Source organism: Neovison vison, chromosome 12 (genome assembly GCF_020171115.1).
Source record: "Neovison vison isolate M4711 chromosome 12, ASM_NN_V1, whole genome shotgun sequence".
Classification (NCBI taxonomy): Eukaryota; Metazoa; Chordata; class Mammalia; order Carnivora; family Mustelidae; genus Neogale; species Neogale vison.
Genome location: NC_058102.1, coordinates 56,232,336 through 56,303,891, shown reverse-complemented (window position 1 = coordinate 56,303,891; position 71,556 = coordinate 56,232,336). Strand labels below are relative to the sequence as shown.

The following is a 71,556-nucleotide window of genomic DNA, read 5'->3' as shown; positions in this document are numbered from 1 at the left end:
AAATCCACACTCTGAAAAGCAGATTGGAGATCCTAGACGTGCATTTAAAACACCTTTTCAATCCAAAAAAAAAAACTTATGAAGAGCAAGTGTCTACGCTCACAATGATGAAGATGAAATGGCGAAGGCAGCGTTTCCCGGCCGCCAGGAAAAGTCGCTAGGCGCGGCTGGGGCGGTGGGCGCTCCGTGGCCTGAAAGGCCGCGCGCCCCGCTCCAGTCCTGCGGATTTCCACGGTCCCCTACGTCCCGCAGTCATGCCCCTGGCCCCACATTTCCCCATTTCTTCCCTGCCCCAGTCCTCCGCGCCGGACAGCTGGGGATGCGTGTTGAGAGGGTGGGGGGGGGCGGGTGTGGACTTTGCAAAGCCGCTGCAAAGTTGGAAGCGACCCCGCAAGCGGCTGTGGCGCTCGGCCCCTCCTGCGCGCCGCTGCGGTCCTCCTTGGCCCCCCGCGAGCCGGGAACCCTTTCGAAATGCGCGGGGCTGCGGATCATTGGAGCCCAGGGTGGGAGTGGGAGCAGGCTGCTGCCCCGAATGCTCCACTGACTCGGAAAGGTTCTCCCCGTCGCTCAGATCCCTCCACCGCTCTAGAATTGGCCAGGTGCTGGTGTGGAGGGTATGACTGTGGAAAGAAGTGGGGGGCTTCCGCTTCTTTATTAGACCAGAGGAGAGATGATGAGGGAGGAAAGTTGGTGAGAAACCGTCCCGCGCCACTGCGTGGGCCCGGGCGCAGCCGCCGTGCACGGCCTGCGGGCTCCCGGGGCGCGGGAACTGCGCGCAGTGACCCCGGCGGCGCGGGTGCTGCAAGTGGCAGACGGGCGGTGAGACTCGATGGGCTTTTCGTCCCGGGGCGCCAGCCGCCGGACCCCGCCGCTGCCGGGACGGGAGGCTACGGGGCTCCGGGGCAGTTTGGAGAGAGGACGACGCACGGGCCTGGGCAGCAGGGTGGTGGGTGGCTGGTGCCCGCGGCCGCATCCCCTCATAGGGACGCCCGCGGCGAGCCCCGCCGTCAGGGGCCGGGGAGAGGACGCTCCGAATATCGGGGACGCACTTGGAGAGTTGACACAGACGTGGAAAGGATTGACCCGGTGACTCGGGGGCTGCGTTCCTGTGAACGTGCCTGGCGCGGCAAGCATCCACTTCTTCCTGGCCCAGAACTCCTAAAACGCAGTCTCTAAAAATTCACATTAAAGATGCCTTTTGAGGAAAGGAAAATGGGGTACAGGCAGCAATTAAGAGGATTTTTTCTTTTGTCAGAGACTTTTTGAAGTACGATTTTTGGCTTAGAAAGTAATTTTATTTCATTATTTCCTGATTCTCCATTCCTTCCTCCCCATTTTGAATTGTTTTCTTGCTTTCTGTGTCTTTCTGAAAAAAAAAAACAAAAAAAACCCACTCCATCTGCGTGTTTTGAATAGAATCATAAAAACACCTTTAGCCTTTAATTAAAATAATACCTACTTGGAAGATGTAGCCCAGCCACCAAAGGACCTTCTTTCCCCTTCCCGGCAGCAGCAAAGAGACGACCTACCCCCCTCCACCCGCTTTTTTTTTTTTTTTTTTTAAAGCAACTTCAGGTCAAAATAAGCTCAAACTATCTTGTTTAGAGTCCCTTTTGGGGTGCGAAAATGTAAATGCAAGTATTTGAGGGTAACCGTTTAACCCAAATTCAGATTTTTGCAATTTAACCATCTGCAGATGCCTAGAAAAAATAACTTACTTTTACACCTTAGCTCCATTTTTAAGAGAATGTGAAATAACAGGAAATCAGTTTTTTGGAAATTTGACTTTAAAAGGCCTTGTTTAAATTTTTTATTTAAATAAAAGAAAAAATCTATCTCTGCCATGTGGATATGGGCCCCAAACCTTCAGATGTGGTATTCAGATGAACCAGTTTTAGGTTGTGTGGATTATCACCAGGAAAGTTCAACTTTGAGGAGTTTGTCATGACCAGTTTAATTTGAAGAATAACTGTTTTAAATTAGTGTGGAATGCATGCCGATTTCTAAAAGACCTATATGTATCTTAATACTTTGGACAAGAGGTGTACACTACATGGTCTAAGCAACTGCTCTCATTTCTCACAACACTTCCATGTGTAAATACACAATTTAGAGAAGTCACCATGTTACTTTCATTTTCAGTCCTGCAAATGTGTGATCAGCCAGCCTACACTTAACGTAAAAATTTTTGATTCTGACACATAACCTCTAAGACCTAAATATTTGAACTAATGAGAGATTTGACAATCTTACTTATATGAAAATGTGGCTTTTCCACTTCACATGTCTAAAGCTTTGCTCACTCATACAGAACGTAGTGGAAAATAGTGACTACCACATTCAGAGCCACATAAACATCATCGCAGACATGGGCCTAAATTATCAAGATATTTGCCACTTCACATTATATTTGTGTAAGACTAGAATGCCAGGTCAAATACCTCAAGCTTAATAAAGCACATTACAGTTAAACTCAATGAATAGCTATGGAAGGTTTATTTATTGATTGCTTCATGTTTAACAATAATTGGCATCTTTTTCACACATTACAAAAAATTATACTTGGCTCAGTATGCAACCTTTTAAGCATAGCCATATTATTTAACATAAGAAGGGAAAAAACCTATTCTACTCAATACAGCATTTACAAATGCACAAAACATGCCACTTTGGCTTGTATATGGTCTAGATTAAAAAAAAAATCTCTTTTTAACATAAATAAGTTAGTATAATTTTTCAGTGTCTTTACAGAGTTATGTACACAGGTACACTTCAAATTGTTTGTTTCATACACATATACAGGCAATGTAAAAATACTGTTTAAAGATGTAGTATCCATTTCAATAATTCCACGTGTGCTTTTCTCTCTACACACTTTTCTTTAAAAATACCATTTCCTTTGGACAGATTAACAAATAGAATGAGAAGCTTTAAATTAAAAATTATTTCATTATTTTTCTTATGTGAAGTTGCAGATCTTTAAAAAATATCCAAGGATTTGGAATTATTTTGACCATGTCTACATAGCCCAAAGTCCAAAAAAATTAAGAAAATTTCTCAACAAACCTGATAAAAATTAGATGGTCAATTCTGAGCATTCAGAACTCCCCCATATACTCCAGATTTTTGCCCAGAATTACCTGGAATGATTACCTAACTGCTGAATAATTAACTGGTAAATTCCAATTTTAAGAGGAACTGGGGAGGGGGCAGGGATGACTGAGAATAGGTTTTGGGTTTTTTTTTTTTGCTGTTGTTAAAAAAAAAAAAGCCATTTGCCAGTATATATGGAATCATCAGAGCTCCCAAATGAGAAAAAGCTTCATGTAAAAATAATTGGCCATTATTTGCAACCGGTGCTCAAATTCGGATGCTTTTTTTAAATGAAGTATCAATTTTCACTGAAAGAGACATTACATCTTTAAAGAAAACAATTCAAACCCTTCCCAAAACTGCTTCTCTCCATGCAAGTCAAATATTTTACTCCTTGCTCTAAATGGAAGCAAGCTCTTCATAAGGTACCCCCCATGCCAATTCCGCAGCCCCACCCCACCCTCCCTTCCCCCAAAGTTTATGTGCTACATAAAAGGTAAAAACTATATACACAGGTAGTACAATGAAGCAAATAAGGAAAAACCTAATTGCACAATGCTACATCCAATGCTTTTAGAGGCAGATCATTTAAGAGTGCCTAAAAATTTTAGTGTTATTGTGTTGTTGCTTTTCAGTGCTTATACAGGATGTCCATTCCATGGAGTCAGCGATATGTATTAAAAAATTTTAATTTATATCTTCCTTGTTTCATCAAGCAGTGATGTATCTGATAAACAAGGAAACGTGCTCTTAATTCTGCAAAAGAAAAAAAAACAATTAGGAGAACAGCACTAGAATAGCATTACCAATGAAGTACAGGAATCATTTTGTCACTGTCTTAATTGTGAAATATCGAAGTGACAGAAGAGAAAAGTGTGTACTAAAAGTTCATGACTATAGTCCTCTCCATCCAATGTTTCTTTCATTAGCTTTTTACTCTCCTCTGTGTCATGTATTCTTGTTTATAGAGCGGTGGGTCTCACTAGTGGGCATTTTTGCCCCCCAAGAGACATTTGGCAATGTTTGGAGACATTTTTGGTTGTTAACACTGGGGGTGGGGAGGGTGCTACTGGCATCCGTTGGGAAAGGCCAGGGTTGCTGCCAAACATTCTACTAATGCACAGGACAGCGTCCCACAACAAAGAATTATTCAGCCCAAAATGCCAACAGTGCAGAGGTTGAGAAACCCTGGTCTAGAGAATTGGGGTCAAAGACGGTAAGGAGAGGAAAACTAAGAAACTGTAATACTTAACAGTATCAGATCTTCTAAATTTAAAAAACACCTGGGCCTATAACTTATAAATGTTTGCCAAAGAAAAATTCTAAATATTCTAGTTTCTTGGTCATATGCAAAATACACACATGAATGCTTTTGAACAAGTTCTTATTACTATTTCTAGTATTCTCTGAACTGGCAGTATTTACTAACAAATGCCTCTCTGTATGTCAGAATGGGGTCAGATCAAAATTCAGTAGGTGTGATTCACTGTGGCTCATCTGAGGAGCCAGGCTACAGGTCAAAAACCACAAGTCCCAAGCTGAAGGCTGCTTCAGGAAATTTTTTAATCCAATTTTCCCACTTCATATATAGCTATAAAATAGAGATTCTACAGGGATGTTTTGTATAAGCTCTGAAAAATGTCAGATAGGTGTGAAGAAATCATATATATGATATTATGAGCTAAAAACACAACAAACTAGAATCTCACCTTAATCTCTATGTTCTTTATTCTTACCTTTTTATAAATGAGAATTTTAAAAATTAGTAACATCTACTGAAATCTCTTTATGTGCGAAGCTATGACTGTGTTTAGGGTTGGGGAAGAGGTTATGGTCCTCGAAGGTATGAAGTTTTCAAACTATTAACATATACACTTTGATCATTATGGATAACCAATCTGTGGAAAGTTGAGGGCTCAAATATTCAAATTAACTATTCATATTGATCAGACTTTAGTAGATGGAAAAAAATCTCCACTTCTCTTGCCTAAGGTAGATCTACCCTTGTGGCCCTTGTTATCTATTACCCGTTTTCCCTACAAATATCCCAATCATCCTGTTCTAGCACAATGAGACTATTAGTATACATATTCTGACTTGTGCCTGGACTGCTTAATCCAACAAAGTTAACTTAACTTCTGCTTTGCAACTTCAGTGTTATCAGAAAATTCTGTAGGGACCTTAGCATTTTTCCATTTTATGTTGCCCCCCCCCCCGCCGCTGCACCCCCCCCCCAGCCTTTTTTTTTTTTTAATACACAGGGCTCATTTCCTGTTCTCCAAATTTGTAAGCAAACAGAAAGTAGCAGTTTGTGAAAATAATAAAAGAATGTAATATACCTCTCTATTAACACTGTTAACGGAATTCACCATATATGAGCCATTTGTACCTAACTTTTCCCTCAAATTTTAAAATTTAATCACTTGCCATTTTCCCACATATACCTCAAAATCTGTTACTGAGTCAACTTGAACCTCTGGGAAATGAATTCTCATGAAGTGGGACTGAGGCATATCCCAGTTCTTGTTCAGATGGGGGAAAGAACCTATTGTTCCCAACAAGTTTTGGTGGGATTCAGAGGGACTGGACCTTCCTACTCATCAGTCTTTGGTCATAAGTAATTGGCTAGGACACCTGCTCTGGTTATTCAGTGTTTCAAGGAAAAATGATCTCGGGATGTAGAAACTGTGCAAAAATTACAGTATCCCCACCAGTGATTCCCAACCTTCCCCATTCCTACTTTTTGACTTCCCAAAATATAAACAATACAAAAACCCACAAGCTCTAGTGTGCCAGCAACCACTAAGATCGGGTATGTCAGGGTATGAAAACCCAATTCGGGGTGTCAGTTACGTGCTGCAAGCAATCAACCCACCGAACAGTTTACGTTTGACGTCTTCTGAGGCCCGGCTTCTTGGGCGTCTGCTCCACTGAACCCCCGTTAGGGGAACCGTCTGAGACATTTTCTTCTGTTCTGTTGGCTCTTTTGTTTTGAGGAGAGGAATCTAAGGGCAAGAGGGAGTTTTAAAAAAGAACACACACAACCTTTATTAGGAAAACAATGGCTGACAGAAGTTGGCACAATAGTCAGAGGATGAAAATCCCACACCTCCACCCACAATCCTGGATCCGTCATACCCAGTGGCCTTTAAGGGCACAAAATGAGGTTGTTTTCACATAACAGAAAGTGTATTCTACGCCCCAAAGCTCTCTCTCCATTGCCTAGAGGGAGGCCGCTGATAAACATCCCTGCATAGTCACAGACCTACCGCTGGCTAGCGGGAAGGCACTGCGATGTTTTCGGTTAGAGAAATGGTCAGATACTACCCCCCGGGGCTCCTGACTTAAAAACCATCACCAGACAAGCGGTCAGCCGGACTGCATTTAATAAAAACCTAAGATTAGGGCAGTTCGCTCCCCGAAAGCTAAATCGGAATGCTCTGGGGGAAAAAAAGCGGAGGTGAAGACCCTCAAGCAGGTCAAACTGGTGCCCCGGCCGGACAGACAGACGGACATGTTCGGTTTGGGGAAGGGTCATTACCGTCTGTGGCCGGTCGCTTCCTGATCCCAGTGCACTGCTCCGCTAAGCCAGCCTGGTTGTCCGCCGTGTCAGTCTTTTGGTCTACCAAGTGTGTGTCCTCTGAGTTTGCCTGAGACCCCATTAAAGGCACCGCCTGGCGGGTCCCGCTGACGTCCTGGCTCTCCTGCGCCGGCACCTTGCAGGCGCCTTTGGGTGGCCGCGGGGGTCTGTAGTAGAACTCGGGCAAGCTGCCCTTCTCCACCTCCTGCCACTCGTATTTGCCCTCCAGGGGCTTGTGATTCTGGAAATCAAAATTCCACTTGCGCTGGCTTGCCTCTTCCATGTCTCTGCGGTGCTTCTCCAAGTCCCGGGTCAGCTCTTCGTGGTTGACCGGGCCGAAGAGGTTTCTGCAGGCGGAGGGCTTGGGGTACTCCGCCTGTCTGGCGTCCATCCGCTCCAGGCTCGGGCTCCCGTTAGACACCCGCACGTTTGACATCTTCCTCCCGGGTCTTCACGACCGCCTCGCGCGCGCGCTCGCAGAACAAAACTGAACAAAACAAAACGCCCCGACCCAGCCCGCACCCCTCTTATAAGCCCTGCGACCGCGCTCGGAGCCAAGAGAAACAAACACCGACAAGTAACTGCCCGAGCGTCAGGGGCGCGCTGGCTCTGCTGGAGGGGGAGGGGAAGCCCCGGCCAGGCAGCCGAGAGCCGCCGCCGATCAAGTGTACCGGCGAGCTCGAGGGCGGGGAGGGGAGGGGAGTGGAGAGAGGAGGGGGTGGCAAAGCCCGTCCAAGCCCGGGCGGCAGCGAGCCCGCGGGTCCCGCCAACCGAGCGGCTCTCCAAACCTTGCCGGCGTCTGAGTCGCGGAGCGGCGAGGCAGTGGGGACAGGGGAGGGGGAGAAAAACACCCCGAAAAGACGAGCCCCCTTTTTTTAGTTGCCCAATATGGCGGTGGAAGGGAGGCTGACGAAGAAGAAAATGATTGACACCGCAAGTCTATTTAAACAGAGGAGGAGATCCATTGGTTGCGGCGCCGGGAGCCGCCCCGCCGAGGCTGGCGAGCGAGGCCTTAAGGTGGCCCCGCGCGGCCGCGCCGCCTCCCCGCCCGCCCGCGCGCGCAGCCGCCGACAGCGCCGCCCGGAGATTGGCTGGTCGCGTGACTGCCGGAGGTGTGCCGCTGCCAGCAAACCTGCTCCGGCTGGCCTCGGAGAAATTAAAAACGAGACAAACAAACTCGCCAAACGGCCGGGAAGCCGGGGAGGGGCAGGAGGGGCAGGAGGGGCGGGGGCGGCGGGGCCTCGGGTTCAGGTCCCCGCGCGGCGCTGCCTGGCGCGCCCGCTGCTCGCCGGGGGGTGGGGGACGGAGGGGCAGGATCCCGTGATCTCCAAGGTGGTTGGCGGTCGGTTTACGCCTTGGTGGCGATCCTGTTTTCCCCGCGGTCGCCGAGCCTGGGGGGTGCGGGCCGTTGAGGGCGGACGCAGGCTGTGGAAGCTCTGCCCCCCAAGCTGGGCTCTCGCCGGTGGGCCCTCACCTCTGGCAGTGCTGGGAGGCAGGGTAGCCTGCTCCGAGGGGCTAGGAGCCCCCCCGCCTGGGTGCCTCAGCTGGGGGTGAGCCCTGGTTAGCTCACTCTGAACCTAGAAGTCTCTGCTCTTCTAGGGAAACGGGGGGTTTGGGGAAGAAGCCGAGGCGAACGTGGACGCAGCACTTTTAATGTATTCTGAACCCAAGGTCTCCCTCAATAAAAGTAAGGGTTTCAAGATCAAGAAGTCCGCTGGTCTCCCAAGTCCCTAATGAACTTGGTAGCTGTCTCAGATACACTTCGGTTTCAAAAGCGAGGTTACACCCCTGACGCAGCTTCTGGCTTCCCGAGCACAGTTAAAGCCATTGACAGGGGCTGCGTGTGGGAACTCCGTCTCCTCTTCATTTTTCGATTCTTTCCTGGGGTTGTAGCAGTTTCCTCTACCTGAGTCCGCCGCCAAATACAACAGCCCCTTCCTTCCTCCACTTTTTTCTCCCACCAGATTGACTGCTCCTGCCTTCCCAGAACAGAATTTAGATGCAAGGGAATGCCTTTAGACAGACGGCTACAAATCGTTGAAGGGTGAAAGTAATCTGAAAGTCCAGATTATGAAATGATTCATAAAACCTACCACAACCATATCCTCACGTCTGATATTATTACTTGGGCGTTTCTCGGCTCCCCTTTGCAGCTAGAAATTACCTACCAGAAGGATCCTGCGCAGGGTGGTGGGACTTAAAACGGTAGGCGGAGGAGGGGCTGTCCTATCCGAGGCCGAGCTCAAAGGCTCTTCTGCTGTCTCCCTCCACCCCACGGCATCCCCATACATACAATCTTGGTTTGGGACAGAGTACATTTTACTGGAAACTAATCTCCCTCAGTTGTAATCGTACACAGCACCAATGTTTTCTTAATGTACCTATGCCACAGGTGAGTTTGATTTTTAACTTGTTTTCTTAACCACATATTGTTTGTGTGTTCCACTTGTGTGGGGGCCTGCCTCGCTCATCTCAGCACTCCAGAATGTCAGAGCAGGCAACACTGGGGCTCAACCCTCTCTTTTATACCACTGAGGAAACTGACAGCAGAAGAGGTTTCCTGTCCAGGGATGCCTAGCCAGTTGATAGCAGACCGGGGGCTAGAGGCAGGTCTCCTCTCAGGCTGGTTCATTTTCTCTTTCTTTCCTCCCTAAAGGTTCAGGTTTTGTCTGCATTCGCCTGGGCTGTATGTAGCCTGCAGGTCCTCCTCTCTTACAAGTGATTCAAAATGGCTCCCGCTCATTCCCTGGGCTGCCTGCAGATGTTTCCTTGATGTGGCCTGTGGTCACTGATATTTATATGCAGCTGTCACTGGCTTTTCCCATCACTATGCACTAGTTCAACTAAAATGCAGATTCCAAAAGGACAAGGGTGATACCCAGAAAGCAGTGAGAGAAGAGAGGCAGTGTCCCCAACTTGTTTCAAAGTCAGGACTTCCTACCTGCTTAACAAAATATTTGTCTGATCCTGTGAGAGCCTGAGTGAGAGGTCTTGTCTCTATTTTTCCACGTCGAATGCACTACTTAATTTACTGGGCTGGAAAAGGGGGGAGAAAGATGAGAAAATTAGGGTAGGCCTCGATATCATAATTTATACCCTATTCCTGAAAGTAGGTCATTGTTGACATTTTTACCTAATTGCTAGCCTACACAGGAATTCTATAATATATATAAGCATAAATTCACATGTAGGAATAAAGTACCACATATATGTAAATGGAGGTATTCCATTCCATTCCAACATACCGCAAGAGTTGGATTTTATTAATGGAATTAATATCTTCCATAAGAGTAAAAAATCAGCATTTCCACCCCCTACGCACCCTGAATCTTTCTTCAGTAATATGTAGGAGCACCATTTTGTGGCTTTGTTAATCCTGAAAAGTAAACGAGTCACAGTCACGCCACCTTAAGACAACGGGCCGCCTGCAGAAAGGCTGTGCTTACACAGACCTTGCCATGATCTAAAGTGTTTTGTTTACAGTCCAGGCACCGGAGATCGGTGCGGGTAAATAATGAGAAGGCAGGCGTCTGCTGTAGTAGCGACGAAGCGTGGAAAAAAAAAAAAAAATACTACAGAGTCTGCAGGGGAAGAGGGAATGTGGACATCCGAGCGCCATCCTCTTGCGGAAAGCGTTCGGGGGCGACAGAGTAAGCCGCGGCGAAACGCTCAGAAAAACAGCACGAAGGCGGAGCTTGGGTAGAATGCAGAAAGTTCCACTCGCACTGCTCTAAAATGGGCTCTGCTTCCCCAGGACCCAGAATCTCGTCCTGAGCGGGGTTTTTGCAAGTCGTTTTCACTCCGGATAGTTTTCTCCTTAGAACGGAGCAGTGTCATGTAGGCCAGCCCAGATTTCCGTGTCCTTCACACACCGAGAGGCAGACCCCAAAATAACTTCAGACACCTGTGTGGTGGTCAAGTGTCCAAATGCGGAGGTAGGGCGAGCCCGCCTCCCAGATGCGGTCCTCTCAGTGAGGGGAAGGCCTGCAGCACCCTCCTCCCCCGTGTTTCTGAGAAGGTACTAGTTTCCTGGCCCAGCAGCCCCTCCCACCACAAGTAACCCAATTTTAATCCTTCCTCAAGGATGTTTATAATGAGGCAGCTTTTGCTCAATTTCGCTGTTCTCCGAAACCCACATACCTTCAGAGTTTGAGAAAATTTCACAGTCCACTGTTTCTGACATTTTCATTCAGTGGAACAAATATTTATTAGGCACCTTCTACTAATTTGCTTATTCTTTTTCTCTTTCGACAAATATTTAAGGACCGCCTTGGATATATCAGGCATTATCCTAGGCGCTGCAGATAGAGCAGTAAACAGATTTAGAGGAGGATGAAACTTACGTTCTAGGAAGAGGGGAGACAAAAATAAACACAAAAATACAGGAGGGAAAGATAGACTATGTAAGGAAGTGATACGTGCTCTAGAGAAAGAATGAGCAGGGGCAAGCAAAGAGAGGGCCGTGAGGTCCTAAAGGGACCAGAGTGGCCGGGAAAGGCCTCACTGAGGAAGTGGCCCTGGGGAGAAACCCTGAGGACTTGAGAAATCAAGCTGTGTGGATAGCTGGGGAAAGGGTGTCCCAATAAAGGGAACAGCAAATGCAAACCCTCTGAAGTGAGATCTTGTATGATGTGTTCCAGGAATAGCCAGAAGAGTGGTAGCAGGAACTCAGACCACACAAGACCATCTAGGCCTCTGTGGAGGTTTTTTGTGTTTTGTTTTTGTTGTTGTTGTTTGTTTTTGTATGGTTTTTGTTTTTTATTTATTTGACACGGCTGGGGGGGGGTGGGGTAAAAGCTGGGGGAGCAACAAGGTGAGGGAGAAGCAGGCTTCCTGCTGAGCAGAGAGCGTGAGGTGGGGCTCTATCCCAGGACTCTGGGACCATGACCTGAGCGGAAGACAGAGGCTTAACCGACGGAGCCACCCAGGTGCCCTGACTCTATGGAGTTTTTATCGTGGACTGAGTGATATGGGAAGCCACTGGGACATTAGGAGGTTTTAAGCAGCTGAATGATGTGCTCTTACCATATGTGAGGTATTCCCCACAGAGCTGTTCTCAGCAGAATGGGGCTTAAAAACCCCTGCCTTTAGGAAGTATACATCGGGTGTGTGGGAGGCCACCATGTGCACAAAAAATTGCAGAGGTAGAAAGCGGCACCTGCAAGAACAGGTTACAAAGATGAACTCCAAAGGAGGGAGGAGGAAGAAGCCTTCAAGGAAGTGATATATGAGTATGTCTTCAGATCTTGAAGAAGGAGAAAAATATCAAGATTATCAGGATGTATTGATAGGAGTGGTAATTGGGGGATGGGATCAGACAGTTGGCAGTCCATGGATTGTATACTAAAAAACAAACAAACAAACAAAAACCCCATTTTTACTCAGTAAGCAATGGGAACTCATGGAGCTTTTGGTGACGTGAATAACGTGATCACTGTCCAGGTTTGCCTCTTGAACAAGGGGAAGCCTGGACTTTGAGAGACAGTGTCCAGGGACAGAGCTAAGTGGAAAGCTAGGTAGACAGTCCCATCACGGTGTTAATCCAAAGGAAGCTGAGGGTTACGAGGCAAGAGGGTAGAAGCATGGGTCACGAGACCAGGATGAGAGGATTGGGAACAGAGGTTTGGAGGCAATCTGGCACAATCACCTGAGCAACAAAGGCATAGCTCAGATGCTTTGTATGTGGTGATTATGGCCTCACTGTAGGAGAGGCTAACTGCTAAGCAGCCCAAACTGTCTTGGACAACCAGATCTTTGTGGTAGGAAGTGGCATCTGACAATAGATGGGTATGAGCCTGAAGAGGCTGACTCAGGGAGACCATTCAGGTAACTTCAGAGGCTCAAGCAAGGGCTACAAGAGCATGAAGCAGTGCTGGGGAGGAAGGAATGAAAAGCTCAGAACAAACGTAGGATTGCTTAGGTAATTTGAAGAGCAAAGGGGATTGGGGAAAGACAGAGATATGAAGGCTGACTTGAAGGACTCACACTTAGGTATTTCAGAGTCATGCATTAACGAAGAGCAGTCACACGGAGGGAGGAGGTAACAGATTGCTAGCTGTCCCCCCAGATCCATTCTTGCTTTGTCCCTTTGTCTCAGAATTATAACTGGGCTTACAGTTGCCCAGCCACACTAAATTTCCCAGTGCGCAGATAGATATGGACTTATGATCGGGTATTTTCCACAGAATGTAAGGAAAAGTGGTATGTGGTCTCCCAAGTCCAGCGCATAAAACCTGTCACATCAGCTTCCTGCTTCTGCCTCTCTCTTTCCCCCTTCCCATGGGCTATAAGGGTGATTACTACTGCAACTTTGGAAGCCACATGTTTTTCATTTTGCTTTTGTTTTAAGTAAGCTTTACACTCAACATGGGGCTTGAACTCACAACCCCAAGACCAAGAGTCGCATGCTCTACTGATGGAGCCAGACAGGTGTCCTTGAAGCCACATGTTGAAGGTGATCAACCTGGGTCCCTGACTTGAAAGAAAACATAAAAATTTCTATTTCACTGAACCATTACATTTGGGGTCTATTTGCTCTAGCATCCTGCAGTCAATTCTAATTAGTATAGAGGGGGAAGTTGGGGAGATAAGGAATAGGGAAGATTAAGAATTTGATACAGTCAGCATATTCATTGAAACTCGATCCTCAGGAAAAAAAAAACAGAGGCTATGTTTGTTAAGAGGGCTACAGAGATAATATTAGAAACATGAATCTGAAACATAATGTGAAAGGTTGTCTTGGTTGGTGGGGCTCTGTGAGACCTGTCCGTATTTACAAATGTGCCATTAGTCATATGGCTACATCAGATACTTAGTAGATTAAAAGTTACAGAAGCATGGGAATGAGGATGTACCAGGTGTTCTCTATCTGTTTATGTTTGTATCACACTGGAGGTATGCAACATTCATTGTTTCTTCACTGTCCCATGCTCTTTTCTCAGAGAGTCTGTTCCCTTAGACTCTTCTGCTGAGGGGCAGCTGATTACAGGACACTGTTTCCATTCCGTTCCTGAACCTGACCAGATGAGGAAAGAGGAGGCGTCCTATGTGACGTAAACGTGGTCAACCAAATTCGCTCTCCTGAAAAGTCTCAGAAACTTCAGTTAATAAATTGTAAGTTAGGGATTAATAAGGTAATGAAGATTTGGAATTGCAAGAGCTGTTTTAAGGGCACCTGGGTGGCTCAGACCGTTAAGCGTCTGCCTTCGGCTCAGGTCATGATCCCAGGATCCTGGGATTGAGACCCTGCATCAGACCCCCTGCTCAGCGGAGAACCTGCTTCTCCCTCTCCCTCTGCCTCCTCCTGCTTGTGCTCTCTCTGTGTGTCAAATAAATAAATAAAATCTTTAAAAAATTGTTTTAAAAATGAAAGAGCAGTTTTAAGAAAGGTATCTTTGACCCATAAATGATGGATATGCAGATGAAGATCACCTATAGAGTGTCAGAAGAAAGAAACGGACAGGTAAAGAGGGGTAGAGAAGAGAGACCATGGGTTTTAGACAGACAGACAACCCCTAGCCACCAAAGACTCCCCAGTTTCTGGATCCTGAAGCTCATGAGGTCCAACTCCCTACTTAAGTTTTGTGGACAGCCCTGTATTTATAAAACAGTCCCCACCCCCCTTTTTTTTCCAAGCTAGTTTGTTAATGGGTTTCTGTTAGCAGAACCCAAGATGTTCCTGATGAACACAACAGTTTACATATTTGAAAGCAGCTTTTCTGGTGTCATCACATTTGGCCCTCATAAGAGCACAGTTATGAGACAAATGCTATTATGCTCCTCACAGATGAAGGCCTGAGACCGAAGGCTGAGTGTTCTAAAGCCACGCAAGAGAGCAGAAAAGGCACAAAGACTAGCGTGCCTGCTTTTGTGAAGCAGTCCAAAGTCCAAGGTGATGACACGTGTAGAAGATGCAATGACATGGTGGGTTTGTAAATTTTATGACTGAGGAATCATTGCCTAAACTTACCTACAATGCAGTATTCATAAAAAGAGTTTCGGTGAAGGGGGCACCTGGGTGCCTCAGTCAGTTAAGCCTCCACCACTTGGTTTCAGCTCAGGTCATGATCATGTGAGTCTTGGAATCCAGCCCCAGGCTGGTCCCTGTGTGTTCAGTGACTCAGCGAGGGGTTGAGGGGGGCGGTCTGCTTGAAATGCTCTCCTTCTGCCCCTCCCTCACCACACGCATGCACTCATTCTCTCAAATAAATAAATCTTAAAAAAAAAAAAGAAGTTTCTGGGGGAAATGAGAGTTAAATTCCTGCAAAGAAAAGTAGCAACTTTGAAAGGAACTGGATTCAAAAAGGGTTGCAAATTGATAAGTGGGGTCATGCTTTAAAGAAAAAAAATACCTCAAGCGTCTCAGCTTAGAGGCAAATTGTCATTTCCAAGTAAAATATAGTAAGCAAATGCAGATTTACTAGTATTGCTTGTTTCATAAGCATGGGAAATAAATAGAAAGAACTGGAATTGTGACTGCATACCTGATTTATGGGATTTATTTATCTGATTTATTCAGTTTCCAAGACTGAAATGTAAGTGGACAACTTCTGGACGAAAACATGGAATTTGAGATAATAAACATGTTCACTACCAATTCACTGTTTTCAGCCACATTCTATTCTTTAAACTGAGAAAACATGAAGGAGAAAACCTCCCTTGATTATGATCTCAGTCTTCAGTTTATGCAGTTACACTTAAAAAGAGAGAGAGAGAGAAGAGAAAGTGCTCATTTTCTACTCCTGACCACTCTCTGAATAATTGTTCACATGAATATTTGTTCATTCCTTCATTCATTAAATTTTTAATGAGCCCTTACCAGATGCCAGGCTTTCTGGGGACACAGTAGAAAACAAAGATAGCCAAAGTCCTGCTTTCATGCAATGGAGCTTATACTCAAGTGTGGAAGGCAGACAATACACAAACAAATAAGCATAGTGTGTCATGTTGTTACAAGTGCTAGAAAGAAAAATAAACTACTCCAGGGTAAGAGAGTAATGACGGCAGATGCTATATTAAAAGGAAAGAATTCATTGATAAAGTGACATTTGAATAGAGACCTCAATGAAATGAGGGCATTGACTATGTAATTTTCTATGTTCTAGGCAGAGGAAATAGCAAATCCCAGCGCCCTGAGGTAGGAGTGTGCCTTGAATGGCTGAAGAACAGTAAGGGAACTAGTAAGCTAGAAATAGAGTAGGGATGGGGAGGTGGGAAATGAAATCAGACAGTAGGTAGGGGCCCAGATGAGGTATACTTTATAAGCCACGCTAAAGACTTTGGGATTTATTCCATTTAAGATAAGCTGTCTTTGAGCAGAGAGTTTTGATGGGACTTTGGCTGACTTTGATCACTTTGCTGAGTGGGAAATACTTCAAAGAAGCAAGAGAGAAGCAGAAAGACCAGGTAGCAGACCACTGCAATAATCCAAAAGGAGGTCATGCTGCCTCAGACCAGGATGGTAGCCGTGTAAGCAGAAAAAGGATAGAATTGATAGAAGTGTTTTAAAAGCCATAGCTTATGGATACCTGAAGGTTTGGAAATGTGTGTATCAGGGAGAGGAGTCCACAATGACTCCAAAGCTTTTTGGCCTAAGCAGCTGAAGGAAAGTTTGGTCCTTTGCTGAAATGAGGTTGGCTGAGAGAGGGACAAATTTCACTGTGAATGCGTTAAGCTTGAGATATCCATAAACATCCAAATTGAGATGGTGAGTCAAAGCAGATGTATATGTGAGTCTGGAATTCAGGGGAGAGAAGTTTGTGTTGGAGATACAGATTTGGAAATTTTCAGCATTTAGGTGATGGGACTAAAAAGCCATGGGACCAGATGAGGTCACCAAGGAGGTAAATTTAGATTGAGAAGAAAAGAGGCCTGAGCAGTATGCCTCACTGTATTACAACCTTTTGAAATCAAGAAGGTGAGAAGGATCTAGGCAAAGAAGACTGGAAAGGAGCCACAGACTGGAGTGGAAGAGAGCCTAGAGTGAGGTGACCCAGAGGCCAAATTAAAGAATGTGTTTCAGGGAGAGAAAAATCAAATGGTTCAAGTGCTGCTGATAAGAAATACAAAGACTGAAGACCCACCGTTGGATTCTGCCATGGAGGTCGCTGGTGATCTTTTTTTTTTTTTCCCCCAAGATTTTATTTATTTATTTGACAGACAGAAATCACAAGTAGGCAGAGAGGCAGGCGGGGGTGGGGGTGGCGGGGGGAAGCAGGCTCTCTGCTGAGCAGAGAGCCCAATGCGGGGCTCGATCCCAGGACCTGAGCCTAAGGCAGAGGCTTTAACCCACTGAGCTACCCAGGTGCCCTGTCACTGGTGATCTTGATAAGAGTAGTTTTGGTAGACTGGAAGATGTGAAATCTTGACTGCTATATACCCACAAGAATAAAATATGCACACATGTATACCTCATGTAGGCAGAGGGTAGCTAGGTTCTAATATTAGTCAACTAGTCTGGAAGCAGGCCAGGGGTGAGGTCTGAGCATTGGCAGATGGGGAGTAAACACATTATAAAGGTGTCTCCCTTTGATTATTCTCTCTACTTGTTTCTTTGTATGGTTTCATGATGCTTCTTTCAATATCTTTTCTGAACCTTCCAAAAAGTTGTCATGTTGACAAACTTCCTTAAACCTCTTTGAAAGGAATCACTTTGGGAGAATGTGCTAAGAGAATTAGCACGGAATTAGCCTTGCTTGTGAGTCTCATATTTCAACTGGCTAATGTTCTGCTTAGAAATTCATTGTAGAACAGCATCTTCTGTTCCCACTATAATACTGTCTTATTTACCAAAGAAACAGTGTAAGGGTCTATTATAAATTCTTAGCGTATTAAAAGGACAATGAGTTGCATTTTTATTTATTCTTGACAAAAAGCCCTTCCTTACTCTGTCATAATGGTATTCTTCTATAAATCTCAAAAATATGCTTAGTATCTTCCTATATTAGTGGACCAATTAGATCTCCATTGTCAAATGCAATCTATTGCCTTTTTCCTTAACCCGGGATTAGATTTTCTGGCGTAGAATGTTTCAGAGTAGTTTTCCATCTCTCCCTTTACTGAAGAAAACAGGAACATCCAGAACAGTTAGGCCCTCAGTGGCCACAGGAGGACAGAAGAGGGTAAGTAATAAGATAGAATTCCCCGCCAAGAGCATTCATCAGGCAGGAATGCTGCTGACCTGCTGCGCTGTTTAAGAAGCACAGGAGGGCAGCACAAGGCTAGAGCCATCAGCCCTAAGCCCGCAGCTATGACAAATGACAACCGTATTTGTCATCTACTTTTTAAAAAGCATACACAGTTTTAATCCCCACCAAATTTAATTGAACGCTAAATTTGGATAGATTCCTCCTGTTAAACATTTTCAGATTGTCTTATACATTAATGATACGTACCTTACTCATTTACTGATCTGAATTTAACATTTATTTGATCATAGCGTAGTGTTTTAGTAACTGTGTAGTCAGTCAAGGTAAGTATTATAAAACAAGCAAGGAAGTAGAAATAAAGATAAAAGGTCACTTGTCTATGGTCACACACAATTAGGTGTAAGGTTGAGGTAACAACTTAAACCTGATCCTTCTCTACTAAACTTAGCTTTTTCAGAAAGGCAGCCCCTTAACATACACAAACACATATACCCTCCGTGACATATTTGCCTTGACTTCAGATATAAATCTACAACATTTAATCTTTTTTGTATCTCCAACGAGTCCACTTCCAATCCTCTAAACGAAATAAATGCGAAGTATGTAGCACCCAATAGTGGCCAATAACACACGTTCTTTATAGCTCAAAGAGATAACTCCCATTGCAGTCTTTTTTTTTTTTAAGATTTTATTTATTTATTTATTTATTTGAGAGAGAAATAGTAAGAGAAAGCATGATCAGGGGGAGGGGCAGAGGGAGAAGCAGATTCCCTACCCAGCAAGGAGCCTGACATGGGTCTAGATCCAGGACCATGACCTGAGCCAAAGGCAGATGCTTAACTGCTTAACCAACTGAGCCACCCAGACACGTCTCTCCCACTGTATTCTATTAAGGGGTCTTAGAAATGGCAGTCATAGAACCCATCAAGTCTGTGGCCCCTCTCCAGAGAAAGTGCCCGACCTACAATCTATGGCATGGGCTCCTGACCAGGAGCTGTGGTTTATGATGGGGCCTGATAATTAGCAATTCAATTTTACACTCTGACTAAAGATTTAGAACTGGGAAGCATAGTAAGAATCAGAAGGTCATGGTAAAAAGAGAAAGACACAGAAGACACGCAGGGACCCTGTAGTCACTATGTGTTGGAATGAGAGGCCATGGATTTCCATGGCAAAGCATCTAGAACTCTATTATGAACTTTTTTTTTTTTTAAAGATTTTATTTATTTGCCAGAGAGAAGAGGGAGAGAGAGTGAGCACAGGCAGACAGAATGGCAGGGAGAAGCAGAGGGAGAAGCAGGCTCCCTGCAGAGCAAGGAGCCTGATGTGGGACTCGATCCCAGGACGTTGGGATCATGACCTGAGCTGAAGGCAGCTGCTTAACCAACTGAGCCACCCAGGCGTCCCTATTATGAACTTTTGATTCCTGCTTACATGGGACCCTTTCAACGCCCCATGGCTTGGCTTACTATTTTCTAAGGACTTGGCAGTATGTCTAAGATTCCTATAATACACATGAACACATCTGCACACCTACTCCACACATTACTCAAGGTAACAAATGAGACTGTTCCTTAACAATCATCACCAGTATAAACACACACCAGTAAAAACACACATAATCAGTATAAACACACATTTAAACCCAACCAAGCTCACACAGAACCATATGCTTCTATGATCAAAGCTGTAGTTCTTTTACTCAGTATTTATTAATTACTTATCATATGTCAAGCATTACATGGGTGCTGGGGTTACAGAGACAAATGAGCAACAGTGGCGAATAAGACAAGCTCTCTCTACTTGAGGGGCTCCCAGCTCAGCAGGAAAGGCATGGGGAACATTATACAAGAAACAAATTGTACAAAATTTAGAAAAAATGTATACTGGTTGCCAAATGGTAGATTCTCTTTTGCTTGTAAGTCATTCTGATAGAGTTCTAGTCAACATGAGATTTGTGTCAACATACTATATAAACAAAGTGAAAAGACGAGAGCAGAATTAAATCATCATTCTTGAGTGCCTTGATCACTGGGAGGTAAAATGCTATAATTAGATGGACAGGGTTAATAATTACTAATTTCTTTTTTTTTTTTAAGATTTTATTTGACAGATTTTATTTGGCAGAGGCTTTAACCTACTGAGCCACCCAGGTGCCCCAGTAATTACTCATTTCATCAGGAGTATTATTTAATATGAATGCTGTCTTCTCAGAATTTTAAATGTGGTTATGGTATTTTAGATTTAAGAGTTAGACAACCTTTGTTGGTTTCTTATTTTGAGTGATTATCAAATTAGATAAGTAAAGAAAACACAGGGAGTTTAAACAGGAGGAAGGGGAAAAGGCACTGAGGAAAGAGAGAAGAAGGGAGATGAGAAAAGTAGAATCTTTTTTTTTTTTTTTTTAAAGATTTTATTTATTTATTTGACAGACAGAGATCACAAGCAGGCAGAGAGGCAGGCAGGCAGAGAGAGGAGGAAGCAGGCTCCCCGCTGAGCAGAGAGCCCGATGTGGGACTCGATCCCAGGACCCTGGGATCATGACCTGAGCTGAAGGCAGCGGCTTAACCCACTGAGCCACCCAGGCGCCCAAGAAAAGTAGAATCTTTTAAAACATGAGTCATCACTCTATGGATGCGTCCAGATTTATCATAGGTCTATATTTACTGTGGTTTAGTCATATAATTATTTAAAATAATTAAAAAACCCATCAGTACATACTTCAACATGTTTAGTTGGATTTTCTAAAAAAAAAAAAATGCTATTATCTCTATCTAAAATATATACCATTCTATACAGAGGTTTCTGTTGTACTTTTTCTTAGCACTAGAGATGTGAGTCAAATACCAATTCATACTTTAAGTTTTTAAAATATTCTATTATTTAAATAACCAGAGGATACAACATAATGAAATTCAACAAATACTTAAGTGTGCACAATTTGTATGAATCATAAGGCCAGTCACTAGAGGAATTTCAAAAAGTGAATAAAATACAATCACTGTCTTCAAGGGAGAGTTTTATTCTATATCTAAAAATTAAACAAAGAGACAATAATATTAATGCAAGGCCAAATATGTTTGCTTTAAAAATATAGCACAAAGTGTTACGAAGTTTTTAGAGGGGAGATCAGGGAGGGCTTCAGAGGTTGTTTTTGAAATGGGTCTTAAGGGATGCCTGGGTGACTCCATGGGTTAAGCCACTGCTTTTGGCTCAGACTGTGATCCCAGGGTCCTGGGATGGAGTCCCACATCAGGCTCCTTGCTCATCATCAGGCTTACTGCTCAGCAGGGAGGCTTCTTCACCCTTTCCTTCTGCCTATTTGTGCTCTCTGTGTGTCAAATGAATAAATAAAAACTTTTTTAAAAATAAAATGGGGCTTGGGGTACCTAGGTGGCTCAGTGGGTTAAAGCCTCTGCCTTCAGCTCAAGTCATGATCTCGGGGTCCTGGGATCGAGCCCCATGTTGGGCTCTCTGCTCAGTGGGGAGCCTGCTTCCTCCTCCTTCTCTGCCTGACTCTCTACTTGTGGTCTCTGTCTGTCCAATAAATAAATAAATAAAAAAATAAATAAAAATCTCTTAAACAAAATGAAATGGGCCTTAAAAACTCAATGGATTTTTACTGGTTGGGGGGAGTGGTAATTGAGTTAATCAAATGGGACAAATAACTAAGTGTTAACTTTGTAACCAGAAGAGTCATTTTGGGAGCACGTGGGTGGCTTAGTCGGTTAGGTGTCTGCCTTTGTCTCAGGTCATGATCTGATCTCTGGGTCTCAGGACTAAGCCATGAGTAGGGCTCCCTGATCAGCAGAGAGTATGCTTCTCCCTCTGTCATTCCCCCTGCTTGTGCTTCCTCTGTCTGTCAGATAAATAAATAAAAACTTAAAAAAAAAGTCATTTATTCCCGTTATTATTGTTCACTGGCACTGTTCAAGATAGCCCATAATCATATACCAATCCTTTAAAAATACAGGATTGAAATTCTCTCTCTCTTTGCCTACTGGCCATTCTATTTCCCACCATAAAAGCTTTATGCCAGATATAGTCATTATTAGCACATATGCAATTGGTAAATGGGGGAAATAATGTCAACACAATGCAGAAATTACATTTGTTTGTTCATTATTTTTCCTGGCATACTTGCATTTTGAAGTGATCAGGGAACAAGCCTTTTCACAATTAAGTAAAAAACCTTAGCAATATAAAAACTTTAAGAAAAAAAGCAGACAATTCCTCAGGAATGCCTTTCTTCAGTACAAGTAGAGGCTTGTTTCGATCTTTAAGAACTTTTAAGATTTTCACAACAATAGTTTATATGGTGAAGCTGCACAGTGTAAATGAATTTCTCCTGTGTGTGGGGGGGTGGCCACTGATGGAGAAGGCTAAATTTTGGATCATATTTTTAATTTTGATGAAACTGCTTCTAATTGGAAGCAAATGCCCTCCAGGACCTATGTGCGTAAGAAGGAAGCTTGTGTTCCAGGGTTAAATGTTCTAAAGCAGTGCTATTCAATAGAAATATGAGACATGTAATGCAATTTTAAGTTTTTGAGTAGTCACATTTTAAAAAAAAGATTTTATTTATTTATTTGAGAGAGAGAGAGATAGTGAGAGCAGGAACACAAGCAGGGGAAGAGGGGGAGGGAGAAGTAGGCTTCTGGAGGAGCAGGGAGCCTTATACAGGGCTCCATCTCAGGACTCTGGGATCACGACCTGAGCCAAAGGCAACCGGTTAAGGACTGAGCTACCCAGGCACCCCTAGTAGCCACATCTTTAAAGAGTAAAAAGAAACAAGTGAAATATTTCAACACGTAACCAATATAAAAACTATTAATGAGCTATTTTACATTCTTTTTTTCTTACTAAATCTTAGAAATCTGTTGTATATTTTACATTTATAGCACATCTCAATTTGGATTAGCATATTTAAATGCCCAAGAGGCACACATGGCTAATGGATACCATATTGAGCGGCATAGATCTAAAGGATAACCAAGAAGTTGAACACAAATGCCAGTGGAGATTTAATTGGTATTATTTTTTATTAGCATAGTAATTTTTATTGTCCTCAAGTAACAACGTTGCATAGGTTTTGAGGGTCTGCTCCTAAGCCTATACGTTTTCTGTAAGTCCTGTTATTTATAGTGAACAATTTTAAAGAATACTTGTTTTTTCCTGTACATGCATTCCTGGCCTTCCTCTCAGCCATGGGTAGTCATATGATATGGTTATGAGCAATGTAAAGGGAAGTCTGTGAAGTCATATGGGAAAATTTTTCACCCTGATAAGAAGAGAAAGGCCACAAGGAGAGAGCTGAGCACCACCCCTCCCCCTACCACATCTCTTTCTTTCTGTTTGAAACATTTGATATGAGAACATGATGTTTAGGCGTGCGTGGGTGACTCAGTCAGTTAAGCATCTGTCTTCAGCTCAGGTCATGATCTCAGGGTCCTGGGATCAATTCCCACATCGGGCTCCCTGCTCGGTGAGGAGTCTGCTTTTCCCTCTCCCTGTGCTCCTCCCTGTTCCCACTCATGCTCGTTCTCTCTCTCATTCACTCAAATGAATAATTAAAATATGAAAAAAAGAGAACATACTGTTTGAAGTTATGGCAGCCATCTTGTGACTAGGATAGAAGATTCATTAATATGTTGAGGATGGCAGAATAGAAAGGCATCTTTGCTGATCAGAGATGAAAATGCAATGAGGCAGCTAGCCATGAAAATATGGGGGTGGGAGGGAGGCTGAGGCAGAGTTCTCTAGCGGAAGGAAGGGTGCTTCAGCAGAGAAGATGTCCTCAATGGGCTTTGCATAATATTTGCAAATGAGGTTCACCCTTTTCTCTCTCCTCCTCCTCCCCCTTGCTAACCGATGACAACATTCTTTCTTTAAGTATGACAGGATTGCTGGAATTACTCCCAACACTTAAAAGACTGCAGAATTAGAAGCAGCAGCAAAATTTCCTTGAAGTCCCTTATCATTAAGGTTCCATGCACAAACACTGCACTTTGGCTGTTATATACGTATTTAATACTTGAAAAAATGTTTAAAGTTATCTATCCTGAAAAATATTTCCACGACTCCGTTAATAAGATTATATTGTGTTGACTCAACCAATTTTGAATAATTGGTAATGCATATTAGATTCATTGTTCAGCAATTTCTTACTTGTCTAGAGGTCACAGTAATTCAAGAACCCAGATTCACATAAATATGTGGATAACAATGGCAGCAGTTTTTGCCTTTTTTTTTTTTTTTTTTTACTTCTTTTTAGTGTCAGGGTAATAACAGGACAGTGTGCCCAGAATGCTGCTAAAAAAATGGTATGGGTCACTTTTTCAGCTACTGATTGTGGAAATTTTGGTAAGTATATTTCCTGCTGAGTCATATGACAGACTAAATGGGTAACCAATCCATTTGTGAATTTCTTTTATTCATCAAAGGATTTCTTTTCAGTGAACAAAGATGAAGTTTTATTTGACCACTTACCAGTCTTACACTAACATTTTTATCACATGTAAACAAACCAGGCGTCTCAAAGGATTCACAGTTCTTTATCAACTCTTCATCCGATTCCCATACTTAATTTTCATTAGAGTCATCTCTTCCAATGCAATAAAAGTATTCAGTTTTTTACAGTTGTTTATTGTGTTGATGAAGTAAGCCAGCCGTCTTTATGAGTCAGTCTTAATCATTAAGGTGAACAAAGAATTAATTCACCTTATCTACATTTCTTTTCCTTCATGAAGAAAATGTCAATGCAATCCTGGCTTAGAAAACTGGTTATCACCTTCCTCAACCAAATGACTGTACTTCTAGATAGCAGAGCAGGATTTTAAAGTTACTTCTGACTTTGGTACAACTATGTCTTAAAAGGTAATTAAGTATCCAAACTACCAGATTTACTAAATTTTACTATCATATTGAACATTATAAAAAACATTCCAGCACCTAATTTATTTATTTGAGAGAGAGTCTGAGATCACACGCACCCATGTGAGCAGGGCCTCTGGGGGGGGAACAGAGGGAGAAGAAGAGAGAGAATCCCTAGCAGACTCCAGTGCCCAGTGCGCAGACCTACCCTGCCAGACCCCATGATTCCAAGATCACCACCCCAGTCATGCTCAGCCAACTGAGCCACCCAGGTGTCCCTGGGGCTAATTTTTTTAAGGTGAAGGCTCCATGTGAACCATACTGCAGATGTCCAAAGCCTTCAAAATTTGGCCCCACCTGCATACATCCATACATTTTTTTCTACCGAATTTCATGCTACCTAAAAAAAAAAAATCTCACCTTCTTTTGTAGAAATTTTCTTCTATCCCAAGTCCAAGTCTTCGCTTAAAACTTAACAAATAGAGTGCAATAAAATGGCCAAATTGCTAACCTCTATGCTTTTATCCAATTCTAGGATAAAGATTCAGGTTTGGCTGAATTTACCAGTTTCGTGTTTATTTCTGAGCACATTAAAGTACATCAATAGAAATGCCTCCATAAAGACACTTAAAAATCAGCCTTCCTGCCTTTGTGTGTGTTTTCAGATTCATAAATCTACACCACTAAGTTCTACCAGATATTCTCATTTTCCAAGTATCATGGACTTCTAAAGCATCTGAAACGGATTCGGAAGGCATCTTAAAACCATCTCTTAAAATTTGCTTGTGCTTTTAATGGCGATTGCTTCTAGAGTTACCTCCCTTTTTAGTTTCAAAATTTGCATGGCTGCCTTATTGAGTTTGTTTCAAGAGTCAGTCTTAATCATGCAGGTACTGCTAGGGATTTGCTCGACCCAGATGGCTTTCCGGCTAGGCTTCTTTGCATCTTTTCCATAACAGGTACCTAAATACTACCTGCGCTTTTAGGTTTACCGTCGCTGCTTGCAACTTCTTACTAATGGTTACAGTGGTGCCCCCTCCTTCGTCACGTACATTATAAAGCCCTCCTATGGCAGGTCTGAGAAGGCAAGGATTTCTGAATATTCAGGGTTTTCATTCCCGTTCGTATTTTCACTAGCTTCGGACTTAAGACTTCAAACGTCCTGTTCTCAACTTCCAGAGAAGCACGACTTTCACTGTGAATTACATACACACCAAGACGCTCAAGTAAGCGCGGGCGCCCGAGCTGGTAAACAAACGCCGCGCAGGCGCAGTGGCAGCAGGAGGGTCAACCGCTGGCTTGGCAACCCCTGGAGGATTTTTCAAGTTTAAAGTGAAAAAGCAAAACAAAACGCCGCTTAGGGTGACAAAGTGCTTGGCCTTTTCTATTTTTACTAATTTCTGGCTCCCCCCTCCCCCCACCGAGGAACAGGCGCGGCTTTCGGGGCCTGGCAGAGAAGTCTGCAGAATTCCTCGTCCCCGAACACCGCCGCTAGCCTGATGGCTGGTTGTACCAGCCTCGCTTGCTCTCGCCGCCGAGTCTCATTCTCCTTTATTTGTTTACGGCACAAATCCACCCAGCTTGGGGGTGGGGGATGGGGGAAGATGGGGAAAGGGCTCACCGCGCCACAGAACACTTCCTAGTCTCGGGGCTTCCTCAAACCACGCGAGATCTTCCCGAGCGCAGAGAGGCACGTCCGCGGGAACGTGTGCGCATGCCTCCTGAGTAATCCTTGGGAGCGCGAAAAAGTTTTGAAACTTTCGGCGACGTCAATAGTAAACTAAATCTGGCCCTCCAGAAAGGTGTGGCGGGGATGGGAGGGGGCGGTGTTAAGGCGCACGACACTACGTTCTTGGAGACTTTGCCGTCACAACTTTGCACGACTGCATGGTCGTCCCTTCTTTTCGTTGCTATATATTGGCCGTGAATTCTGTGTCAGAGCCAGTGTCAGCCAAGCCAGCAGTAAAGGAGTCGGGGTGGAGGAGCGGATCCCAGTCTTAAAATGAGGGTGATGACTTTGATGTGTTTGGAAAGATAACTCGGGGAGCCACTTAAAGGAATAAATCTGAGGGCGCCAAGATTTTTTTTTTTTTCTTCCCTTACTGGAGACAGGGAGACTGGGCTGAACTAAGGTAATGCAATGGGAGGGAGATGATAAATGAAGGCAGTAGCTATACAGCACAAGGGAGAGGTGAGACTAGAAAGAAAACTGTTGTCAGTAGAGAACGTTCCTTAAAGTAGTGTGAACCTATGCATGTTCCTGAACAGAAAGGAAGAAATGATTAGGCCGTGATTTGTAAGGTGAAAATTGGGAAGTCCCTGAGTGAGTGGAACAAGGGGATCTTAAAAGCCATAGTCCTGAACAAGGGCTGAGGTTAGGGTTAGAAAGAACAGTTTAAGGTCAGAGGAGCGGGGAATTTGGGAACTGCCTTGAGTTATCTGCCTGACTAATGTTACCTCTTTTGCAGGATACACGGGACACCTGCGCACAAACGTTGGATTTTGTCCTGCATCGTCCGAAAGGTACCACCCAGATACCTGAAGTACTCTCTCCCAGTAACTCCCCTTGTTCCTACCACCTCCCACCCACCCTATACCTCAGCCAGAATGAAATGTGAATTTTGTGAAGTGGTGGAATTTCGTCCCTTAGACATACCACTGGTGCATTACAATAAGACATACTTCTAGTTCCCGCTTTCCAATTCACTAGGTATTGGAGTCCATCTTGATATTGGCAGCAATGTTAGGCAGCTTAGCCACTCTATGTTGATTTTTTGTGTCCTGTCTGGAGTACAGGGCAGAGGACGGACAGAGTACATAATTTTACTAGCCCACCAAAGCAGTGGTGTGTATGTAGCTAGTATAGCTTAATCTGTAATAGAGAAAGCTTCAGGATTTAAGTCAGCAATGATGGGCAAAGGATCCAGGTATGAATTTTAAAATGGAAGTACTTCAATAAAGACCCAATAACTACCCTACATGATAGTTCCCTAAAAAGTTTTCCCTTGGAGCACTTCATTCCATTTTAGCAGCCTAAAGTACAGCCTGGTAGCAGGGCTCTATGTGTGCCATTCATGGGAAAATGTTCCAGGAAAAAATTCATGGACGCAGTAGAATAGGATTTCTGGGATAAAGCTTAGGTGTCTTGTTTTAGGAAGTGGGATCATCTAGCTGTAGGAGGCATGACATTTCAGTATGGAGTCACAGAAAGTGTATAAAATTGGAAATCAGATCTGGAGGTTGCCTTGGTTGATTATGCCAGTTACTCTGTGTGACTTGCCTGTGCCTCAGTTTTCTTCTTTGTAAAATAAGGATAACAGTGCCTACCTCATAGGATGATTGTAAAGATGAAATGAGGTACTATTTAGAAGGCTGCCTGAGTTACTACAGAGAATTTGATATATAATTTATGATCAACAAATGAAAGTGTCTTTCCCTGAGCCTCCCACATTTATGCATGCTATCTGCCCTTCAAATATGGAAGTTCTATGTAGCATAAAGCCATCTGTATTTAAGACAGGTTCTCTACCTTGCTTTCACATTACAATTACCTGGGGAGGTTTAAAAAATGCCCAAGCTGCCCACTCAATCGATTAAGTGGAATTAGAATCTCTGATAGTGGAGTTTGGACATGAGTAATTTTTTAAAGCTCATTTGCTACTAAAGTTAGAACCACTGCTTTAAGAGCTCCCTCTAGGGCGCCTGGATGGCTCAGTCGATTAAGTATCTGCCTTCTGCTCAAGTCATGTTCCTGGGGTCCTGGCAGCAACCTCTGCATGGGGCTCCCTGCTCAGTGGGGAGCTTGTTTCTCCCTCTCCCTCTCCCCACCCTCCACCCCGGCTTGTGCTTGCTCTAGCTATCTTTCTCTCTCTTAAATAAATAACCAAAATCTTAAAAAAAAAAAAAAAAAAAAGAGGTGTTCCATCTAGAAGAAGGAGAAGAAAATTAGACCTGTGGTTTAGGACCATCTATCTGTATGGCTGTATATTTGAAAAATTTGTAGAGGAATAAAGGCTAGTGCTTGAGATGGGCAGATGACTAGGACATAGTGGGCTATATTCAGGAAAAGAGGCCACTATGACAAGAATGTGGTAAACATCCGGATTTGGGAAAGGCAGGTGATGATGTCATTAATACAGACCTCAGGAGTACATGGGCCTTGCTGTAGAGATGGAGGACTTTGAGTCTCCCAAGTTGATCCTTTGATCTAGCACAGGCAACACAGATGGTTTTTTATTGTCTTTATTGCTTTACCATGTGGTGAATGTTGGGCTGATGTCCATAGTGGGGTGAGGTGACCTCTTATAGCTGGCTCTACTCTGTTGCATGGGCATCATGACATCACTGTAGCGTGTATATGTGGGTGTTCTCTGGTGGAAAGGTGCTTGTGGGAAAACACGTGCAGCAGGCCATTGACAATGAGACCTATCAGGGTTGTTGTGGCTGTTCTCACGAGACAGTTTTTTTTTTTTTTTAAGATTTTTTATTTATTGATTTGACAGAGAGAGATCACAAGTAGGCAGAGAGGCAGACAGAGAGAGAGAGAGGAGGAAGCAGGTTCCCCGCTGAGCAGAGAGCCCGATGCGGGACTCGATCCCAGCCCCCAGGCGCCCTCACGACACAGTTTTGTTCGTACTAACAGAGAAGAAAGGTGAGATGCAAGCCTGTTTTTGTAACCTTTTTAGTGAATAAAGAATTTCTTGAAACAGAAGGAATGGCATGTCTGGTTCAGGGATTTGAGCTTCTAAGAGACAAGTGACTTTCTAGTAGGACGACATTAGTTTCTAGGGATATAAGTGGTTCAGAAGTTGCAACCAACATACTCCTTCAGTCTTTGGGTGCCTAAACCCAACTGTAGCAGTACTGGCCAAGAATTTCTTCCGCCACATAGGGTAGCCTATCTTTAATTGGGTCCCTTTTCTTGAGAAGTGCATTAGTTTGTCTAGTCCCTAGCAAGAGCACTGGGGAAATGAGTAAACATTATTGGCTAGATAAGGAGACAAGGGATTCAGACTGCAGGGGTCAGTAGTGAAAGCTTATAAAGTGGGAGAATAGCAGAATATGCCGAAATGAGGAGTGGAATGGGGTAGGAGGATAGGAGACTTGGCGTAAGGAGGGAAGCATGTTGAAAGTTAGAAGTAGGAAAATCTCAAGCAGTGACAGTTTAGTCCAGCTTTTGTAAAAATATGTTAAAATAGGAGTGCTGCTGAGGCTCTTTGACAAGAAATACCACAGACTGCTCTATAGGTCTTTTGTAATTTATAGGAGGGTGAGAACTGACGAGGCTATTCTTGAACTCTCACCCCTATCAAGGGCATACAAAGTCAAGATGAAGACTGATAAAGGGGTTTCGAAGAGAATATTTGAATGGAGTTATTGGAGTGTTGTTAGACAAGTCAGGGAGAGAGAAGTGGCCACACTCTTTTCCTAAATGTAAGCTTCCCTCTGTAGCAGGCACAAACTGGGAGGAGGGAGAAAGCCTTTAAGTCAGGTGGCAAAGTTTGATTATTACACAGGACTGGATATATATAACTCCTTTAAAGATTTTATTTGTTCATTTAACAGAGAGAGAACACAATCAGGGGGAGTGGCAGGCACAGGGAGAGGGAGAAGCAGACTCCCCGCTGAGCAGGGAGCCGGATGTAGGCTGATCCCAGGATCCTGGAATCATGACCTGAGTGGAAGGCAGATGCTTAACCACCTAAGCCACCCTAGCGCCCAGGACCGGATATTTTAGTTACTAACTTTTCTTAACTAAAAGTTACCAGAAAAAGGAATGGGACTGCCTAAGTTTTTATTCAGGGATGGGAGAAAAAACCAACCCTTACAGAGTATTTTCACAGGGTCAGTGGAAAATAAGAATTAAGTTGCTTTCAGTTAGTCCCCCAAATTAAGTTTGTTCAATGCGCTGGAACATTATTGTTGAGTACCTTCTTTGTTTTTTTAATTCTGGAGGTATTAGGATGAACCGGATGACATTCCTCCCTATAAGAATTTATGAACACAGTGCAATATAATATATACAACGACAGAAGTAGTATGTGTGAGGATTAAAGAAGTACTATAGTAAAAAGGAAGATACGAGTAACTTATTTTGGAGGGAGTGGGGGTAAAGGGACATAGAACCAACCCAGGATGAAACCCAGCAGAATTTGAGAGAGGACTACATGTTCCCAAGGTGGACAGGGCAGAGGACACCGTGTGTCAAGTCTCAGCTGTGGAAAGAGCATAGTGTGTGTGTGTGTGTGTGTGTGTGGGAGAGCTACAAGCAGAGTGAAGGGTGTGCATAGCCAGGTGGGTGATTACAATAGAGGGGAGCTGGAGGCCACAGGTGTTGTGAGTTCAGAGTTGGGCTGTTGGCAGGTTCACCCATGGAGAGTTAATGGGATTGTAAAAACACATACATGCATACTGAGATGCCAGTCATTTCATCTGTCATTCATTTCCTCCCTCTCCTTGCCCTGCACTTTTATAAAATTTGCCAATTATGGAGTGCTGAGAGGGTAGTATGAGAACTCCATCCTGCTGCCTACAACTGATGGGATCTAGCTGTGTATCTGACTTAGGCTGAGTCCAACAGACTCTGCCTCCTAAGAATATAGATCAGAACATTGAGAGACTGGGTCATGTATTTGTCCCCAGCTTTACTGAAATTACTGAAATTTACTGACAAAAATTGCATATATTTAAGATGTACAGTGTGATGTTTTGATATGCATATATGTTGTGAGATTATTACCAGTCAAGCTAATTAGTTTATCTGTATCACATAGTTACTATTTGTATGTGTGTGGTAAGGAAATGTGAAGTCTATCTTAGCAAATTTCAAATATATGATACATTATTGTTAACTCTAGTCACCCTGCTGTATATTAGGTCTCCAGTTTATCTTAAAACAGTTTATCTTATAACTGAAAGTTTGTACTCTTTGACCAGAATCTCCCTTTATTCCCCAGATCCCAGTCCCAGTAACCACTGTTTTATTCACTGTTACTAGGAATTTGACTTCTTTAGATTTGACATATAAGTGAGATCATATAGTATTTGTCTTTCTGTCTGGCTTACTTCACTTAGTATGATGTCCTCCAGGTTCATCCATGTTGTCACAAATGACAGGAGTTCCTTTTTTTTTTTAAGATTTAATTAATTTATTTGACAGAGAGAGATCACAAGTAGGCAGAAAGGCAGGCAGAGAGAGAGAGAGAGAGAGAGAGAAGCAGACTCCCTGCTGACAGAGAGCCCGATGCGGGGGGTCGATCCCAGGACCCTGATATCATGACCTGAGCCGAGGGCAGAGGCTTTAACCCACTGAGCCACCCAGGTGCCCCAGGAGTTCCTTCTTTTTAAAGGCTGAAAAATACTTCTCTGTGTGTATTGTATTTCCTTTATCCATTCCTCTTTTGACAGACACTTAGACTGTTTCCGCATCTTGGCTATTATAAATGATGCTTTGATGAATATGGGATGCAGATATCTCTTTAAGATACTGATCTTATTTCCTTTTGAGATATTCCCAGAAATGGGATTGCTGGATCATACGGTAGTTCAGTTTTTAATTGAGATTGGGTTACTTTGATAGGAGCATTGAGCTTATAAGGTCATGCATGTTTCAGAGACATCTTGGCCTGTTGGGACCAGCCTTTGGGGGCCAGTAATGCAGGGTGAGCTGATATCAAAAGAGAAACAGGTGAATGTAGCCAGTGAAAAGGGAATAGGAGACAATAGGCATTGTAGCCTCATAGAGAAAGACGGAGAGTCAGTGGCTGTCTTGGCTCTGACAGCTTTCTGGTCCCTTATTTCAGTCCCATTTAAGGTCCATCTTCCTGTTCTAGAGTTCTGTACAGCTCTTCTGAATCTTTATAATCTTCTTTTTTCCTCCCAAATAACAGTGTAAGTAGCTAATTGTGTTCTCCTCTTCCTAATGTCTTGGCATCATGAAACCACATACCTTCCATGTAAGGAACACATATATGTAGCAGGGATACTTATTTCACTTATTACTGCTCAGCTATGCCTAGAAAGAGTGGGTATCTTGTTTTTTATTCCAGAGTTTTCACCTGTGTATTATTTATTACTGTAAAACAAAATAACCTAAAACTGGGGTGCCTGGGTGGCTCAGTCTGTTGAGTGTCTGCCATCGGCTTGGGTCACGATCCCGGGGTCTTGGAATCGGGCACCACGGTGCGCTCTCTGCTCAGCAGGGAGCCTGCTTCTTCCTTTCCCTTTGCCCCACCCCTGCTCTTGCTCTCTCTCAGATAAATAAATAAAATCTATTTAAAAAACCCCCTAAATGCCCTAAATCTTACTAGTTTAAAGCAATAATAAACATTATCTCCTAATTTTGTAGGTCAGGAATTTGGGAGCAGCTTAGCTGGGCAGTTCTGGCTTGGTTCTGGCAACATAGCTGCAGCCCTGATGTTGACAAGGACTGCAGTCGCCTGACGAGAGCCAGAGGATCTGCTGCCATGGCCACTCACTCAGCTGGTTGCTCCTTGGGGCTGGTCGGTGAGAGGCCTGTTTTCCATATGTGGGCCCCTTCACAAGATGGTTGAATGTCCTGACATGGTGGCTGACTTCCCCCAGAATGAGTAATCTGAGATGTTAGAGAGCCAGACAGAAACTATCCTTATTACAGTCTGGCTTCAGAAGTTACATAGAACCCCTTCTGCCACATTTTTTCCACTGGAAATAGGCTACTAAGGAAGGCCCACATTTGAGGAGAGTGGTATTAGATACCACTGTTTGAAGGGAGAAATATCAAAGAATTTGTGGAGATGTTTTAAAACCACTCACACACACACACACCCCCCACAATGATTAGGTTACAGGAGGAAAAAAACCCTAAGTGTCTAATTAGTTTCAAATATGGTTCAATTTCATTATTTAAATAATTCCTTTAAGTAGTTTAAGTCTCCTTTGGATAAAAATGTTTCATGTTTCATAATGCCTCCCAAGGATGTCCTACATCTTCTCTAATGGTAACATCCATTTATACAGGGTGGTAGAGTGGAGAGCAGTAACATCACATCCTTGTGGAATTGGTGAGAGAGATGGTACTCACTGGCTTCATTTTGGACCTTGAGTATGTACTGGCAGTTTTTGACAAGATACCCCGTGTTGGCCCGATTGCTGGGGAACTTGCTGGTCTGTGATGCTGAAGCCTGCAGTTGGTGAATTCATGACCTGGTTTTGGCTTTAGGCAAATCTCCCAGGGAGTACTGGCTACTTCCCCTTGTGGACTCAGCTTCCTCTTGGCCCCTGCTGTGGAGTCACCTCACCTAGCCATGGCAGACCCTCTGGCTGTTAGTTCATACTCCATGCTTCAGTGGAACAGGACAGCTTAGGATAGTTGACTCCTCTCTCTCTCTCCTGGAGGCAGAGATCCTCTTAACACAGAGGTAACTCACTGGTATGCAGAATAAGGGCCCTGTAGTGATGTGCATGTCCCAATCCCTGGAACCCATGAATATATTACCTTACAAGATAAAAGGGACTTTGTAGATATGATTAAATTAAGGGCCTTGAGAGGGAAAATTATACTGGATTATCTGGGTGGGCCCAATCTAATGACATGGGTCCTTGAAAGAAACTTTCCAGTCTGAGACCAGAGTCAAAGGCAGATGTGACTATGGTGTAATGGTTAGAAAGGTACAAAGTTGTTGGTTTTAAAGATAGAGTAAGAGGGCTTTGAGCCAAGGAATGTGGGTGGCTGGAAAAGCAAGGAAATAGATTTTCTCTGTATCTTCCAGAAAGGAATGCAGCCCTGCCATAACCATGATTTTAGTCCAGTAAAACCCATGTTGGATTTCTAACCTACAGAACTGTAAGATGATACATTTGTATTGTTTTAAGCCACTAAGTTTGTGGTAATTTGTTATAGATGCAGTAGAAAATGAATACACTCAAATCCAACTTTGGCCTAGAAAGAACTCAGGCCTGGTTTCCTGACAGCTTTATTTTCCTTGATCTCTCTTTCTTTCTCACTAAACCTGAGCTGGAAAGGGCCAGACTCTATGTGGCACGTACTTGTTCTACCATAGGGCAGTGTTTATTTTTTCATTCAGCTGCCAAAGTTTAAAGATAAGTAGAGTAAACACCCATATGCTCTTCACCTAGATTCACCAATTGTTAATGTTTTGCTATATTTACTTGCCCCTTTTGTTTATGTACATACATATATTTTATTGTTGAACAATTTGAGGGTAACTTGTGTTTGTCTTGATACTTTATTCTGAATATGTCAGCATTTCCTAAGAATCAGAAAATTCTCCCATAAACTACGATTTCTTTCTCCCACCTAATATAGAAAACAATTCCATGATATCACCTAATGTCCATTTCACAATGCAAATTTCCCAGATTATCCCCAAAATATTTTATAGCTACTTTATATCCACTCTCTCTCCATTCCCAGTCTGCATTTCAGCAAATCCGTTGTTGTGGTCTTTAGTCTCTGAATCTCTAACAGCACAACTTTTTAATTCTTATTTCATGACATTGACTTAATATTATTTTTTATTTTATTTTAAATATTTTATTTCTTTATTTGAAAGACAGAGATCACAAGTTGGCAGAGAGGCAGGCAGAGAGAGAGGGGGAAGGAGGACTCAATTCCAGGACCCTGAAATCATGACCTGAGCCCAAGGCTAAGGTGGCTTAACCCACTGAGCCACCCAGGTGCCCCATTTTATTTTTTTTAAAGAGAGCATATGAGCAGTGGGGTAGGGAGACAGAGGGAGAAGGAAAGAGAATCTTAAGCAGGCTCCATGTTGACACAGGGCTCAATCTCACGACGCTGAGATCATGACCTGAGCCAGACAAGAGTCAGACACTTAACCAACTGAGCCACCCAGGTGCCCCATGACATTGACTTTTTGATAAGTCCAGTCGAGTCCCCTTGTAGAATATTCTGTATTCTGTTTGGCTAATTATTTCCATAATGTTTTTAACTTGTTCTCTCAATCCTGCCCTTTAAAAAAAACTAGACATTGTGAATAGAGGTTTGATTAGACTCAGGTTAGACAATTTTTAGAAAGAATACTTGATTAGTAATGTTGGGTAGGTCATATTGCTTCATTGTTAGGCACCTAATTTCATGTTGTCTCACTATTAGTGATACTAAAAATTTGGTCACCTGGTTAAAATGGTGACCTTCCAGTCTCAGCATGGAAAAAGATACATTTCCCTTTGCAGTTTGCAAATAATCTACAACCTGTCCTCAAAAACTTTTCATCTGATGGTTTCAATACCCATTTTAGTCCTTCCCTGAATAAGTTATTTCACTGGGAGCTGCAAAATGCTGCCCTAGCTATTATACTCTACATTCATTAGCTGGCATTCTTCTGTAAAAAGAACTTTCTTTTAAGAAAACTATTTTAATGAATCTCTCGGTGGCCGGTTGGATAGTGGTTTGCTTTCAGTTTTGTTGAAAGCCATTAGAAAACTCACGATTTTTAATAGGGTTTGTCACTCAATTATTGGGGCTGGTCACTGGTATCTCAAGAGCATCCCCAGTATTTCCAGGTGTTCCTTTGATTCCCAGGAGCTTTTAAAATTCAGGCTGTGTACCACTGTAGGATAAGGGTGAGTGAGAGTTCACCTTCTATGGTAGAACAGAAGGAAAACTATTAGGTGGGAACCAAGAATCAGTATGGCATCCTGACTGCACAGGTTTTCAGGAAAATCAGCTTTAGAAAACGTACTTGTGGGGTGCCTGGGTGGTTCGGTGCATTAAGCCTCTGCCTTCGGCTCAGATCATGGTCTCAGGTCCTGGGATTGAGCCCACAATCAGTCTCTGCTCAGCAGGGAGCCTGCTTCCCCCTCACTCTCTGCCTGTCTCTCTCCCTACTTGTGATCTCTCTCTCTCTCTCTGTCAAATTAAATTTAAAATGATCTTAAAAAAAAATAATACTTGTGGAAGTTGAGGATCTAGAAATTAGTTCCCATTAAACTGTGTGCTTTGGGACCTCTTGGAAAGTTTTTGTCTGCCCCAGTCTGAAGACTCTCTAGAGTGCCGAACACTCTAAGCAAATTCTCTCATGTTTGGTTGATGACAAGTAAAGGCATAAATACAGGAATTTCAAGAATGACTTTCAAAAGAACGGCCTGGATTTCAAGGCTTTTGTTTTTCTGCACACTCCTGTTTTGAATTTCAGAAGCTGAATATATTAATTCCTTCTTTCTTTCCATTCTTTTTGCAACTTGAAATAGTGCCACACTCCCTATTTCCAAGGCAAATTGATTCCCAGGCAAAGGAGAAAAAAAAAAAAATCACATAAATCATTTTCAAAATATTACCCCAATTACAGGTATTGTGGAGTTTTAGGAGTTTGGATGGAGGACACTGTCTTTTTATTTTCTTCCAAATGGCCAGGAATAAGATTGGTGATTACAAATTTAAGATTTTTTTAAAAGCAGAGTTAGTATATTATACCACATGTTTTATAAAAATCCTTAATAATATTCTAGATTATGATTCTTTGAAAAATTATTATTATTTATCATTAAGCTGTGATGTACACATTCAATCATCCTAAAAGGAATGAATAATTCGGTCTTTTTTTTTTTTTTTGTCTCAAGTAATTTGAAACAATCTTTTTGATTTCTCCTGTCAGAAGCCCTTAGTAGTGAACCACATCACATTACACTGACAAGTTATTTTAGTCTAGTCCATTTAGTCTAGTCTAGTCCATTATTAGTCTAGTCCATTATTAACGATGCAGAATAGTGTTGTATAGTGTTCCTGCTTTGCAGTCAGGTTAAATAGTTCCAAAGTCTTGTTCCACACTAACTAGCTGTGCAGTTCAGAGTATATTCCTTATCCTCTGGAAGCTTCAGTCTCATTTATAAAACAGGAGAGCTCCTTATAGTATCTGTCTCACAGTTTGGTAGGAGGACTGACTGACATGTGCTAAACACCTGGGACATGTTACATATTAGCTGTTTGTGTTATTCTTGTCATTACTACTGGCAAAGAAAAGGGAGATGATATTGAAGTCACCATCCTGCTGGCTCTCTAGGAATTTCTTCAGACACCTCTCCATCTTTCCTGATAAATGAATTTTCTGAAAGCACCAAGCATCAGAATTAGCAGAGTTGAAATCTTCTATGAGTCTTATATAGAAAAACTGGAATTAACCTGACTTTTCTTCTAAAATAAAAGAAGTAAATATGTCTTAAGATGTGAATGTTGAGCAAGGAAGGAACTTTGATTTCTTGAAATTACACTCCAGCTCCCTGTGAAATCTCTCTCTTTCTCTCTTTTTTTTTTAACAGAATTTTCATTCCTGCATATTGAAAGTATTTTTGCCCGCCAAAAATAATATTTAGAATTGCCATGGTAAGCACTCTGAGTTAGAAACAGTCGGTTTTATGCCAGCCTAATGAGACAAACGTAAAGCTAGCTTAAATTCCTGATTTGGGGTAGTCCAAAATCTATCCAAAGGATTGACCTTAAAGTAATCAAGTTTATTTTTATTCAAAATAATTCAGCAGCTCACATTAAAAAATATTTGTCATTTCTCCCATAACATTGTAAAGCATTCGCAAATTGTTCCTTGTGTTAGCAGTCAGGTGTGGTTCTAAAGCATCTCCCAATTAAGGCTGTTGGGACTCTGGTAAATGGTGTCATAAAAGTCAGAAGCCCCAGCGTGAGGGGAAATTGGTTCCTATGTCCTTTCCTCTTACTCTGGGATGGCACTCCACAGTCGTTCTGTGAAGCTGGCATTTTCATTCAGTTGCACCTAAATAGACCTTTAGGGGAAAGAAGCAGTGGAATATGGGGGAGTGACCATCACAGTGTCCATACTAATTTCCAGAATGCTTTTGAGATTTAGGGTCAGCAGCAATTCAGTAAGGAAAGGGCTTACTGAATTTTAGGTAAATTTGGCTCTGAAAATGCTAATTGAAAGCCCTCCTCAGCAATTCAGTCTTTTTCCCTCTCCCTTTCTTTAGTCAGCAGGGTCCCATGGTGACCGGTTCTGAAAGAAATCATCCCCTTCAGCAGTTACCTAGCACCATGGCAACAGGGACGTCAGCAAAGCAGGATAGACCCTGCACAAAACAGTTTCCACCAGACTCCCTCCCAGCCTCTCTAATTCAGCTCTGCCTGAGGCCTAGGAATGGGGCTAAGGACGTCTTGACATATATACTAAAAAAAAAAAAAAAAAGCTATGTGTTTCTGTGTTTTGTTTTGTACATAAGCATAGATATATGGGCATATAGTAAACTGTTTTATGAGAATTTCCCCTTCCCCCAAAACATGGAGTGTATCTAAGGGGTGGGGATGGGTGGTAGAATGGGGACTGGGAGGTAGATAGGCATGGGATTTGGGGTTTAATGATATATAAAAATTGTATTTATAAGGTAGCAATAAGTTGATAGTAGGGACAGTCAGAGCCCTAATTATACAGCCTAATTTATAGTTGGACACACGACCTCAGAGAAATATTTTAAAAATATCTTTATTTACCTGAGGATGAAATAGACAAATGGTTTCAATGAATGCTGAAAGGGGTGTAATGCTGTCCTTGGTGCTGAACACTCAGTTGTCTCAGACGTGCTAAGGGGGCTCCAGAGGGGAGTGAGGGAACACCTTGTCGTGTTAGGGTGTTGATGATAAGAAAGAAAGAAAGAGGCTGGGAGGAAAGTAACATTTCACTCCCTACCAAGCATCCCTGAATGTTCAGAATAAAATGTTCAGATGAAAAATAAAACAAAAAAGAAAGTGGAGAAGCCTTGAGGTTTGGTTGAATTTTCTCCTTTTCATATGGAGATTTTTGGTCAGAGCCAATCAGGTCAGAGATTTCTGCTGCTTTTGCTCCTGAAAGGAAAAGTGGGGGAAGGGAGATAGAAGATGGCCACATTCTCCCCTTGAGCCACATGATCCATTTCCCATGTGACACATTCCAGAGCCTTGGAAAGGAGAAGGGAGGGGCACCAAGAGAGTGGGGCTGGGGGCGGGAAGATGGTTTAACAGTCAACCCAGCACAGCGTCATCTTGTCTTCCTACCAGGAAGCAGGCTATGAGCCAAGGGGAAGGCAGAGGACAAAAATGAATGTGCTCCCAAGCTTTCCCGGTGGTGTATGGCATTCTCCAAACTCCTATGCGAGGGCTGTTCCTGACCGAGAAGACCCAAGGAGACCGTCTCTGAAATCAAGTCCAGATGAAGGTATGTGCCTGGGATCCCGTGGTATCGCGGCTGAAATTTGGCTTACAGGACATGATACCTTCTTTTTTCCAGGCAATTCGGAGATTTTTTTCCTGGCTTAGATTTGGTTAGGGGGCTTTAGATTTGTTACAGGTCTAGAAAAGATGCTTAGGTAGTTCTGTAAAATGAATTGATTCACCAGAGTAAGTGCCCCTGAAGAAAAATTGATGGAAATTATGTATAGTGATAATTAATAAAACAAAGCACTAATTGATGAAAATGATTTTTTTCTTTGAGTCCTGGAAAGAGGAAACAAATAATATTACTGAAATCAACTAAATTTCTTTGTCCCTGCCATAAAATCTTGTTTTCTCCATTTTTAGTTGCTTATTCTGTGCCCGTGTTCCCAGAGGTGATTGGCAGTGGCTTAGGGAGCCTGAGTGGGCAGGCATGCTGTTTCTTTGTGCTGTGCAATTGTCTGCCTTCTGATGTTCCTGATACCAGAAGAGCTTATGATTTTTTCCGTCTCTGGTTTGGGATAGTAGAGTGCCACTGACTTCCAAATCTTACAGAGTAGCTCTCAAGAAGGCTCCCAGGAAGTTCTCAAAGGAATCTTCCAAAGTTACAGGCTAAAATAATCTGTCATGTACTCAAATCTTGGTATCTTTGACCATTTCTACCCAGCACAATGAGGGAAGCTAGCAAATTTAAATTTTATTTCATCTTTGACAAATACTTAAAGTTCTTGCTGTGTGTGAGATGTCATTATAAGCACAAATAATCTGTCATTTAATCCTTATAGTAACCCTCTGGGGGAGGTATTAGTACTCACATTTTGGTAATGAAAAAACTAAGGCACAGAGAAGTTAGGGAATATTCCCAAGATCACACAGCTAGCAAATACTAGAAACAGTATTTGGACCCAAGAAACTTGACCTCAGAGTTCATGAGTTTAACTCCTAACCTAACCTATGCTTCTTCCCTGTTTGTGTTATTTCAAATGATGTCAACAGTTGATTTGGCTACAAATTTTGTTCAGCTGGCGCTACTAGAAGATCAAATCAGCTTGCCTGGCTGAAACAGATCTCCAGTGGAATCTATATTTATATATTAAATTATCCCAATAGTCATCTTCTGTACCCCCAAATACCCCAATAAGTGATTGCCTGTTCTTCTCTTCCCTTTGAGCTGTATAGATATCTGGTAGTAAAATACTCTGTTACTATGGTGACCAGATGATGTCCAAAGGCAAAAAAGAAATCTAGAATTACATCATGGTTGATTTTTTTTTTAATTGAACTTAACATTCTTTTATCCGCTGAACCTAGTAACAATACCAGCCTAAGCATACTATCTTTAAAAAGCACTTACTTGGTTTTCACAGTAAAATAGATTAACAACTTCTAAAAATTATGAAGATAAACTGGGGTATTGAATGGACTGGATTTGTTGCTTTAAAATAATATTACCATATTTCAAGGGAATAGATTTACTCTCTTTGCAAATTATTTTAGGTTTTAAGGGAAAAAGGAAGTTTTTTTTCTTAACTTCTAGAAATTTCTGAAATATAGATATTTCTTCCATGGTCTGTATAGTTTCCCTTCTTGACAATAAATGATTACTGATCTCATTCTTATATGCTATAGGAAAACTAAGGGAAGTTACTAGGTTAAAGGTATAAGGAGAAAAAAAAAAGGGATAGAAATATAAAATTTGTGAAATTCTTTACTAAATGAGGTATTTCCCTTCAGGGTTTCATTGAAGAATACTTTGAAGAGTGGTTAGGTCCCCTACAATACTGAACTTTGGTCCTTTATATTAAACCCTGCTGAAATCTGTTTCCCTGGGACAAGTACCACATTTACACTATTATAGTCTCCTGAAGTGAGCTTCTTGAGCAAAGGGACCATAGCGTCTATCATCAGGTTTCTAGCACTTAGCACTAGGCCTGGTTTATGGTAAGCTCTCAATACCCATTTGTGGAAGTTCTGTAAAGCATTCGGCCGGGGCCTGTATAGGGGCCCATGCCTGTTTTGTTCTGCTTGTGCTCATAGGGAGGACAGTGGAGTAGGAGAGACCGGGGCAACAACCAGAATTATGTCTGAAATTTATATATGCTAGTCTGACTGACTCTGAAGCAGTAGCACACTAGAGTTCAAGAAGTATCCATAAATTCTTTCCTGAGGATTATGAATCCCCCTGACATTTTATTTATCTTTAGAATGAAGTTCTCCTGGTATTTGTATTTATATCTGGATATAGAGGCACCCTAACAATCTCATTTTCTTGTGGCGTTTGCCTGGCACCATCTCCCAACACTTGAAATAGTTCACCTTGGGTTGAGATTGAACATGTTGAAGTCAGTTCTTGCCCCAGGCAGGCCTCTCCTAATCAGCTGTGGCTCCCAGTCCTCAGAATGCTGAACCAAGAGCTCACAGGACTGTAGACTCCTCCCCAGAGAACCCTGGGATCCTTACTATTAGAGTAGGTTGGAGCCAGGCTGCCTTTCCCAAACCATGGCAGCTAGGACTTGGGTGTTAAAGATTGTCTCAAGGTATCTGGAAATGTTGCTTAGGATTTGAATTCAAGTTAGCAGGCTAACTGGGGTTAGAATAGTCCTCTCTCTTGGAGCTCCTGTGTAACTCTTGATCTTGGGCTCATGAATCTGAGCCCCATACTGGGTGTAGAGATTAGGTTAAAAAATATTTGAAAAAAAAAAAAAAAGTCACTTCTCTTGATAATCACAAATATTCCTGTTATATTATTCCTGTCTAATTAAGTCACTAAGGAGAGGAAGAATAGGGTTTGTAGATAAGGTATGGGTCCTTAAATTCTATCCACTCATCTTCCTTACCTCCAGTGTTACCTGCTGAGTGAGTTGTGCAGAAGAAACAGCTCTGCAGGCAACCCAGTAGGAGCACAAGCTGCATGCCCACCACGCTCCTGCAGGGCTGCCCAAAGAAGTCGGCCTGGTGTCCTCTATAGGCTGAGGTCTGGAAGCCTTGCTGGGCTTCCTACTCTTTTCTCTCAAATCTCCCAGCTCTGCTCAACCAGCCAAACAGGAGAAGATCCAACAGAGAGAGAAAGTAGAGAGGTGTCCCTTTATGGAGAGGCCTTGCCAAGTGTGCTTTCCACTTGGAGACTTGGAATGAAAGACGAGACAGAAAGCGGGCAGTGAGCATGGGGAGTAGATATGAGAAAGTGAGGCCTGGGTCCTGCCTTCCAGGCACAGTCACTTGCCCACTGCCAGTAAACCCTGCCACCCGAGTCAGGCCTTGCCAGCCCACTGACTGGATCATTTCCTAGCATATGTGTACACAGGGAAGGAGGAGGGGATAGACAGAAGAACCAGAGTATGGATACAACTTCTCCTTTATGAACCAAGGCAAAAAAATGGCACGAGCTGAGAGGTGATCTCTCCAAGAGGACAGTTTCAAAAGTAAAATAGGGGTACCATGATAAATATATTTTCCTGTTTATGGGGGCATATTCCCTCAGCTAAACTTTTGAAGCCATCATCTCATGAAGCCTCTCATTTGGCATACTTTCCTAGGCACTGGATGTCTGCGTGTGAAATCCTGGTAGAGATTCTGCGATATAGGTTATTAGCCCCAATTTCTGATCGGAAAACTGAAGCTCAGAGACATTTAACCAACCTGCCTGAAGTCCCACACAACATAGAGCCAGGATCTGAATTCTGTGCTCTTTCCGCTCTGTGACAAGTAAAGTTCTTTCCTCTGCATTCTTTAAAAATATATACGTTTTTGGATATTAGGTTAATATAAACAGAGTTGTAGAAAATTTGGGAAATGAAGAGAAATGGAGAGGTGTAATGAAAATAGGGGCACGTGGATGGCTCAGTCAGTTAAGTGTCAGGCTCCTGCTTTCAGCTCAGGTCATGATCTCATGGTTGTGGGATTGAGCTGCACGGGTTCTGTGCTCAGTGTGGAATCTGTTTCAGATTCTTTCTTCCTTCCTCTTCTGCCCTTCCCCATTCGAGTTCTGTCTCGCTCTCAAATAAATGAAAATCCTAAACACACACACATACACACACACACACGGACCCAGTCGGTTGTGCGACTGCTTCGGCTCAGGTCATGATCCCAGGGTCCTGGGATCGAGCTCCACGTTAGGCTCCTTACTCAGTGGGGAGTTTGCTTCTCCCCTGCCTGCTGCTCCCCTTGCTTGTGCTCAGTCTCTCCCTCTCTCTCTCTTTGTGTCAAACAAACAAATAAAATATTAAAAAAAAACAAAAACAAAACCAAGAAGTGAAATAAAAATCAGTCATGATCTTGCCACCTAGAAACCACCACTGTTAAAATTTTTGTATATTTCTTTCTCAGTCTTTCTCAGTGCATTCAGTGATAAGGAAAGTAAACATTTGTTGAGCACTCCTTTTATTTCAGACATTGTTCTTAGCTTCTTTCTTGCATCATTTATTTTATTCTCACAACAAATCAATGAGGTGGGTACCATTATTATCCTAATTTCATTGGTAAAGACAATAAGGACAAAGATGTTAAGTAACTTGGTAGAGGTTACAAAGTATTAAGTGACCTAAAACCCAGGCAGGCTGCTTTACAGGAGGGTTTCTCAACCTCAGCACTGTTAGTATTGGGGCCAGCTTACATCTGTGTTGCAGGAGGCTATCCCACTGCACTCTAGAATGGTTAGCAGCGTCCCTGGCCTCTACCTACTGGATGTCAGTAACACCCTCCTTCCCCAGGTGTGACATCAAGAATGTCTTCAGACATTGCCAGATGTCCCCTGGGAGGCAGAACGACCTGTGAATCACAGCTCTAAGAGCCCATACTCCTAATCACTGCATTATATAACCTCTTCATATTTAAGATCTGCAAAAATTGGGCTGCCTGGGTGGCTCCGTGGGTTAAACCTCTGTCTTCAGCTCAGGTCGTGATCTCAGGGTCCTGGAATCGAGTCCTACATCGGGCTCTGCTAGGCGGGGAGCCTGCTTCCTCCTCCCTCTCTCTCTCTCTCTCTCCTTCTGCTTGCCTCTCTGCCTACTTGTGATCTCTCTCTGTCAAATAAATAAAATCTTTAAAAAAAAATCTGCAAAAAGTTATTTTCCTCCACATCTAAAGAAGGAAGCATGCCTTCAAGTTTGGGTGCAGCCTATGAAACCTTCTGGAATATCAGTGGCTTTATAGATCATAGGTAGGAGATTAGTTACTTCCAGAAAAATGCTCCTTAATAGACTTTTATAATAGGTTCATAGTATCCCATCATTCCCCAGTTTGAAAAATAACCATATTTGTCTCTTACAGTGTTTTTCCTCCATTCTCTGTGATAGGCACCCTTAGCCTTCAAGAATTCAGATTTCAGGGACACTAGGGTGGTTCAGTCAGGTAAGTGTCTGACTCTTGATTTCGGCTCAAGTCATGATTTCAGGGTTCTGAGATTGAGCCCTGCTTCAGCCTCCATACACAGTGGGGAATCTGCTTAAGATTCTCCCTCTCCGGGGCACCTGGGTGGCTCAGTTGGTTGAGCAACTGCCTTCGGCTCAGGTCACAGTCCCGGAGTCCCGGGATCGAGTCCCGCATGGGACTCCCAGCTCCATGGGGAGTCTGCTTCTCCCTCTGACCTTCTTGCCTCTCATGCTCTCTCACTGTCTCTCTCTCAAATAAATAAATAAAATCTTTAAAAAAAAAAAAAAATTATCCCTCTCCTGCTGCCCTTCCCCTAGCTTGTGCTCTTTCTCAAGTTCTTTCTCTCAGATAAATAAATCTTTAAAAAAAAAGAATTCAGACTTCAGGTATACACTGTACACTTACGGTATAGTGGACTGTGCTTATCAACCATGGTGTCAAAATATGTCCCAAACAAAGGATGTCTGTTGCAAATAATTGCTTGCTAATAAATCAAATGCCAAGACTTGCTGGTGATTTTTTTTTAATTAATTAGGACAAAGTTAAGGATATTTACATAATAATGTTCTTTTCCACATGCTTTCTTAGGTTGAGGACCTGGTGTTAGAGGTACAGGTCAAGCTCCTAGAGTTGCACATAATTCTGGTTATTTCTGTAGGAGTGTGTTGCATGTATGAACACATTTGTCACATCTGTCTCTGAGGAAGAAAGGCTAAAAATGCCTGGTGTTGATGATTTGGGTCAACCATGACTGATGCGCAGAGGGGATTAAAGTAAGAAGCACTGAGAGAAGAGAGCAATATCATTTTAACTGAACAGATGTCTAAAAATATACAGTACTAAAATATATATTAACCATGTGAAACATGCAAATACACATTCAACATTTTTTTTTAAAGATTCTTATTTATTTGAGAGAGAGTAAAAGAGTGAGAGAGAGCATGAGAAGGGAGAAGTTCAGAGGGAGAAGCAGACTTGCTGCAGAGCAGAGAGCCTGATGCGGGACTTGATCCCGGAACCCCGGAATCATGACCTTGAGCCTAAGGCAATGGCTTAACTAACTGAGCCACCCAGGCACCTCACATTCAACATATTTTCAATGACAACTGACTATATACAGTTGCATAATTTGTCCATGAAAAATGCACATGAAAGCCAATTCAAATCTAACTTCTGCTCTATGAACTTAAAAGGTTTGCTTTCTCAGGACACCCTGACTGACGATAGTGGTGAGGATCAAAATTTACCCTGTGTGTTGCTGTGAATTTGCTGTGACACAGAACATACTTCTGAAAATCAGAGTGCTTAGTAACTCTCTGTGTAGAGTTTGTACTCTGTGCTTAACAGCAACTTCACCTTCTTTTCAAATTCCTGTAAATTGCATCTCTGTAGTTCTTTGCTTTGAGTGTGATGTGTCTGGTCTTTGCCTCCTTGCTTCTTTCTTATTTAGGTTGCGCAACTAGAGATGTTGATACTGAAATCCGAGCTTGAAAAATGAAACTAAATGCTTACCTCCAAAACAGCTGTTTCCCTCTACTTTAGACTCAGCGAGCACACAGCTACTATTAAAAAAAAAAATGTCTGTGGTAATGAATTAAATTGAATTTGGGGAGGTGCATATGCCTTGGCCAAACTGTCTACTTCTGAATTCGAAAGACTCCATACTGGAAAGAGAGGTGTGGGTAATTGGTAGAGGATAGCTAGGGGTTCTAGTAAGTGTCTCTCCCCTCTGAGAAGCTTGGTAGTAGATAGAAAGGCAGACAGACACAGCTGGCAAGTCCTCTTTGACCAGACCACTTCTTGCAGGGAATCTTCAGTCAGAGATTGTTGGCACTTCCAGAATAATTACCGGAGTTGTTGGGGGAGGGCTGCTTAGCTGGCCTCTAGGGAAAATTCATCCCTCCTTTGGAGACCCAAAGGATATCAGATCTTGGATATCAGAAGCTCACAGAAGCCCCAGCAGCCCTAACTAGCTTCCCTCTCCTCCCACCGAAATGCACTCTTGGGGTGAGCTCTCTGCCAGGTGAAAGTAGTGAGTTATAAATTAAACAAATGTGTGTTGCGCATCACAATGTCTACCTATCAGTTTTAGTTCATAACGCTAAAAGGACTTCAGAAATCATCTCGACCAACTCACATATGTTATAGCCATGGAAATGGAGATTCTGAGAGGTTGATTTACTTAAGGTCCTTACCGTGATGTAGAAGTAAGACCTGTGTTTCTTGTCTTGCTGTTCAGTACTTATATTCAGAATTAGAGCCCAGGTTTCTTAGCCCCCAGTCCCATGTTTAAGGTAAACCAGAAAGCGCTATACTGTTCGAGCTTCTCCAGGTTTCTGGTGTTCTAGATGCTGGGGGGTAGTGGAAGGTAGTGGTAGGATGGCTGGTATGAATTTTAATGTTCACACTGAATTATCAAAGAAATGGCTATATTGAATTAGTTTTTATTACTGCAGAACAAAGTAGCACAATTTTAATGTCTTAAAAGAACAGTTATTTCTTATATTGCAGTTGTGCAGGTCAGAAGTCTGGGCGGGCTGGCTGGTTTCTCTGCTTTGAGTCTCATAGGCTGAAATCAAGGTGTTGGCAGGACTGTGTTCCTTCTTAGAGGATGACTCCTCTTGTAGGCTCTTTGCAGTGGTTGGCAAAATCCAGTGCCTTGTGGTTGTAGGACTAAGGTCGCATTTTCTGGATGGCTGTTAGTTGAGGCCATCTGTAACAACTAGTGGCCTCTCCCTGGTTATCGCATTGGAGCTCCTGGATCTCAGAGCCAGCATGTCTGCTCCTTCTCATGCTTGAAATCATTCTCTGACTTCTTTTGCCTCATCTCTCTGCTTCTAACCAGAGAGGATCCTCTTTTTTAAGGGCTCGTTAGTTTGTGGCCACTGGATAGTCCAGGACAATCTTCCCATTTTAAGTTTCATAACCTTAATTATATATGCAGAGTCCCTTTTGCTGTGTGGCATGGACATCTTTAGGAGGCCAGTCTGCCTACTACATACATTACTTCCTTTAAATAACAGCAGGGTTCCATCCTTTCAGGCTAATGGGAAAGTCAGTGACAAGCATTTCTGGGATTCTCTTCCTCTTCCTAGGTCCTGGGGCTTGCGAACCCAGCAAAATATATGGGTGGTCCCTCTAACCTTGGATCCCCTCTGATCATGGCAGAGGTATAATTATGGTCCGAGGTGGCGTGTATGCTTGAAGGCTGGGAGATCGCAGCTTTGGTACCCACCTTGGGGCAGTGGACTCTACTTTCTGCCAGGAAGTCTTTGGATCCAGCCCCTCTGCTGCACTCCTCCATTACCACTTGTCACTTACCTGGAGTGCAGTGGGGAAGTGAGGCAAGGGTCCCAGGCCTACCTTTTTCTTCTTTTTTTTTTAACAACTCTATTTGTATAGCATGATACCCACTCATAATAGTGTACAAGGCAGTGATTTTTGTTATATTTACAGAGTTGCACAACCATAATTGAATTTCAGAACCTTTTCGTCATCCCCAAAAAGATCTCTTGTGACCACCCAGGCCTGCCTTTTGCATGATTCCAGGGGCCACAGCCACATCCTGGTTCCGACTTCCTTGTTTCTTCCTCCTACACTCTGTAGAAATCCCCCTCAGAGAACTCAGCCTCCAGAAAATGAAAGCCAAGGACACGGTTGTCTTGGGCCCAGTGATACAACTGTCCTCCAAGACAAGGCAGCATTTAGGGTCTGGGTTCATTCTCAGAAGGGAATAGGAAAGAATCTCAACTAGAAGCACAGCACAGATCAATACCCCCAGTGACTTATCTTGCCTCTGTACGATGTGCGGGAGTCATCAGTTGCAGTTATTATTGGACAGCCCTGACTCCATGGAGCAGTGACCTGCAGGGGAGTGAGTCAGACCTCCCCCCCCCCCCACTTCCTTCCTCCTCTAAGCAGAAACGAAGGCATTCTTTGCTTCCTGCTTCAATGACCCAATGATGATGCAGTGTGGAGTGGGATGGGAGAATAGAGGAACACATCTTGTACAAGAGTGCAAGGAAGTTTCCAGAGGCGCTTTGTCCCTCCAGGGCCCACTTACCCCTTTTTTTCTCTTCCCCGCCCCATCCCCCACCATGTGATAGGTTCTTTGGACTGCAGAGAAGTCTGAGTTGCCTCAAGGGAAGCAGCCTATAACAAGCCCTAAGGCCAGGCCTCAAGGAGTCTGAAACTTTGCTCAGGATCTGAAAACTGGCTGGGGATCCAGGGCAGCTTGGTGACTTGGTTTCCTTGTCCTGTCATCTGTCTGCAGGAGGAGTCTTAGAGAGTCTACCGTAGATGGCCCTGTTCTTCTCTGTTTTGGCTCCTACTGCTTCCATTGCTTCCTTGACCATCCAGCCCCAAAGCAGGCCCTCCTGCCATACTCTGCTCTTTAGCTCTTTTCTGCTCATTACAACTTACTGTCTTTATTTATACTTATTTATTACTCTTCTCCACATCCCTCCACAATAGTAGTAATTAGACTGTGATCTTCATGAAGGGAGGGGCACAGTTTTATTGGTCTTTGTATACATGGTTCTTAGCACAGTACATTCTGGCACAGGGTAGGATCTTAAAATGTATTTATGGAATGATGAATGAATTAATGAAAATGAGCAAATAATCTGAATAGACATTTTTCCAAACTTTGATATTCATCTGCCAACTGGATAGCTCTACTTGGGTATCTAATAAGAATGCAACTCACCCAAAATAGAATTATTGATTTCCAGCTCCCCAAACTTTCCCCCCATCTCAGAACCTCAAGCCCAGGGAGTCATCCCTGCCCCCAAACCCTGTCACACATCAGCAAATCTTGTTGGCTGTCCCCAAAATATTTTCAGTATTGATCTACTTTTCTCCACCTACATCACTACTAGGTCTAAGTCATCATTATCACTTACTTAGGTTATTGTAATAGCCTCTTAACTGATGCCCCCCACTTCTCTTAGCCACCTACACAGCAATTAAAGTTGTATTTTTAAAACATAAATCAGGTCATACTCCTATCACGCCTTTGCATAAAACCTGCAATGGATTTCACTGCAGTAGGAATACCTGTGCCCGACAATGCTGTGTGATCTGATTCTCTTCCCACCTTTCCGATGATTATCAGGAACCATTTCCTTCCATATTCATCTGCTCCAGCTTATAGCTTATTCCTGCCCCAGGGTCTTTGCACACATTGCTCTGCACAGAATGCTCTTCCAATTTTCACATGGCTGACTTCTCATCACTGGGGTTTCAGCTCTAGTATCACTTCTTCAGAGAACCTTTCTCTGGACACTCCATCTGAAATAAGACCCTGCATCAGTCTGGATGATTTTAGAGGCAAATAACAGAAAACTCAGAGGGGCTTAAAACCATAACATATTGCTTATTTAATGAGTCTAGTGATGGATGCACCACAGTGTCAAGACACTGGGTAGTATCTTTGTGAGTCCCAGGACTTCCTTGACCTTCTAAGATACCACCCAGTGCCCTGACATCATCACATGACAAGTTTACAAAGGTGAGAAGCAAGGGACAGCCAGGCCCACAAGAGAGAACACTCTGCATGCCTCTTTGCTCTTACCAAGAAAGAGACATTTTTCCAAGAGTTTCCCAACACCCTCATAGAGATTTCCTCTTGTCTTGCCAGAAGCAGAGGATATTGATGTGACCATTCCTAAGCTGCAAGGGATGGTGGAAAGTGGTTATGTTGCCTTTTCAGCCACTTGACAGAGGAAGGTAAGGGAGAAGTTGGGAATGGCCATTAGGTGACCAACCAGTCACCTATCATTCCATTTCCCATGGACCCCTTGTACCTCATCCTGCTCTATTTTCCTCCATAGCACCAACCATTTCTTTACTATGCACTTATTTGTTTGTTTTGCTATTATTTCTCTCCCCCCACTTCCCCAGAGATAAGCTCCATAAAAGCAGGAACCTTGTCTATCTCGTTAACTTCTGTACTTCCAGTAGTTAGCACAATCCTGTTCATACTATGTATGAAAAGAATATTGGGGGGCACCTGGGTGGCTCAGTCGGTTAAAGCCTCTGCCTTCAGCTCAGGTCATGATCTCAGGGTCCTGGGATCGAGCCCCACAGCGGGCTCTCTGCTCAGCGGGGAGCCTGCTTTCCCCCCTTTCTCTCTGCCTGCCTCTCTGCCTACTTGTGATCTCTGTCTGTGAAATAAACAAATTAAATCTTTAAAAAAAAAAAAAGAATATTGGGTAAATGTGAAATAGAAGATGATTTTACATATACCATCGTAACAACATAGTCATTTCTTAGGGTGAAGTTTCTTAATGTTTATTTCTCTTTTTTCCCCACCTTATTTGACTTTACAGATTTTGTGGGAACAGTAGAGAGAGGGACAAGTTTAGTATTTTTAGGTCTGGAGCTGCATCCCTCCTATGCACGACTCTACTAAGTGGCAATAGGGTAAGAAATACTGGCCAGTGTCCTTTATACATACCCATGTTGGGGTGCCAGTATGACCTAACATTTTCTCCTGCAACACTGTTTGTAAAGAATTTGGAGAGGCCTGCAGCTTGCAGCCAGCAGAAACCTTGTGGAGTAAAGCTTGGACTCCCAAGCATTACATTTTACATAGGAATTACGTACATATTACATTTTAATTGGGACCTTGACCTTAAAAGAGTGATATTCTAGTGGTAAGAGGAGTTGGGATAGAAGCCTTCCTTGTTTACAGAAATCACTCCTATGATGCTGACTTTTTATTTCTGATACTTTAAAATTCACGTGAAGGACAAAGAAAGGTCAATGTGGTAGAAGAGTAAATGTAGTTCCTTAGACAACCAGTCTCCAAACACAAAGATGGTGTACCCAGTCTGATCTCAGGAAACTGAGCTTAATCCCAGTTGGGAAACAGATTGAAAGGCACAGAGCTGGAAATACTATGGAGGAATATTTGTATATATTTCATAATCTATAATAGGAAAGGGGAAAAGGGCATTCAAGAAAATTCTAGGCTTATTAGCCTGTGATACTCAGAGTCTCAAGTGGTGGAGGGGAAGTTCTTTTCATTGGAAATATGAGGTTTTTGGCAAGTATTCAAAATTACCTAATGGAAGTAATTTAGCAGAGTAGATTTTAGATGCTTTTGAGAAATATTCAACTCATTGTATTACATGTTTTGGTTTAGGGTATAGAAAAAAGTTTTATGGGCTAATATGTCACTAAAAGAAATCATGCCCAACTTGGGGAAAGGTTGTGTTGATTTATTTGGACCTTAGTGATTTTCCCCTTAAAACCAACAATGTGAATGATGATTAGGTACTAGGCTCCTCCCCCAAAGCCACTGGCTCTTAATATAGTTAAATTATGTGACTCGTGTTAGTATTATCACTATAGTACATGATGTGTGATGTGGTTACAAAATTTGCTTGTTATAGGGCTTTTAAGACTTTTATGGGCTAACAATAGTAAGAGGGCTAAGTTTAAAAAATTTTTAATAAGTTTTAATTTAAATTCCAGTTAGTTAACATAGAGTATAATGTTAGTTTCAGGGGTACAGTACAGTGATTCAGCACTTCCATACATCACCCCGTGCTCCTCACAAGTGCATGCCCTAATCCCCACCACACATTTCACCCATCCCCTACTCCCCTCCCCTGTGGTAGCCATTAGTTTGTTCTCTATAGTTAAGGGTCTCTTTCTTGGTTTGTCTCTCTCTTTTTTGCCAGTGTTTATATGTTTCTTAAATTTTACATACATGTAAAATCATACGGTATTTGTCTTTCTCTGACTGACTTATTTTGCTTAACATAACACTCTCTAGCTCCGTCCATGTCATTGTAAATGGCAAAATTCCCTTCTTTTTTATGGCTGCTGTTCCATTACACACACATGCACACACACACACCCATCTTTTTTATCCATTCATCAGTCGATCGACTTGGGCTGTTTCCATAATTTGGCCATTGTTGATAATGCTGCTGTAAATATTGGGATGCATGTTTCCCCTTGAATCAATATTTTTTTATTCTTCGGGTAAATACCTAGAAGTGCAATTGCTGGATCATAAGGTAGTTCTATTTTTAACTTTCTGAGGACCCTCCATAAAAGTGCTAATTTTTTTTAAAAAAGATTTTGCAAGCTAGAGAGTGTGTGCATGCATGCGCGAGCACGAGCGGGGCCAGGGGTGGGAGGAGAGGGAGAAGCAGACTCCTTGCTGAGCAGGGACACCTATGTGGGACTGGTTCCCAGGACCCTAAGATCATGACCTGAACAAAAGTCAGACTTGTCTAACTAAGCCACCCAGGTGCCCCAAGAGTGCTAATTGTTTAAGCACGTGCTATGTGCTTATAAATTATCTAACACTGTGTTATCTAACACAATAAGTGTTATCCCTATACAGGGATATAATTATCTATAATTTATCTAACACTGTGTTAGGTAATTTATAGAACTGTACAGGGATAACACTTATTGAGTATTTCCTCGTACCAGACAGACTTGTGTTAACTCATTTAACTCCTGTGCATGTATTATCTCATGTAAACTTCACAATAATCAAGTGAGATAGGGACTAATCATCCTCGTTTGACAGATAAGAAAACTGTAGCTCAAGAGGGTTAGAAAATGTGTCCTGGGTGACACAAATAGTTAGTGTGTGACCCTAGTATGTCACACTTCAGCTGTCTGACTTCAAAGCCTGTGTACATATCCACTTCACAATATCCCTGTGTTGTAAGATGAAGAATAGATGCTTTTTTAGCACAGGATTACGTTCTGGGTATAAGTTTGCTAGATTTAGCTAATAAAAATAGAAGACACCAGTTGAATATTGTGTGGTCCATATCTATGCTTAGAAAATGTCATTGATCTGGAATTTGCCTTGAACCGAGCATCCTGTATTTCATCTGGCAGCTGTACCTGGGCGGCCCATTGTGAGAATGTGTCTTATCCTCCCTGGTTTTCCTGTGCCCCCACCAAAGTCATGAAGCACTTGGCTCAATGTGCACCCTAGAGCCGCAGCTCAGGGCCAGAGAGCAAGAGAGCCACTCGGGAAGCTTCTGATGCCTTCTGTGGCCTCCTTTGATGTTTGTAAATTCAGGGCTCTGGGAGATGTCACCCTGTAAATCGTATCCTACTGGAAGTGGTAGGCTGGTAAATGTGGGATAGCTGGGTGCACAGGGGGCAGAAAACCTCATTTGTGGTATTTGTCCATTTCCATGGTGTGACTGTTCCAACCGTGGCTGATTTATGCCAACATGATGTCATTGGAGTTGGGAAGAAATGCACACAGCTGGTTCTGGGGAGCTCAGGCAAGCCAGTCACCCACCCTGTTCTGGGCATTTCTTCTTTTCACATATACGCAGAGCCTCCATCATCATGAAATGTTTAAGAGAAAATCTCTACCACCGTGGTAGAGATTTTCTAAGTTATAACAATTAAAATTTAAAGGAGGCAGTTTCTTACCTGGGCTAGTACCACTGATCAAACTTCTCCTCCCTCCAGTTCACAATGGTTTAGAGTTCGGCTTTCATCCTGTGTTTAAAGGCTATAAGAGTTCATCTGTCATAATGAATTTCCTGTAGTCTCAGGGGCTATTCTGAAGAAAGGCTGTATTTCCAGACCAACATGTCTACTGCACTTTTGATGCCAAGCCTCTGTGCAGTATGTGGTGGGAGTGATTTTTTTCCCCAAATGTTCACTATGTCACATATTTCTGAGCTAGCATATTGAACAGATGTATCTGTGGGTAGGCAAAAGGCTGTGGCAGAATAATTTTACATTCCTCTGTTTGATTGAGGAGTCAAGAAAGACTATCCCCATACAACTGACCCTCTGAATTCAGATCCTGCCTTTTGTGGCCTCCTCACGCATGAAGCCCCAGGGGTGGTTAAGTGCATGGATTTTGGAGTGAGGCAGTCTGGGGTGACTCCTTTATAACTGCATGATCTTGGGGAGGAACTTAGTTTATTCCATCTTTGAAACAGAGCTAATAATATTACCTACTTTAAAGATACCTGACATAAGATAAGCACAAAATATCTATCAACTCTCCATAGTATTAATGTTAAACTTCTGTCCTTGTAATTAATCTTATTGGTCATTAGTAAACAGCCTTATAGTATGTGTTGGCTTCGGTCCAGCAGATGCTTACTATTCTACAGAAAATGCTGCAGGTTTTCTTTTTTCCAACCAAATCATATAAAAATTCAACATTATAAAAATTCTAGTTTGACATTAAATTTTTGAACAAATGTCAGAAATAAAAATGGTCTTCCTATGTTGTGAGAATGTCTGTGAATCTTTATAATTTCATGAGGGAAAACACATTTGTTGTTAGGATTCTTGGACTTAAGAACAAGCCTAGGGACTCCTGGGTGGCTCAGTTAGTTAAGCAGCTGCCTTCGGCTCAGGTCATGATCCCAGCGTCCTGGGATCGAGTCCCGCATTGGGCTCCTTGCTCTGCAGGGAGCCTGCTTCTCTATCACTCTGCCTGCCTGTGCTCACACTCACTCTCTCTCTCTCTGACAAATAAATAAATAAAATTTAAAAAAAAAAAAAGAATAAGCCTAAGCACCAGTTGATATGCTTGGCCAAGAATCACCTCAGGCAGAACTGTGATGTACACGGAGTCTGTCAGCCGAGCCCCTCTGTACCTCCTTGTGGTCCTTTCATGTGCGTCTCATCATTCATACATTCATCCACCTCTCAAGGTGATTTTCAGAAAGCTAGGGTCATACTGCTGGGGTGCTTGCATGGCTGAGCTGATTAAGCAACTGATTCTTGATTTCAGCTCCGTTCACAATTTCAGGGTCATAGAGTCAACTCTGCACTGGGCATGGAGTCTGCTTAAGATTCACTCTCTCTCCTTCTGTCCCCCCATAAGGGAATGAGTGAATGAATGTATAAATGAATGAATGAATAATAAAATAATGGGTCTTACACAAATAGAGGATGAATGCATGCCAGAGATTTGTCAACTTACTCCTGAAGGAATCGGTGACATCAATTGGCTGGTTCCGAGAGCATTCAAATAAATAGGTATTTATAGGGTTTTGTTATTGTCTTTTTTTTTTTTATTAAAGAAGGTGGACATAAGATTGTTAGGTAGACACAAAACCAGCTAATGTCCTACAGAGCAATAAGTTCATAAATTTGGGGGTTATTTTTTCTGCAGGACAGAAATCTGCACATTAACACGTACCTTCACATGTCTGGGCTCTCTTCATATAGTAAATAGCAAAGTCAAGCATGGATGCTTTCTCCCAGAGAATTAAATAATTCTTGGGGGAAGCCAATTTAACAATGTCTTAGCATGACATTAGGAAGATCTGCTATACTCTCTTTGCCTTATTTTCAAGTATTAGATACTTTAAAAAAATTTTTTTGAAAGAGAAAAAGTTGGGAAGAGGTTGGGGGAAGGGAGAGAGAGAATCTTGGGCAGGTTTCACGCCTGTGCAGAGCCTGCTGTGGGGTTCAGTCTCATGATACTGAGATCACGACCTGAGCCAAAACCGAGAGTTGGACACTTAACCAATTGAGCCACCCAGGTGCCCCTGTATAGAGATATATTTTAATAAGGGCCTTCAGTCAGTGGGGTGTGTCCTGGGGCAGTCACAGAACTGGATAGGAAAACATAGGTTGAGCAGGAAACAGATCTTTCCTGTTGCTGTTAAAATTCCTGCATAGGGACCACCCAGACATAAAAATCAGTTACGCAGTCCTTGTATTTCAGAAACACTCCTCTGAAGAGGGATTTATTTCCAAATCAATGAAGCAGGGAAACCTTTCTGAAATTTTACTTTGGGACCCTAGAACTTACTTATAATACGGCATACTATTTTTTTCTGGAGTGGGGATTGCAGAAACCTGTCTGAGGACCCCCTCAGCTACCTTCACTCTCCTTCAGTGGGAGTTCTTCTGCAGGTAACAGTTGTCCAAGGGGACTTCAGTTTCACCTGCCCTGCTCTGCTCAGGATTCGTTTTCCCTGTCTCCATGGTCATCAGTGTTTCAGCTCCAGAGAAGACACAGTCGCTCTATCTCTGGTTTAATTCTCCTAGCAGAGCCCCCTAGAGCAGGAGTCACACATTTCAGTTCTCTGTCATGGATTTTTTTCAGTAAATACTTAATACAAAATTATTAATGTAAAGAAAAAGAATAACATTCTTCCTCTGGGAGCCCCCAGCATGGTGGGGGAATGACAGAAACATGGGAATGGTTCTAAAGCAGGAATTCCTTATCTTGGCTGCACGTGAGGGTCACCTGGGGAACCCTGAAATTTCCTGCTGCCCAGGCTGCTCTCTGGACCAGTTCAGTTCACTCTCTGGGGGTTGGACTAGAGCAGGAGTATTTTTTTAAAGCTCTCTCGGGGCATCTGGGGTGGCTCAGTGGGTTAAGCCTCTGTCTTCATTCAGCTCAGGTCATGATCCCAGGGTCCTGGGATCGAGCCCCACATCGGACTCTCTGCTCAGCAGGGAGCCTGCTTCCCTCTCTCTCTCTCTCTGCCTGCCTCTCTGCCTACTTGTGATCTCTGTCAAATAAATAAATAAAATCTTAAAAAAAAAAAAGATAAAGGGTCAACTGCATTGCTGAGCTAGAGAACCATTGCTGTAAAGCAAAACACACTTGGAAAATACTGAAGTGCTGTGTGAACAGGGATACCACAACCATTCTGGATATGTTAATATTCTCATCCACTGTCTGATCACATCACAGCCCATGAATACAGAAAATAGAACCTCTCATTGTAACCTTGGGGGAAAGTTAGGCCAGTCTGATTATCAGGCATTTAAAAACGATAAACTCTGGAAGGTATGATTGGCAGAAAATGAGGTCTCTAAAGGGAAAAGGGCCCAAAAAAGATCAACCCAGAAAGATGACCCCCTCCAACACCCAAATCATTCCATGTTTTTTCTCTCTCCCTTGGAATGTTTTTTCATTCCCTTGTCTTCCTGAAGAAGTCCTGGTCTCCTTGTCCCCAACTCAGACCTCACCTCCTTTGTGAAATCTTTCCTTCTCCTATCCCGTGCAAAATCAGGTCCTTGTTTTCCTCTGCCACTTAGCTCCTTGTCTTGTTGTGTCAGTTTTAATTATTTTAGGATTTAGTTATAATATGATCAAACAGCTTGTGTATACATTTGCCTTCTTCTTGGCCTTACTTACCTTTTTTTCCCTAGTACCTAGCATAGTGTCTTGATTTCTGGAATGAATAAACAGAGCTGCAGTGATTTTGCATAGAGTCAGAACAGCTGTGCCATCATCAGGGGGAGATGTGGACTCAGGAGCTCCTCAAGGCTCCCTTGTCCAGTTTCTGAGGAGCGGGTCCCTCTGCTCCCAGTGGTGGGGCTAGAAGAGTGGGCAGACACACTCACTGGTGACATGCAGCTGGAGGAAGTGATGGCAGATGGGAGGCCTCATGGTGCCCAAGTTGTGGTGGTAAACTTGAGTTTCATCTTCAAGGTTTTGCTATGAGAGGAAGAGAGAAACAAGTCAGTTCACAGGTTTCAAAATAATGGGTATTGAATACAGAATAGTGCCTGTGGCACCAACTCCTGTTTTATTTAGGCCACAGATATCAAAAATACTTAGAACAGCCCTTTTTGCCTGGGAGACTTGTTTGTCTCCTTTAAACTTTAAATCTTTATTTTATTTTAAGATTTAATTTGTAAGTAATCTCTACACCCAATGTGGGGCTTGAACTCATCACCCTGAGATCAGGTTGCATTGAGCCAGCCATGTACCCCTAAATTTTAAATCTTTAAAAAAAATTGGGGGGCATTTTGTAGGCTTTACACAAATGAAGGTGAAGAGATTACTTCAATTTTATAAGTACAAGGGTCATGCATTCCAGATTTTCTAGGACAGTGCTAATTTTAGATCTCATGTTCTGTATTCAGGCTGCATATCCTGATTTTTTTAATAAGGAAAGTATGGTTGCTATTCTTACAACTGACTCTCAACCAGCCAGCCATGCTCAAAGGACTTCTAATAGTCAGATGTCTAATTATCTTACATTTCTTTTGAGAAATCAAGTGGGGCTGCCTCATGGACAAAACAAACGAACAAAACCCTGAAGATAATATGGGACTGCCCTGAGCTCCAGATTTTCGTTGAATGTGGTTTCTTGGTGAGGACAGTATATATTAACACTCCTCTCCCTGCTACAAATAAGTGCAAAAGTCCTTCGAGGAAAAGCAGGCCAGTAAGAACAGTAAGAACTGTTCTTTCATTAGTGGGTGGAGCTGGGTCAGTGGGTGGAGCATGCAACTCTTGATCTTGGGGTTGTGAGTTTGAGCCCCACATTGGGTGTAGAGATTACTTTAAAAAAAAAAAATGAGGGCACCTGGGTGGCTCAGTGGGTTAAGCCACTGCCTTCGGCTCAGGTCATGATCTCAGGGTCCTGGGATCGAGTCCCACATTGGGCTCTCTGCTCAGCAGGGAGCCTGCTTCCTCCTCTCTCTCTCTCTCTCTCTGCCTGCCTCTCTGCCTACTTGTGATCTCTCTCTGTCAAATAAATAAATAAAATCTTAAAAAAAAAAATGAAATCTTAAAAAAACCCCAAAAAACGTGTGCCTTAATCCCACCTCTAAAACTTCAGAAATGTTTCTTTGTGAGGCTAGTCACGGGAACCCACTGCGGGGGACCCTGGGCCCTGATGCTGGATGCTGTCCTCTTATCTACAGCCCCCATGGAATTGCTCTGGTTATTTTGGATTTAGGGGCTGTGCTTTTCTCTTTTCTGCTTAAGAGATTCAGACCAAGTTAGACCTTAATAATCCAACTGTGACCCAAGTCACCCCAATTTTAACTGAAAAGCTCACAAGTTTATAATCATTTTACCTATGTAAAAGGATAATTTTTTCCTTCACCAAGTAGCTCCCCCCCCAAAATTAAAATAAAGGCTAGGGTTTATAATATTCTTCTATATCTAAGGATCATAAGCTTTTGAAAAGCTAACAGTTAATAGTTGGTTGCTTTTAGTCATCTAGAGACCATAAGCTTCCCAGTAACCTGGTTACATTCTTTAGAGGACACCTTGTATGTTCTCCTGTCCATATGTCCTCTTATGAAACAGTAACAAGCAGACAGGCCTCAAGATATGTCATGGATAAGTGGCAAAGCTATTAGAACATGAAGCACATCCTCTTTGGGAAAAAAGTGAGCCATTTTCAGAGATCATTAAATTAGGCGCTATTCTGGCTCCTGTAAGGGTTACATACGGTGGCTCTGTGTACTTCCCTCATGCTTCTATACTGGAAGCTCTGCAGAAGGAAGAATGGGGCCCCTTCCAGGAGCCAGCCAGTCTGTATGCACAGAGTGCCGGAAGCCATTTCCAGAGCTGACATCTGTGTGTTTCCATCTCCTCATGTTTTCCGCTCACAGCCACATTGCTTCAGTGTCACGACCTTTAAAAACTTCTCATCTACTGACCCCCCATTCCAGCAGCTCTTCCTTTGGGGGGTGGTGCCCTCGCCATGAGCCAGATCTGAGCACCTTCACCCTTCGTGGTCCCTGGTGAGTGAGGGCGACATGGGTATGTTCAGGGGTGGGGCTTGGCACGAGTTCTACCCCATTTGAAGAAGGGTCAAAAGAGGGGGAGTCCAGAGAGAGCCTGAGCTGGGATCCGCTAAAACAGCTCCTGAAATGAAAGAGAGACGGAGCCCAAGCTGTTCCTGGATAGTAGTCCCGTTTTCCTGCCAAGGCACAAGTCCTCCTCCCTGGCGAATGACCAGTGTCAGTAAGATCGGTGTCAGTAAGATCGGTGTCAGTAAGATCGGTAGGCTTGGGGGTCGCTCTGCATGACACCATTTTAACAGGAGGCCTCCTTCTTCTTTTCTTACCCAGAACTGAGAGGAAGCAAGTGAGTATGGTTTTTGCTCCCAGAATGGAGAACAGCAAGCCACCCTTGGTTATTCCCACACTGCTGGTGCCCCTGCAAAACCACAGCTGCACAGAGGTCGCCTCCTCCCTGCCACGCCGTGACCTGACGGAATTCCATGAGGCGCATGGCTGGATGAGCAACAGAACAGACGTGGAGCTGGGGCTGAAACCTGGCGAGGTGGCCACGGCCAGCATTTTCTTTGGGGCCCTGTGGTTGTTTTCTGTCTCCGGCAATTCCCTGGTTTGTCTGGTCATCCACCGGAGCAGGAGGACTCAGTCTACCACCAACTACTTTGTGGTCTCCATGGCATGCGCGGACCTCCTCGTCAGCGTGGCCAGCACGCCTTTCGTCTTGCTGCAGTTTGCCACTGGCAGGTGGACACTCGGCAGCGTCATGTGCAAGGTCGTGCGGTATTTCCAGTACCTCACCCCAGGCGTCCAGATCTATGTTCTCCTCTCCATCTGCATAGACCGGTTCTACACCATTGTCTACCCCCTGAGCTTCAAGGTGTCCAGAGAGAAGGCCAAGAAAATGATCGTGGCCTCGTGGGTCTTCGATGCTGCCTTTGTGACCCCCGTGTTCTTTTTCTTTGGCTCAAGCTGGGACAATCACTGCAACTATTTCTTCCCTTCCTCCTGGGAAGGAACTGCCTATAGTGTCATCCATTTCTTGGTGAGCTTTGTGATCCCATCTGTCCTCATCATCTTGTTTTACCAGAAGGTTGTGAAGTACATTTGGAGAATAGGCACTGATGGCCGAACAGTGAGGAGGACCATGAACATTGTCCCAAGGACCAAAGTGAAAACGATCAAGATGTTCCTCATTTTAAATCTGTTGTTTTTGCTCTCCTGGTTGCCTTTCCATGTGGCTCAGCTGTGGCACCCCCACGAACGAGACTTGAAGAAAAGTTCCCTTGTTTTCACAGCTATCACGTGGATATCCTTTAGTTCTTCAGCCTCTAAACCTATGCTGTATTCCATCTATAATGCCAACTTTAGGAGAGGAATGAAAGAGACTTTTTGCATGTCCTCAATGAAATGTTACCGAAGCAATGCCTATACTATCACAACCAGTTCAAGGATGGCCAAAAAAAACTACGTTGGCATTTCAGAAATTCCTCCCACGGCCAAAACTATAACCAAAGACTCGATATATGATTCATTTGACAGAGAAGCCAAGGAAAAAAAGCTCGCTTGGCCCATTAATTCAAATCCGCCAAATACTTTTGTGTAATTTCGCAGAATTCTTTCAATTATTGTTATGTGCCAGAGATTAAAAAGCTTTAACTCTAAAAACAGGAGCTTTTTATATGTTTTTTCCCCCCAATCAGCTTTCTGAGGGAAATGTTTTGTTTTGTAAACTGTGGTTTTATTTTGGCTGCTTTTTGTTTTAGAGGAAGCTTTCACCTTGAGCTATGGTCAGTAGTCCCTTTACTGTATTAGTTACATTCATAAAAAAAAGGTAATGCTTTCCTACTTTTTACTTACCCTTATTAGGTCCCAAAAGCATAAACCATACACACAGTCTTTGATTCATGACTCAACTTAGTTTTATTCTGTCTGCTTTTTCTCCTCCCTTCTGAAATTTTTTAACTGTGGGCTTCTGGTTCCGAATGGAATTTTCTGTGTCACACATTTCAGAGACTTGCATTACTCTAAGTAACACTGAGGTAGTGTTAATATTGTATATATTTTTACATTACCTTCTTCTGAGAAACCACTGTCTAGATCTCCTATAGAATGCACTCCGTAGGATGAAATAGGTTGGAACTTGCTGGGAAGTTTGTGATTGAATTTCAGTCAGGATTCTTAGGGAAAGAAAATTGATAATCAAGTTGCCTAATTTCTCTCTTTCTTTCTTTCTCTCTCTCTCTTTTTTCCATTCCCCCTTAACCTAAGCAACTGATGATGCCCTGAAAATTCTGAAGTCATAATGTTTTTTTCTCAAATCTGTATCCCATCTAGGCTGTGTCTGGGATGTTTACTTCTCTTCTTTGAGTTAAACTCAAGCCAATGAGTGTCCTTGCTAGAAAAGCCAGAAAATGCCAACAGGAGAAACAACAGGTGGTACTTCTCTGGGCTCTGCAGTTCAGGCAGAGGTCTTTGGATGCCCAGCTCTACCCTACACTAAAGACAGCAAGAACAAGGAGCACCTTCTTCACTGTCCTAGAGACTCGGACATGAGGCCATTTCCTCAGCCAGCACCTCTTTCCCCACATCTCTCTCCAGGTTACATCATCACACCCTTGCCAACCCCAGACTTTTCTTTGCTTGTGGTTATCTCGAGGTTTTCTTCTCTGCTTGTCGGGTTTTGGTTATTTCAAATGTAAGGCCAGCACATTATTAAAACGTTCTTATTTAAACAATAGGAGGCTTATAGACAAGACTTGTATGCATTTTCACATCCCAGTTAAGAGCTGCAAATAATAATTCCAGTTCAGTGATTTTACCAACACTATCTCATTTTATCCTCTCAGAAGAATTCTGTGACACACTTGGCATCTGGGCTTCTCAGATTAGGAACCCATGATGCCATGTTGTGTGAGTTGCCCACATTAGAGTGTGACAGGGCTGGTTGTCACACACACACACTCGGGTCCTCTAACTGCCAGTATGTCACTCTTCCCATGACATTACAGAAGTCTCTCTAAGGAGCATGTGAATGACCAACCCCAGCCAGGCCTCACCAGGCCTCCTGGGTTTCACCTTGGTGGAAATCTAAAGAAGGTCTAAGAAAATCTGGCTAGTTTAAAAGGAGAGTCTAGGCAAAATTTGACAAGCTGGTCCTCACCTTTTCTTTGGCCATGGATAAGTTGATAGGTTCTTGGACTTGTGGTGTTGAACATCAGAGATACAATCGCAGAGAAATGAGACAAGACTGGATTTGGTGTTCAGGGCCAGGACCGACCTCCATGAAAGAGCTCATGTACAAAACGTCTGCAGAGCCGATGTTTTTAAGTGGAGGTGCTTCCTTCAGTCAACAGATTCAAGAGATAAAAAGAACATCTCAAATTTTTCTTCCTTCTCTTTTTCCTCCTCATCTTCTCACTTACCACATCAGCAGATGGCACTCTAAAATGACAGACTGAGCTAGACAGTTACTTCATTGGCTCTTGGATTCTGAGGTTCAGACCTGTTAAAAAAGAAGACCCTTGTATTTTTGTCCATGTTGGGGTGCATACTTTTATTTTGGTCCCTTTAGATGGCATATTTTTTGAAGTTAGATTGTAAAAAGTTAAATATAATTCATCTCAATTTTATTTTGATATATATTTTTAGGTCTCAGGTTAAACTAAAAGATGAGTACTGCGGTCCATTCTGTCTTGAATGTTCTGTGAGTTTACCCCAGTAGGTGGAAATTCAGTGACACAGTCTCATAAGACCTCTTATTGTAGAAAGTAGGATTTTTAAAAATAGAATCCCCCAAATAATGACAAAAGTGTCAACCAAATCATATTCAGCTGCACTCTTAGCATGTTGGTAATTCGTTGTATTTTTGTTCAGGCTGGCTTAATATTCAGGATCCCTGTTGTCTCACTTGATCCTGAAATCAGAGAAACCTGTATATCATGTACAGATTGATGAAGATCTGCAGAAGTCCCAGCAGGACAGCACAACATTCACAATAACTCATACCTGCCTTGCAAGAAAGAGTTAAAGCCACAAGGAGGCAGGTTGTTGGAGAGAATGATAAAGGACCCAGTCTCCGTGCTGGGTCCATGACGAGGCGCACGATGAATCTGGATTCGTGGGGCCTCCAAACAGCTGTAGAAAGGTAGTGGGGGGCAGAGTGCAGAGTAGAGCGAGAGACTGGCTCTATCTGGCTCCCAGAGACTATCAGAGGAGGGGACGGGGGTGCATCCTTTGAGGTGGAATGACTCTGAGCCGGACTCCGAGTCCAGCCAGGCTGCTTCTCTGAGTCCGTGAGCACATCCCGCTCAGAAGGGCTTTCCCATTGACCTTATATCACAGGATTTTACCCAAGACTCCTGGAGCAGCTTCCCTGGGCCAGAATTCCTTGCTTAGGAAGGACAGGTTTACCCAGGGGGACTCCCATCAAACATGTGCAAGCAGAGTCATTTGCCAGAGAAGGTTTGTGGGTTTTGCTTCTGGTGGTGGGCATGGTCCTTCCCTTCCCTTCCCGCCACCCCCGCCACCCTTGCTGCCACCTGCTCAAACTCACCGTGAAGCCACAGCACCAAGGTCTGTGGGAGCTCCTTGACCAGGATCAGCCACAAGGATACGCTCTGGAACAACTGCATGTAAAAGCAGCAAAGAATTAGGGATTTGGGGATAGAATTGAGAGACCTTGTCTACGCCCTTCCTTGTTTAGGGGAAGAAATTACAACCAAGAGAGGTCAGAGTAAGGACAAACTAAAATGCTGTCTACCAACCCATCCAACATTCTTTTAACTTCACCCTCCTGCTTGCTGTGGCATCATTCATTTATGGAAGGAAAAAAAACCCTCACTGTGAGCAGAAGAGGATGGAGAGAATACACCATTCCCTGAGGTTCAGCTAAGGGGCTAATTTGTCTGGAACAGAGACAACCTGAGTGGTCTAATTAGAGAACAGGGGACAGAAACCCACTCCGTCCAACCGTTTTGCAGAGTGACCACTTGATGGCACTGTGGCTCGTCGGCAGAACCCACCACCTCTTCACGATGCCTGTCACACAGGCCGGTTTGGAGCTGTCTTGATCTCCTAGCAACAAGACAGGGACAATTGCTGAGCACCAGGAGCAGCTGTAGATTAACTAATCAATCAGTGTGTTCCAAAGACGGAGCATCTAAACATTGGAGGTAGTCCCAAAATAATTAATACTCTTTACAGACATGCAATCACCAGTCAAAATAGTATTTGAAACCCTTTTTACAAATGGTGTCATTTTAGAAAATCAGGCCCCACCCCAAAGTGGTGATTGTGCTGCCCACACTTACCCAGGCCTTTCTCTCATTTCTGCTTCTTGTACCATTCTGCTCCAAGAATTCATGGCCCTTTTCATAGCAGTGCAATCCAGACTTGCCCTAAAAGTAAAGGTTCCTATGCTTCTGGTACAGAGGCAGTTAAATTGACGTTGGGTTAAATTTATTTGAGGCCTCTCTCATTTCCCTCGGACCGTCTCTAATTTCTTGGTTTCCTACAATCTGGACCATTCTGAACTTTTTTGTTTAGCTGAACACTTGTGTTCAAAAGTTCTATATTCTTTTGTAGAAGTCTCTTTCAAAGATTGCTTTTAAAAACTGCCCATCAACCCTGAGTTAGGGGCTCTACGACTAGGAGTCACCTATAATTTGAAGAATGTATGATTTTGGTTCTGCAGGAAAAGACTGCCAACAGTCTCTGGGCTCTGCAGCGATGGGTGTATCTGGCTTCAGGATAGGGAGAACATCATCTGGTTTTCAGCAGGCAGTCAATAGAGTAGTTCCGGCTATTTGCCCACAGCAGCTAGATATAGATTAAAACTCCTCTAAGGGAATTTTGAATGCATCCCCTCTAGGCTGCTTCCCTGTTGTGTCTTCCAAAGCAGAGTCTCTTAAAGAATAAAGACTGGATTCTGCTAGTGGGACCCTGAAGGTGCTAAGATGAGGACATGCCAAAGACAGCGGGGCAGCAGAGTAGGCGTGAGGAGCTGTACGGGAGAGAGATGGGCTATACCATAGCTGAGAAGAATAGTTCTATATTCTGTCCATCTGTCTAGATTCATTTACACTGCTGGGCTCTCTGATTCTCCGGGCAGATGCATTCTCCTTGAGTGACTCTTTAAACACGAGTGAAAATTATGGGGCGCCTGGGTGACTCAGTCAGTTAAGCACCCAACTCTTGATTTTGGCTCAGGTCGTGATCTCAGGGTCCTGGGATTGAGTCCCGTGTGGGTTCCACACTCAGCAGGGAGTCTGCTGGAGATTCTCTGTCCCTCTGTCTCTACCCCCTCCCCACTCCTGTTCTCTTTCTAAAATAAAGAGATAAAAGTCTTTAAAAAATAAACATTAGTGAAAATTAGGCACAACCTTCCAGTGTATATCCAGACAGCAAAGTTTCCCTTAGCCACAAAGAGCATGATGGTCACTTTCAAAGTTTCCGAAGTCAACTTCTGTGTTGAAGTTCAGGTTCTGCTTAACCCTGTTTAACCCAGCAAATTATTCTCAAACCACAGCTTCCCCATTTTTAAGATGGGGAACATGGCAGTGCCCACCTGTATGAGGGATCACTGGAACCCTAATAATGGGATGATGATAATATATGGAGGAGGAGGTAGCTTAGGCCATTGAAGGGACTGACAAGCCTGAAATGTATAGGGCAGGCAGGCTGGAAACTCAGGTATTGGTGTTGTTGTTTATGAAATCTATAGGATGGGCCAGCAGGCAGGCTTTGAAGCTGTAGTCTTAAAGCAGAATTTCTTATCTAGGAAACCTCATTTTTTTGTTCTTAACACCTTTAACTGATTGGATGAGGCCCACCCATACTATCAAGGATACTCTTTATTTAAAATCAGTTGATCGTAGATGTTAATCATATCGACAAAGTACCTTCACAACAACATCTACATTAGTGTTTGAGAAATAACTAGTGCAAAGTACCTTCACAACAACATCTAGATTAGTGTTTGAGAAATAACTAGGTACTACAGCTAGCTAAGTTGACACGTAAGACTAACATGTCTAAAATGTCTAATCCTAACATCTAGAATTGTTGTAGTAATAAAATGAGCCCAAATTCATGTAACTCATTCAGTGGGTTACTGAATACATGAGAAACCCTTAACAAAGGTTTTCTATGGTTATTTTACTTTACCATTGCTAACCCAATGAATTTTTCCATCTTTCAAGTTACTTTGCATACTTTGCATGTTACTTTGCCATGTGTTAACAGTAGAAACAGGTTTTAATACTACTCTCAAATTGTGGCATTGTTTTCCTCCTTTAGCTTTTTTTTTTTTTTTTTTTTTTTAATTCTGCTAAGATCTTACAGACTCAAGGGAGAAGGAACAATGGGAAGCAGGGACTTGAATGGAAGGGACGTAGGTGGTAGAGCCACTTCTCTACTCCCCCCAAAGGGAAATATTCACCCTTCAAATATTTCTTAGGAAGGAATGGTCTAAAAACAGGAGACACGAAATACTTCAGAATGTAGACTTTTATCATCACTCTTCTGTTGGGGTTTCCACTTACCTGGAAAAGAAAACTGATGGTTGAAAAATCAGTTTGTTAATTTAAGTATTCATTCTAGCAGAATATGAAAAATCAATGAAATGGGACCTAAGTCACTGTGGGCCATGATCAGTCAGAAGCAACTGTGTAGCTAAGCCATGTAACAACTGTCTGTTTTCAGTTAAACCATAAATGAACTATTACTATGACTACACATGAATCTCAGTGAAATCAAGTGAAACAGAAGTGAAGGTATTAAAAAAAAAAAAAAACAGCTACTTGGTAATTGGAGTCGAAGGCAAAAGAAACATATGAAAAGCCAAAGACTCACACTTGGGAACACAAATAATATAAGGTACATTTAAGTTTATTTTGAAGAAAAATTTAACAGAATGGTTCATGGCTTTTTAATTTTTTTTTTTTTTTTTCAAAGAAAAGACAAACAAGTTTACTGTTTGGGATGTTTATGAGAGGATAAGCCAAGGGCAAAAGCCAACCTACTGAGGATGGTAGAGCAGAAGGAAGGAAGCATTCTGTCTTTAATGACTTTAAATGTCTTTAATGACATTGTCAAGCCCCCATAGCTTTCTCTCTCATGATTCTTTACACCAGTTTTACTTGGGTATTTACTCTCACCTGAAAGGCTCCTAACAGATTGCCTATTCTTATTCTATACAGATTACCCAGTGGTGTGAAGGTGGGTCATAGGTGTTGTAAGAGCCAATTTTTAAATTTTCAAAAATGTTGGTTGCTGGGGCGCCTGGGTGGCTCAGTGGGTTAAGCCGCTGCCTTCGGCTCGGGTCATGATCTCGGGGTCCTGGGATCGAGTCCCGCGTCGGGCTCTCTGCTCAGCGGGGAGCCTGCTTCCCTCTCTCTCTCTCTGCCTGCCTCTCTGTCTACTTGTGATCTCTCTCTGTCAAATAAATAAATAAAATCTTTAAAAAAAAAAAAATGTTGGTTGCCTAAATCGACCACGGTGGGAGTTTTTCTACCCCAGAAATTGTTAAACACTGCAAACAGAACTCCCCCAACTAGGAGTCGGTCGTTAAACATCTACCAGCACAGCTGCCTACTTCTTTTTGCTCAACAAAAATGTTCCTAAATAGCCACCTGACTCAAAATGCCATGGGTACCTAGTACACTTGTAGAGATACTTGATTTTCACTATATCTGGAACAAACTGATGAGCACACTTTAGCCTGATGTTGTTCTGTCACCCCCAGGTACAGAATGATGTGGTTAATGATCTATAAGACATTTTTTTATTAACATATAACATATTATTTGCCCCAGGGGTACAGGTCTGGATCATCAGGCTTAGGCATTTCACAGCACTCTCCATAGCACATACCCTCCTCAGTGTCCATAACCCAGTCACCCCATCCCTCCCACCCATCCCCCAGCAACCCTCAGTTTGTTTTGTGAGATTAAGAGTCTCTTACAGTTTTTCTCCCTCCCGATCCTATCTTGTTTCATTTTCCCCTCCCTTTCCCCCACAACTCCCTGCCCTGCCTCTCAAATTCCTCATATCAGGGAGATCGTATGATAATTGTCTTTCTCTGGTTGACTTATTTCGCTTAGCATTACCCTCTAGTTCCATCCACATCATTGCAAATGGCAAGATTTCATTTCTTTTGATGGCTGCATAGTATTCCATTGTATATATATATATATATATATATATATATATATATATATATATATACCACATCTTCTTTATCCATTCATCTGTTGATGGACATCTAGGTTCTTTCCATAGTTTGGCTATTGCAGACTTTACTGTTATAAACATTCGGGCGCACGTGCCCCTTTGGATCACTACATTTGTATCTTTAGGGTAAATATCCAGTAGTGCGATTGCTGGGTCATAGAGTAGCTCTATTTTCAACTTTCTGAGGAATCTCCATGCTGTTTTCCAGAGTGGCTGCACCAGCTTGCATTCCCACCAACAGTGTAGGGGGGTTCCCCCTTCTCCACATCCTTGCCAACATCTGTCGTTTCCTGACTTGTTAATTTTAGCCATTCTGACTGGTGTGAGTGGTTTTGATTTGCATTTCCCTGAAGCCGAGTGATGTTGAGCACTTCTTCATCTGTCTATTGGCCATTTGGATGTCTTTTTTGCAGAAATATCTTCATGTCTTCTATAAGACATTTTATTTCCCTAATGGAGGGATAATGGAAAGGACCTGTGTGATGAGCCCTTTGTAAAATTTGAAAAAGGACTTTCTCCTATGTTATATTTGCAGTCTGTCTGGCTGGGCAGTGAGTCAGCATCTCCTGAGCCCCATTGTGCTACGATTTGTCCTCAAGCCTCCCTTGCCTCACTGCTTCTGGCTCTCTCCACTCTGCTGGGTGCCAGGAAGAGCGCATAGTTCTGCTTTAAAGACACTGCACTCACGCCTGCTGGATAGGCTTCTTCCTCTGCCTCCCTAAAAGGCTCAAGGGCATGTGGGTTTTCCCTTTTCTGTCTGGAGTGGTAAAAACGCGGGGCTCCTCTCACAAGGGAAGAGGCACTGCTGGCTTTCATTTTGTATTTTGACACCTACGTGAAGGCCTCCTTTGGGGAGAAGGCTTGGCCATCTTTTCCACCCCCCCCCTTCCTTCTTCAATGCTCTTCTCCTTATGTGACAGTTGCAGCCTAGGGCTGCCCTGGCTTGACATTTGAGGGGAATTTTGTATATACATTTATTTATTTATTTATTTAGCCATAAATCCTATACTTTCTTTCCTTGTAGTGCTGGCAGGCATGGTCTTCATTCCACTGAGGTGGTGCGATCCAAAACTGTGTGGGCCTGGGATGGCCTTTTGGCCTGTTTGGTTCTGGACTATCCAAGTCTGCCCGGTGTACGCCAAGTTGTCATTTTAGCCTGCTAACTTGGTTCCATGTTGGGTTTGGGGCTGTAAAGTGCTTAGCAGGCATTGCTTTCCTTCTCAGCACGGGGGCACTGAGGCATGGAATCAGTTCTGTTGAACCACAGGACATTTCTCCTGCTCAAATATGTGTTTTTCCTCAGAGTCAAAAATGGCCTGCAAGCCAAAGTTCACTGTCCAACTCCAGCCCAACCCCAAGCCCAGGGGTATTTGGGGGCCCTGTCCCAGCTCACTAGGGGAATAAGTCTGTCCACTTGCACCCCAGGGCTTACTTTAAGAAGTCAACTGATTTACCTCTTAGTCACTTCAAGAGTTGGGCTGAGTATCTCTCCGCTGTCCTGAACAGTTTCTAAGTCACGACTATTGATACAGCTGACCCTCGAACAATGCAAGGGGCAGGGGTGCCAATACCCCACGAAGATCCACATAGAACTTTTGACTCCCCCAGACCTTAACTACTAA

The 71,556-nt window shown here is 43.0% G+C and overlaps 2 protein-coding genes across 6 annotated transcripts; one reads left to right on the top strand and one right to left on the bottom strand.

The window, feature by feature from the left end:
- Window positions 1–2,473: 2,473 nt before the first annotated feature.
- CDKN1B (cyclin dependent kinase inhibitor 1B) lies at window positions 2,474–7,602 on the bottom strand. Its single transcript, XM_044227568.1, has 3 exons — window positions 6,635–7,602; window positions 5,969–6,098; window positions 2,474–3,849 (listed from the first exon to the last, which is right to left on the bottom strand). Exons 1-2 carry the CDS (start codon window positions 7,107–7,109, stop codon window positions 5,977–5,979), a joined length of 597 nt encoding a protein of 198 aa, XP_044083503.1. The 5' UTR covers window positions 7,110–7,602; the 3' UTR covers window positions 2,474–3,849; window positions 5,969–5,976.
- Window positions 7,603–26,427: 18,825 nt separating this feature from the next.
- GPR19 (G protein-coupled receptor 19) lies at window positions 26,428–62,368 on the top strand. 5 transcript variants are annotated; one of them, XM_044227968.1, is made up of 6 exons: window positions 26,522–26,825; window positions 27,162–27,216; window positions 33,041–33,198; window positions 39,707–39,863; window positions 60,575–60,706; window positions 61,037–62,368. In XM_044227968.1, exon 6 carries the CDS (start codon window positions 61,059–61,061, stop codon window positions 62,304–62,306), a length of 1,248 nt encoding a protein of 415 aa, XP_044083903.1. In that variant the 5' UTR covers window positions 26,522–26,825; window positions 27,162–27,216; window positions 33,041–33,198; window positions 39,707–39,863; window positions 60,575–60,706; window positions 61,037–61,058; the 3' UTR covers window positions 62,307–62,368. The 5 variants fall into 5 exon arrangements, with proteins under 5 accessions (XP_044083901.1, XP_044083903.1, XP_044083902.1 ...); XM_044227966.1 differs by lacking the exons at window positions 26,522–26,825; window positions 33,041–33,198 and adding an exon at window positions 26,428–26,495; XM_044227967.1 differs by lacking the exon at window positions 33,041–33,198 and having other exon boundaries at window positions 26,522–26,701.
- Window positions 62,369–71,556: the final 9,188 nt, after the last annotated feature.

Excerpts from the sequence above, each read along its gene's own strand:
- GPR19 (XM_044227966.1), top strand. The coding sequence starts at position 61,059 with ATGGTTTTTGCTCCCAGAATGGAGAACAGCAAGCCACCCTTGGTTATT.
- CDKN1B (XM_044227568.1), bottom strand. The coding sequence starts at position 7,109 with ATGTCAAACGTGCGGGTGTCTAACGGGAGCCCGAGCCTGGAGCGGATG. Across the intron at positions 6,099-6,634 it reads GAAGCGACCGGCCACAGACG|ATTCCTCTCCTCAAAACAAA; the intron begins GTAATGACCCTT and ends TCTTGCCCTTAG.